Source organism: Mustela erminea, chromosome 18, assembly GCF_009829155.1.
Source record: "Mustela erminea isolate mMusErm1 chromosome 18, mMusErm1.Pri, whole genome shotgun sequence".
NCBI classification, from domain to species: Eukaryota; Metazoa; Chordata; class Mammalia; order Carnivora; family Mustelidae; genus Mustela; species Mustela erminea.
The window spans coordinates 21,517,789-21,571,605 of record NC_045631.1 but is presented as its reverse complement, the minus strand read 5'-3'; the positions used below and the strand labels follow the sequence as shown (position 1 = coordinate 21,571,605).

The 53,817-nt window shown below is 41.6% G+C and overlaps 1 protein-coding gene across 1 annotated transcript; it reads left to right on the top strand.

The window, feature by feature from the left end:
* The first annotated feature begins 3,333 nt into the window (after positions 1 to 3,333).
* Positions 3,334 to 44,172, top strand: CRLF3 (cytokine receptor like factor 3). Its single transcript, XM_032320773.1, has 8 exons — positions 3,334 to 3,552; positions 16,250 to 16,457; positions 19,201 to 19,288; positions 19,781 to 19,958; positions 23,449 to 23,671; positions 24,388 to 24,520; positions 41,083 to 41,195; positions 42,693 to 44,172. Exons 1-8 carry the CDS (start codon positions 3,436 to 3,438, stop codon positions 42,947 to 42,949), a joined length of 1,317 nt encoding a protein of 438 aa, XP_032176664.1. The 5' UTR covers positions 3,334 to 3,435; the 3' UTR covers positions 42,950 to 44,172.
* The last annotated feature ends 9,645 nt before the right edge of the window (positions 44,173 to 53,817 follow it).

Genomic DNA, 53,817 nt, shown 5'->3' with positions numbered 1-53,817 from the left:
GGGTCCTCTCCCTAATATAGAGATGATCAGATGAGCTGGTAAATATTTTTTTAAGATTTATTTATTTATGTATTTATTTGGCTCAGGTCATGATCCCAGGGTCTTGGGATGGAGTCCTGCATTGGGCTCCTTGCTCAGTGGGGACCCTGCTTCTCCCTCTGCCTGCCATTCCCACTGCTAGTGCTTGCTCTCTCTCTGACAAATAAATAAAATCTTTTAAAAAAATGTACACTAGAGGGGCGCCTGGGTGGCTCAGTGGGTTAAAGCCTCTGCCTTCAGCTCCGGTCATGATCCCAGGGTCCTGGGATCGAGGCCTGCTTCCTCCTCTCTCTGCCTGCCTCTCTGCCTACTTGTGATCTCTATCTGTCAAATAAGTAAATAAATAAATAAATAAACAAAAATGTACATTAGAATTATCTCTTAATTATTTTTGATTGGACAGTAGTATTTCTTTGTCTGAGTCCCTATTCAAAAACTAGGTACTATGACTTACTTAGTTATAGCCAGTTGATTCTAAAGAAAGTGTTAATAGCTTTAAGTGTGCCCACAGGGGAGTGAAGAGACTAAGAAAAAACGTTCAGTATGTGCCCAATACAGCTAGAGGCTTTCTGAGAAAAGGCTGGAGAGAGGGGAGAGGAAGCCTTGGCTGACCAGATAACCAAAGTATTCTGGACTGAATCCCTGTTTACCAAATAGCTCTCTGGTTACTACTTGATTTTCCAACTGCTATAATCTTCAGAGCAGTTATACCCTTATTGTAAATAAATAACTTAGCAAGTTGCTTTATGTGTTTCTTGGAAGACTTACTGGCACAAGGAGTCTGTGACCCTGAATCTGCTCATCTCTGGGTAAACTTGAAAAGTCAATTCTAGACCAGTGTGATGTGATGGAGATAAAAATGTGTACAACCCTGCCTGCTAACCAGCTGGCTTCTATCATTGCCTCCTCTGGTTACTAACCAGAGTTATTTACTTTGCTCCAAAGTTGAAAACAAAACATCCCCAAATTTTAAGCCCGGGAGGGGTGGTTTCATGAGATTTTCTTCAGTGTTCTTTGTATTATTTTTCTGTATAATGTGGCTATATTAAATACATATTTCCTGCCTCCCATCAATCAGGTCAAGGAAAGAAATTTGAATGAGACCAAAATTAGTGTCTTGGCCTTGTGGATGTTTTCTTTTTAATTTTCCTTTTTATTTTTTCAAAGTTTATTTTTATTTTTATTTATTTTTTTAAAAGATTTTATTTATTTATTTATTGACAGAGAGAAGTCACAAGTAGACGGAGAGGCAGGCAGAGAGAGATAGAGGGAAGCAGGCTCCCTGCTGAGCAGAGAGCCCGATGCGGGACTCGATCCCAGGACCCTGAGATCATGACCTGAGCCGAAGGCAGTGGCTTAACCCACTGAGCCACCCAGGCGCCCCTCAAAGTTTATTTTTAAAAAGATTTTTTCTATTTTTAGAAAGAGTGCAAGCCTGAGTTGGGGCAGGGTGGAGAGGAAAGGGGCAAAGGGAGAGGATTCTCAAGATTACGACCGAGTGAGAAGCTTGATGCGCTGCTTAATTCCAGGACCCTGAGATCATGACCTAAGACAAAATCGAGAGCTGGAGGCTTAACAGATTGAGCCACCCAGGCGCCCCAGTTTGTTTGTTTGTTTGTTTAAGTAATCTCTACACCCAACATGGGGTTCCAACTCCTGATCTTGGGGTCAAGTATCACAGGCTCCTCTGACTGAGCCAGCCAGGCGCCCCCAATTTTTCTTTCTCTTTTTTAAAAATTTCCTACAGTAAAGTCTTCCAGGGTGGGATCAAATTCTATTCAATGAGCTTCAGAAAGCACATAGAACATACTGTGTTCAAGAACATTTAATAAATGTTTTTTACTGACTCAATCTATGCAGAAACCCTCCTATTTCCTTGGACCATTTGACTCTCGTCCCCTGCTTTACTGTCAAAACCTCTGTAAAGGTCAACATCCTAATTCAAGCCTCTATCATATCATAGCTGATATGATATGATATCATATCATATCCTTATTTACCACTCCATCCATCTATCCTACAGATTTTCATTTCACTGAAGAAATATTTATGGAGAATTTACTATTGCCAACCCCTACTTTATTTTTAATGAATGTTATTTATTTGTTTATTTATTTGAGAGAGAATGTGTGTTGGTGGGTGGGGGGAGGAGCAGAGGGAGAGGGACAAGCAAACTGTGCTGAGCTTGGAGCCTACAAGGGGCTTGATCTCAAGGCCCCTAGCAGGACTGGATAATCCTGAGATCATTACCCGAGCTGAAATAAAGAGCCTGGCGTTTGCTTAGCGCTCGCTTTGACTCTGAGCCACCCAAGGCACTCCAGACTCATCACCTATTTTTGTATGACCCCTTAAGGAATAATGATTTTTTATTTCTTTAGTTCTTTTAAAGAGGGAGGGAGAGAGAGCGCACGTGGCGGAAGGTGGAAGAAACAGAGGAAGAGGGAGAGAGAGAATCTTTAAGCAGAATCTACGCTCAGCCCAAGCCAGACAAGAAGTGGATCTCACCACCCTGAGCTCATGACCTGAACGAAATCAAGAGCCCCCTGCTTAACTGACTGAGCCACCCAAGCACCTACATTTTTATTTTTAAATAGCTTTAAAAGGATGCAAAGAATATTTTGAGACACGCGGAACTTATGTGACGTTCAAATCCGTATCTGTAAGGTTTTATTTGCACACGGTCACGCCCATTTACCCCCGAGTTGCAGGCGAGATAGGATGGCTCATCACGCTCCCACGTTTTACTACTTGCCCCTTACAGAACGAGCTTGCCAAGACCCATCCTGGACTTCTGCCCGGATTGCTGTACCTACCGCCGGTCATGCTCCTGGCTCATTAGACTGCGAGCTTCTGGGTGGTGTGCTCTCGTCTGACCCTCTGAGCACGGTGCCCGGGTCACAGTAACCTTCTAAAACGCCTGCAGCTGCGGGGACGTTCCTTTGCCGGGCAGGTGGGATAACGACCCTTTAAGAGCCGCCTGGGTGGAAATACCGACGGCTTGACCAAGTTGATTCCCCTCTCTGCCCGTTTCCTCCTCCGTGAAATGGAGACGCAAAGGGGGCTGGTCGTGAGGCCCAAATGCGAAAAGATGGGACAAGCACTCCGCGAGGTGTAGTTACTAATCCTTCGCGGACCCCACGAGTCACTGGAGCAAGCACAGCGATCCGGCGCTGAGTGAGAATCCCGCTACCGCCGCGTGGTCACGGGGCCAGGCGGCGCTGGGACCCGGAGGCTGGTGGAGCGAGGAGCCGGCGCGGCTGTCACTCAAGGCGGCCGTGGGGCGGGGCGGGGCGGTGCTTCCGCCTGCGCGTGGTTAAGCCGGACCGCTCGCCGGCGCCGGGGACTGTGGGGGAACCGCGCCCGCTACCGCCGGCCGTGCGGCCGGACGAGGTGGTGATGGAGCTGGAGCCCGAGCTGCTGCTGCAGGAGGCCCGGGAGAACGTGGAGGCGGCGCAGAGCTACCGGCGGGAGCTGGGCCAGAGGCTGCAGGGGCTGCGGGAGGCGCAGAGGCAGGTCGGAGGGCCTCGCCCGGAGGGGTGCGGAAGGCGCGGGGTGCCGGTCGGGCGGCTGGCTGGAGGACTAGGAGGGCTCCAAGGGGCGGGAGGAGGGCGGAGGCTCTGAGGGGGCCGGGAGACCCAGCAGGGTCTGGGAACTAGGGAGGTGGGTGCGAGTTGGGGGGGAGGGGTGGAGGGGTCTTAAGGGGAAGAGACAAGTTTGGGGGCTCGAGGGAGAGAGTGAGGGGCGTTCCCTAAACTGTATGAGGCGGTCATGGAGATAAGGGCGAAGGTTGGGGGGAGCGAGGGAGCAGAGCAAAAACCGAGGCGTCGGCACAGAGGGCACTGAGGACTGGGGAGAGTTGGGGGAGGTGGACATTCTGTGGGCAAACCTGTCTAGGGGATGAAGACAGATATTAGAGAGCCTGAATGGGATATATGGAAGGGGAGGACTAAAGAGAGAGCTAATTGAGAAGCGGTAGAGTTAACACTAAATGAATGGGATGAATGCCTGAGAGTAGTATTTAATATGTAACCTTGCTTGAGTGTATTAAAAAAAAATTTAGTATAACCCTATTCTAGATGGTTTAGAATTTTTTAGGTGGAGCTCTGTTGGAAGGGCAAAAGAAGGAAAATTGAAGTGCTTGAGGGTTGGAGTACAAAAGTGTAAGGAAATGGAAAAAGATTTAAAGAAGGGAGTGCTGAAAGGAAAAGCTAACTATGCTTTCAAATGACAGCATTATCTCTTCTGTGGGGACATAGTTATCAAAGACATAGGAACACCCTGGAACATATACAGAAAAAAGATACAACCCACTGCCAATGTGTAATAGCAGAGATAATCCTCAAAGAACTATTGACACAGGATCTCCATAAATGTTTTTCCAGTGAGTTGGGTTCCATCTGAGTAGAATCATTTGAGTGAGTGGGGGTTTTCTGTATCACACTTAATCCTGTGGGTTTTTTTTTTTTTTTAAGATTTTATTTTTATGTAATCTCTACACCCAGTAGGGCTGGAATTCACCACCTGGAGATCAAGAGTTGCATGCTCTTCCAACTGAGCCAGCCAGGCACCCACACTTGATAGTAATCTATGTTGTCATTCTAGTAACTCCCATACTGCACTTATTCTGAAAATGTACAGCTAGTAGAATAGTGCTGTGAAAACAGTACTTTTGGAGATCCTCATCTTTAAGAATACTTGGCATGCTCTAGGTTTTCCCTATTTTGAAAACCTTGTAGAGCTCCTGTAGGCTGGGCATTATTTGTAGTCTAGTATCAAAACTGGGAGCAAAACTTAGATATGGTTATCCAGTTTGGTGAATGCTTTTCATAGCCTTCCATTGTATTCATCTTGACTTCCATTTGAAAACCTCTGCCTTATTCCTTCTGCTGCTTTGAAATAGAGGTTCTAAATCTAAGACTGTTTCAGAAGAGATTAAAGTATCTCTTATTATATGACTAATGTTTCAGCCAGTTAAGGTATCTTCTATATGAGCAGGATGTTTACTTAACTGTGTCTGCAATAAGAAACAGTAAAGTTGACACTAAATGAATGAGCTTAGCACCTGAGAGTAGTACTTATTAATTTCTTCAGTAATTTTGGATTCACTGAACACATTTAGAATTATTACATTCTGAATGGCTTAGAATTCAGTTTCCAGGCCTGTATTCTTTTAAATTTTATATCCAATAGTGTAAATACAGGACATACTTTCCTGTAAGTTAGTGTAGTTCAGAATAGGTTTTTATTTTTCATTTGAGGCCCACTGTCTCAGGCTGGAGGCCGAAAACACTGAGAGAACATCCATCGCAGGTCCCTGCTGACATTGCCCTCTGACTAGACTAATAGTGTAGTTCTCTTTTGTGAACTGAATTGTGTTTTGTGCCAGTTACAAGCGTCTCTCCTCAAAGCTAATTCTAGTGGACCGTGTATATTTGGGTTTGTAAAGTAAGTCCTCTGTCAGCTTGGATTCTAAGGAAGGTCTGTGTTACAAGAATGTTATCAAAATAAGCAGCTGCTTTTGTTTGGTGGTTAGGCTATTTTTAGGGTTTCAGTCATTTTCAGAATAACTACCTAAAATTTGGCTTTTTAGTGAAAGATTTTGCCTGGGGGAAGGATGAGCAGAGAGGAGAGATGCTCCCCTTTGTGTATATTTTTTACTTGCTGATTTTATTTCCTTTTGGTGTATGATTTTTTTTTGAAATTGATATATAATTTACATACCGTAAAATTCATGCCTTAAGGTATGCAATTCAGCATTTTTTAGTATATTGACAAAGTTGTGCAACCATCACTATTACCTAATTCCAGAACATTTTCATCACCCCAGAAAGAAATCCCAGACTGACAACCACTAAACTACTTTCTCTATTTGGATTTGCCTGTTCTGAACATTTTGTATGAATAGAATCATACAACCTGTGGCCCCTTGTGACTGGCTTCTCTGACTTAGCATGTTTTCAAGGTTCATCCATGTGGTAGCATGTGTCAGTACTTCCGTCCTTTTTATGGCTGAATAATATTTGTTGCATGGATATATCACATTTAATTTATACATGAATCAACTGGTAGACACTTGGATTACTTTCAGTTTTTGGCTATTATGAATAATGTTGCTGTGAACATTCATTTACAAGTTTTTTTATGTGGATATGTTGTCAGTTCTTTCAGTATATATTTAGGAATGGGAGGGTTATATGGTAACTCTGTTTAACTCTTTCAAGCCCTTGGGATCCTTTTTGTCTTTGCCTTTGTTTCTTACGCTTTAAAAATCTCTGATGAAAAAAAAAAAAAATCTCTGATGAAATTTGTCTCATGTTAAGAAGCCATGTCTGTGAAAATTGAGAAGGGAGAAGAGCAAACATACGTTGTTATTCTGTCAAAAACAACTTCCAGCATGTGGCAGTTTCTCTTGTGGTTAAGTTTAGGCCCTACCCTCTGTCTTTACAGAAAAGGAAGTGCTGTGTAGGAATGTACTGGTAGTCTGTAACTCTTACTGTTCAAATAAGTTGAAGGCTAGAGAGATGTTCTTGTTGTCTTCAGGAAACCAGATAATGTTTATAGCCAACCTGGCCTAAATGATGTTGAAATCATTAAGAATAGTTCTCTATAGTTCCCTGGAATCCTTGGTACTAAGATGTAAATACTGAAGAAATTAACACCCACTCTCCCTAAATTCATTTGTTCATTCACCCAGTAAATATTTACTGGGTGGGTCAGAGATACTTCTAGCTCTTAGAGATACCATGGTGAGGGAAATAGACTAGTGCTCTCGCAGATTTACTCTTCCCTTTGTTTGTGGGTGTTGGAACTATTACTCCTAAAGACAAAACAAATAGGAAAAACCTAAATTCTTGTGTCATTTTTAGATTTCACTTCCGTTGTGTTTTTGTTACTTGTTTATTTGTACAGGGTTGGCTTTCCCACTCATTGTGATAGCTGATCAAGATGTCACATGGTGATGTCAGCTGGTCATTCAGATGGGCCTCACAGAGTGATAATACCTGGACGATATTGCCATTGTTTGGGGCCTAATCCTTAAGCTTTGCAGGTCCAGAAACTCCTTCTTTGTATATTATCAAAGGGGGATTAGTTTGAGGTATGGAGGTGCCTATAGTGAGAGATACTACTTCTCATCTGTATACAGTTACGATTCTTGCTAGAAAATGAACGTGTCAGCCTTCATGTGCCTTTTAGTGTGATTCAGTATCTCTCAGGGCCTTGATGAAAGCAAGCAAGTCTCTTCTCTTCAGAATAAAGGGCCAGATCCTGTTACCTAATTAAGATACTATTTGCTGAGGAGCCTGCCTAGCTCCGGCCAGTGGTGTCCTTTTGATCCTTGCTACCACAGGTGTGGTCATTACCTGAGAGCTTGTGAAGAATGCAAGAATCAGGCCTACTAAATCACAGTCTACTTGAACAAGATTGTCAGGTGTGATACAAATGCACATTAAAAATCGAGACACACTGCCTTAGAGTATACCATTACCAATTTGTCAGCTGTGCACTGATTTCTATAGTTTAATCAAACTGTAAGTGTGTTGTTATAAATTGCTGTTATTTATCCTCAAGATTAAAACCTGGCTGGCTCAGTTGGTAGAGCACATGATTTTGATGTTGAGGTCATGAGTTTAAGCCCTGCATAGAGCCTCCTTTTTTTTTTTTTTAGGTCCCTAAAGATTTTATTTATTTATTTGACGGAGAGAGAGACAGCAAGAGAGGGAACACAAGCAGGGGGAGTGGGAGAGGAAGAAGCAGGCTTCCTGCTGAGTAGGGAGCCCAGTTCTGGGCTGAATCCCAGGACCCTGGGATCATGACCTAAGGCAGATGCTTAACGACTGCGCCACCCAGGCACCCATAGAGCCTCCTTTAAACAGAACAAAATGTCATTTGAAATATCATAGGTTTGTTAGATAATTATGCAGTGATACACAAGTGAGTAATTGACAATAAGCTAGTGCTTGTCCTATCATGTCTTAGTATCTGTAATGTGACCATTTGTCTTTATAGTGTTTTGTTTTCAATTTTTTTAATAGTTGATTTCATATAATTTTTTGAAGATTTAACGAGCAGTCTTGATACTCTTAATATACAATACCGTGTCTTCTCTAGGTGGTTACTCCCACAGGGTTTGAAAACTCATAGCATACTAGTTAAAGACTGGGACAGATCTAGAAGTCAGTGGGGGGAGAAATGTTATTTCAGAAAGCCAGGGCAGGAAGCCTTAGTAGCTCAGCAAAGAAAAGAATGCTATTACTGCTTCTTTTATCTCCCACTTCCCCTTCTGTTACCCATTTTCAAAACAGCCCAAAAATCTGTCTGAAAATGATGTTACTGTAGTAGTACTTACCGAATTGTCCTAAGGAAAGGTTAAATCTAGAACTGAGGAAACCAAGAACAGATGAAATAATTTTAAAATAACCTATAATTCTACTACTTACTGACAATCACTGTTAACATCTTGGTGTGTCCTTCTAGACCTATTATTTTGCAAAATTAAGGGACTACTGTATATGCAACTTCATATCCATCTTTTTTTCTTTTGGTTAGTATTATATGGAGCATTTAGCAACTTATGGAGCATTTGTTGGTGGTAGGCTGAGATGTATTGACTTAGGTGTGCCAAAATACTAGAAGCAATGCTCTAGAAGCAAAACTAAATAAATAGTCAACAGCCAAGAGTGGGGAGAAAAGCCGCGCACACATGTTTGTGTTCAGAAGACCACATGTTTATGTTGGCTCTTCAGTCGTCTTTTTTCAAGTAAGTCTTTTCACAAATGTCTTTAAACATGGCACTCTGAAAGCCGCTTATTGAGTCCAAAACTCACTTGAAATATAGGATATAGATGAGAATTAAAACCTGTATTCTGAATCAATAATGTTAAAATCAGTGATGTTAATGATAAACTGTTTGTCACAGAGGTGCTCAGGTTTTCTCTGTGTAGATGTTTTTTTCAATGTAACTGTAGTATAGGTATGATTTTTATAGAGAAAGGGGCGCCTGGGTGGCTCAGTCAGTTAAGCCTCCAACTCTTGGTTTTGGCTCAAGTCATGATCTCAGGACTGTGAGATTGAGCCCCATGTCAGGCTTTGGGCTTAGCACAGAGTCTGGTAGAGATTCTCTCCCTCTCCCTCCCCCTTGCTTTTCCTCCTCTGTCTCTCAAAAATAAAAATCTTTAAAAATTTTTGATGGCGGGGTACCTGAGTGGCTTAGTTGGTTAAGCATCTGCCTTCAGCTCAGGTCATGATCCCGGGGTCCTGGGATCGATCCCCATATCAGGCTCCCTGCTCAACAGGAATCCTGCTTCTCCCTCTCCTACTCCCCCTGCTTTTGTTCCCTTTTGCTGTCAGTCTCTGTCAAATGAATAAATAAAATCTTTAAAAAAGGGTGGGGGAGCACCTGGGTGGCTCAGTGGATTAAGCCTCTGCCTTCGGCTCAGGTCATGATCCCAGGGTCCCGGAATCAAGCCCCGCATTGGGCTCTCTGCTCAGCAGGGAGCCTGCTTCCCTTCCTCTCTCTCTGCCTGCCTCTCTGCCTACTTGTTGATCTCTATGAAATAAATAAGTAAAATCTAAAAAAAAAAAAGGAACTTAATACTTTTTATCATAGTTACGTGTGCAGGCAACTAGCTCCTTTACCAGAATGACAGTTTTTTTGAGGTCAGGGCCATGCTTTATTCATCTTTATAATCCCAGCTTCTGGCACATACTAGACCTCAATAAATATTGAATAAGTGCCTTTATGAGTGTCGTGGGTGTAATTTTGCTGACATTCTTTTTAGATTGTTCGTGGTCTTGATCATATGCACCCTATTCATTAATGCAGATAATCAAGAATTAAACTTTTGTTTTCTCGTATGGTTTGGTTATTTGTTGCTACATAATAAACTATATCAAAGCGTAATGCCTTAAAAAGCCATCTTACTTGCTTACTATTCTGGGGAGTGACTAGGGCTTGGTTGGGCGGTTCTGATTTTGCTGGCAACACCCAAGTAATTGCAGTCAGATGGCAGCTAAGGCTGGAATGTTCAAGAAAGAACATTCACCTACCTGTTTGGAGCCTCAGTGGCTGCAGGACTCCGTTGGAATGCTGGCATGGCGGGGCCTGGATGCCAGCCTTCTTTCCTTCCTCCCACCCTTCCCTCTCATCTCCCCCTTCCACTCTCCAGAAGGGTAGCCAGACATCTTACATGGTGGGTCAGGACCCTCAAAAGTGCACGAGTGGCAGTTGCTAGGCTGCTAGACCTGGAGCTGGCACAGCCTCCGTTCCACTCTGTGGCTATGCACATAGGCCTGCAAGTGCTCGTCACGGCCCGGCTGTGCTCCTGGGGGAGGATTGCACTGCGATACAGTATCGGGACGTGTGGTTCATGGTTCACTGGGGGCCAGTCACATAACAGACTGCCAAATCCTATAACAAAGATTTTCTTTCTGAATGTTTTCAAATAGGCGTTAAGAAAAAGAAAGCCTAACTGTAAGAAAGGCAAGAAGGACATGTGGCAGCACTTACAAGTCCCTAAGTGGGTCATACAATTCAAATTCTCTATCACCGTTCTAGCTTTCTGATGTGGGCATGTTTATGTCTCTGACTCCACCATGTTAGTTATTTATAGATGCTTTCTTCATAGGGTTGTGGTAGCATTTGTGAGACCATGTGTGTAAGGGGCTGTCGCACGGCAGGTGTCCAGTAGATGATAGCTGTTGCCGTATTACTGTTGCTGCACCATCATCATCGTCATCGTTGTCGTTATTTTTAGTGACTAAGCTCTTGGTGTCAGGGTGAAGACAGAGCTGATACAGTACATTTCACATGAACCAAGAAGAAACATTTTGGTTAGCTTTTTCAATTTCAGTTGACTATTTTATATATTTACTTTGTCTTTCATTTTTGATCATTATGTTCTTATTAGCTAAGTGTTTAAAGCCAGTGTCTAGGGGCGCCTGGGTGGCTCAGTGGGTTAAGGCCTCTGCCTTCAGCTCAGGTCATGATCTCAGGGTCCTGGGATCGAGCCCCGCAGCAAGCTCTCTGCTCAGCAGGGAGTCTGCTTCCTCCTCTGCCTGCCTCTCTGCCTACCTGTGATCTCTATCTGTCAAATAAATAAATAAAATCTTTTAAAAAATAAATAAATAAAACCAGTGTCTAATTTTAAATAGTTTTGGGGTGCCTGGCTGGTTCAGTGGGTGGAACGTGTGACTCTTGATGTCAGGATTGTGAATTTGAGCCCCACTTTGGGTGTAGGAATTACTTAAAAAATGAAATCTTAAAAATAAAATCATTTTAGTTTCTTATTACTAGTTGGGAAAATAAATTCTTAAACTTGGAGGTTAAAAATTATTTTCCTCTATAAAGTTATAAAAATGCATGTTTTAGGGGCGCGTGGATGGCTCAGTGGGTTAAAGCCTCTGCCTTCGTCTCAGATCCTAATCCCAGGGTCCTGGGATTGGGCCCCCGCATCGGGCTCTCTGCTCAGTGGGGAGCCTACTCCCCACCCACCCACCGCCTGCCTCTTTGCCTACTTGTGAGCTCTCTCTGTCATATAATAAATAAAATCTTAAAAAAAAATGCATGTTTTAGAGGAGATAGGGGAGATTCTGGTACTTTTTTCTAAAATATGCTGTTATATTATTATTGTATTATATTGATGCAGCAATTTTATATTGCCACTGAAGACCACAGATGTTTTAAATCAAATTCTACATAGGTTTTATGAGCTTTTTAGTAGCTAAACTGGAGAAAAATGTGTCAGTCACTGTTGTCTTGGAGGGCTGTGAAGTATGTATTTACTAGGCTTTTGCAAACCTTAGTGTCATTGTGTAAACTTGATGACTTTTTGGCATTTTGTGAACTCATCCTCCTGTTAAAACTTTAAAGGTACAGTTGCTTAGGGATTAAACTGCAGTAAAGGTAAGTTTTTTTTTTTTTTTTTAAAGATTTATTTACTAGAGAGTGTGCGTGTGCGCTCAGGAAGAGGGGTGGAGGGAGCGGGAGAGAGAGTCCCTAGCAGACTGCACAAAGTTCGGAGCCTGATGCAGGACTCGATCCCACAACCTGAGATCATGACCTCAGCTTAAATAAGAGTTGGATGCCCAACCAACTGTGCCACCTAGGTGCCCCAGGAAGTGAGTTTTAATGGTCTATTACAGTAGAGGCTTTAGTGAAAAATTGGTTTGAATATATATATATTTTTTAAAGATTTTATTTATTTATTTGACACAGAGAGAGAGATCATAAGCGGGCAGAGAGGCAGGCAGAGAGAGAGGAGGAAGCAGGCTCCCTGCTGAGCAGAGAGCCCGATGCGGGGCTCGATCCCAGGACCTGAGATCATGACCTGAGCCGAAGGCAGAGGCTTTAACCCACTGAGCCACCCAGGCGCCCCTGGTTTGAATATTATTAATCAGCATAAACAGTGTATATGACAGTTTCCTTTTTAAGACCTTGAGTTGTGTTATCATTTGCTCTACTTAAATCTGCTTTGTTATTAACATCACAATTGTTTTGCCCTAGAAAGGCTAGGTAGCATTTGGGACTGTGTGGTTATCTACCCCATGATCTTGATATGCAAGGATAAGAAATACAAGTTACAGCAGGAAGTCTTTGTAGTCCGTATATCATTTATAGGTTTGCCTGGGAACTTCTTAAAATGGGAAAAGTGGGAAGACCATGGTCCTTGGAGTCAGACTTTTTCTGGCACTGTGAAGCCTTGGGAAAGTTATTTGACTTCTTCAAGCTTCACCCTCTTCAGTGTAGACAGTAGAGACCCACCTCTCAGAGTCCTTGTGAAGTTAATGAGCAGACAGGGCGCACATGGACCATAGTACCACATCAGATAAGAAGAATCACTCAGCAGAAAAGTCCGCATGGTTTAGTTCCTTCAAGTCAAGCAAATGAAACAGCGGTAGTTGGTGTTCTATAAACGAAAGGGACTGTGTTTATAATGGAAGTATAGGAGGTGCATTTGGAAATGGAGTCTCCCCTGCCCAGTCTTCTCACTGCTTTATGTTCACGTACTTCCTCTTTTTCTTTCCTCTGCAGTTCTGAAACAAAAACAAAACATAGTTGTGCACTGAAACTGTTCAAGCTTTTGAATTCTTTCTAAAGAGGAAATTGACTTTACCTAACCAATGTACTTCCTGTGTGTGCCGTATCCGTTAAAGAGTGAGACAGGACCTCATTGTATGCTTCTCAACTGCAGAATTTCCTCTTGGTTGTGGGGGTGTGAACTGAATTACAGTGCTTAAACATGTCTTCGTTTATTTTGGTATCTATAAGGTCTGTCATGATTCACCTGGGGATCTTGTTTAAAATGTCCGTTCTGGGTGCCTGGGTGGCTCAGTGGGTTAAAGCCTCTGCCTTTGGCTCAGGTCATTATCTCGTGGTCCTGGAATGGAGTCCCGCATCGGGCTTTCTGCTCGGCGGGGAGCCTGCCTCCCTCTCTCTCTCTCTCTCTCTCTCTCTGCCTGCCTCTCTGCCTACTTGTGATCTCTGTCTGTCAAATAAATAAATAAAATGTTAAAAAAATAAATAAATAAAATAAAATGTCCGTTCTGATTCAGTAGTTCTGGGTGGGGCCCAACGGTCTATATTTCTAACAGTATTCCAGGTGATGTATCGAAATCATGAGACGTGCTCTCCCTGGTTCTTTAAAAAAGTCTTACAGGGGCACCTGGGTGGCTCAGTTGGTTGAGCGACTGCCTTCGGCTCAGGTCACGGTCCTGGAGTCCTGGGATCGAGTGCCGCATCGGGCTTCCAGCTCTGCGGGGAGTCTGCCTCTCCCTCTGACCTTCTCCCCTTTCCTGCTCTCTCTCACTCTCTATCAAACAAATAAATAAAATCTTTTAAAAAAATTTAAAAGATTTAAAATCTTTTTAAAAATTTAAAATCTTTTTAAAAATTTAAAATTTAAAAATCTTTTTTAAAAAATTTAAAAGGCCTTATACATGTACACAGTTAACTTCGTTTTTACTCAACATCATTTGTTTCCCAGGTGCTCTGTGTGTTAGGGTGTGAGTCTTAAGGACCCAGGATCCCACAGATGAGTAATGAACTGGAACATTTTGAGTACGGCCCCTCCCTTTCTTTTTAAATTTTGGCTTTGGTTTATTTCATGGAAGCTCCCTTGTAAGTGTACAGAGACTACTTAACAATTAAACTTATAGTAGGGTCTTTCTTTTTCTTTATGATTTAACGAATTCCACCATTTACTGCACATACACTGTTGTAAGTTATATTACTGTCAAAAGGAGAAAAAATTATTTCCATTACCCACTTCAGCCCATCCCCCCTGTATTTTGTTTTTGTACTCCCTGAGCATTGACACCTTTTGTTTTTACATGGTTGTGAACGTTTTTGGAAAACAATTTTGTATTTTGCTTTTTAATTTTTATTTTTAAAGTTTTTTGTTATTGTTGGTGGTGGTGGTGGTTTTGTTTTGGTTTTTTTTTAAACTTGAGAGAGAGAGTACAAGTAGGCAGACTGGCATGCAGGGGTAAAGAAAGAAGCAGGCTCTCCACTGAGCAGGGTACCTGATATGGGGCTCGATCCCAGGACTCTGGGATCATGACCTGAGCTGAAAGCAGATGCTTAACTGCCTGAGCCACCCAGGTGCCCCTGTATTCTGCTTTTTAAATTTAGTTTTAGAGAATAAATGGAAAACTTTCTAAATTTCTCTATTAACTGTTGAAATCCTGTACTTTGTGGGTTTTCTTGGACTTCAAACGCTCTTGGAAAGATAAAGTTAGCCAAAGGGTTAGAGTAATAAATGTAATAATGTCATTATGAAACTAATATGGTAATATCACCAAAGTAAAATGTGTGTTTGCTTTGATTCAGAACTATTTGGTTTTTAGAATTTTCCTGTTAAGTGAGAGACTTGTGTGTTGTCTGTATCTTAGAAAAAAAAAAAAAAAAGGGTTGTATCTGTGTAGACAACTGGTTTGTTTTCAAAATATGTGTGAGCTGTAAAGATTTCCCTGTCCTGTCTCCTAGAACAGCAGCTCTTAATCTGAGCTCTGTGGACCAGAGGGCAATGTTTCTCAAAGTGTGAGCTGCCGAATCACAGGGGTGCTTGTGGACAAGAACTCCGTCCATACCCTCCAGCCCTCCTCAGAGGTTCCGGATCAGTAGGTCTGGGATGGAGCTCTGCACTCTAAATTGTATCTGGCAGCCTACATGATTCTTCTGCAAACCGAGTTTCAGAATTACTGCTACTGGCCAGCCATGGTTGAGATTTGAGGGAATTTGTAAGTTCTGAAATTGAATTAATTTCTTTAGGGTATGGAGTATTCCTTTAATGGGAAGAGAGTGTCTGTAAACCTTTCATTGAGATTTGCAAAGAGGAAAATGACTCAGAAAAGATTAAATTATTATCCCAGAGGTATGTTTTCATGAAGATTTTCTGCCTTCTATGAGCCCCTTTGAATTATAAGTGAATTCTTAGCTTTCTCTTAGTATAATGAGAGCATTTGATCCCTTAGGTGATTTAAAAAAAAATTATGGCTTTCTTTTATTTATTATTTAGTTTTTATTTATTTTAGAGGTGTGGAGGAGTGGAGGGAGAAGAAGGAGAGACAGACTCTCAAACAGACTCCATGCTGAGTGTGAGTCTGACACAGGGCTCTGTCCCACGACCCTGAGATCATGGCCTCAGCTGAACCAAGAGTCAGATGCTCAACTGACTGAGCCCCGCAGATGCCCTTATAGTATGGCTTTCTGATTTACCATTTATTTACTACTTTTCAGTAAAATGAATTTTAACTCCCTCCTACCTAAAAATTGTTTTGTACTGAAACATACTATTGCCAAGAACTACTTTGTGTGATAATGATACTTTCTAATATTTTTTTAAATTGGGAACAACAATGTGCCAGTAATTTTACAAAGCATAATACATAGATTATTTAATCCTGTTAACAGCAACTCCATGAAGTAAACATTATATTCATTTAACAAATAAGGAAATTGAGGTGTGGTGTGCTTGATTAACATGACCAGACGGATGTAGTTTGTGAATGACAAAACCACAGTTTGAGCCCATTCTGTCTTACATGAAGGCCAGTACTGTGCATTTCTGCAAGTTTGTGCAAATGAATCACATTTGATTTGTCAACAAATGGAAGGTGATCGTTGTGTAGTGCCTTGGGATTAGGGGTGATACTTGGGGATTAGGTTTTTCTAGAGATTCCAATTCTGAATTTTTGTGTTCTTTCTTTTCAGATCAAAGAGAGTGCATCACAGACAAGAGATGTCCTCAAACAGCATTTTAATGATTTAAAGGGAACCCTTGGGAAGCTTCTGGATGAGCGATTGGTGACCCTTTTGCAAGAGGTGGACACGATTGAACAGGAAACCATTAAACCTCTAGATGACTGCCAGAAGCTCATAGAGCACGGAGTTAATACTGCAGAGGACTTAGTCCAAGAAGGTGGGAGTCCAGGGAGCCTATCAAGTGGGGCGCATTCAGTTTGGCTCTTTGCTAATTTCTCAGGGTGCCAGCAGGCTTGTTGCCATCTGTGCGGTGCTTACCATGTTCCTACCTCTGAATAGTTTGTAATATAGGATGGCAGATACACAGCAAGGTCTCCCAGGGTGAATGTAGTTAAAATGTTAATTATAATCAGTTATAAGACAAGGGATAATGATTTTTCTCAAATGGTTTTTTGGTAGTGTCTTATTCACTGCTAACACTGTGACTTTAAGGTCCTTTTGAGTCTGTTCATATATTTTTCAGAGTGTTCACAGAATTTAATTCCTTTGTTAGTTTTAGAAGGATAAAAATTATAATTGGTGTTTACTCCTGAAATCGTAGTGGTTATATGCCTATCTGCAGCCAGTTACTCTGGTTAAAGCACGCCCAGATCTTGCCTTGATATCTTCCTGTCTTCATGTCCACTTTCCTCTCTTCACACAGATCTTTATCAAGTACATTAAATAAAAAGGTAATGGTTCTGCCTTTTGGGGCTCACAGCACAGTGAGAGGCATACGTGCTGAGAGAGATCTAAGACCTAAAGGAGCACGGAAGGGAAAGTGCTTAACTGTGGGAGAGTGAAGGATAGTTTTCTGTGGGAGGAGTTCACAGAGGCTTGACGGAATTCATTAAGCGACAAAGGAAGAGACGGAGGTAATAGCACGATTGGAAGCAGAAGTAGCATCACGAGTGAAGTGAATGGCATATCAGGGGTCTATTGAAGTATTTTAGGCAGCAGAATTACACAATCGGATTTGCATTTTTAAAAAAATGATGCTGCCTGTAGTTTGGAGATTGTATTAGAGGTCCTAAGACTGGAGGTCAAAGAGGCCAATTGAGAAGATGTAGCACTACTCCAGCAGGAAATGAAGAAGGCACTGGGCTTCATCATGGTGAAGACAAAGTGGAGCTGATTTTAAGACTTTTTAGAGAGAAAATTATTTACGAGTTTACCTATCAGTGAGTGTCGATTATTGGTGATTGCCTGGAGCTAGGTTGGAGAATAAAGGGAAGGATTTAGGATGATCAAAACCAGCCGGATTTTGGATGAGCAGGTTGAATTGTGCTGTTTACTGATGTAGGAAACAAAGGAGAAAGGTGGGCTTCAGTGGGTAGTGAGGCATTCAGTTTGGGGCGTGTTGAGTCTAGATGCTCATGATGCCCAGACAGTAGTTGGGCATGTGGCGTGTGGCTTAGGAGAGAGATCAGTGTGGCAAGATGGTAATTGATGGTGTGTGCATCAAGTCTGACTCAGTGGGAGCTAGTAAATCTTCCAAAGCTAGTGTGTCCTATGAGGAGAGAGCGTGGTAGGCGATGCCAGCATTGAAAGGACAATTGAGGACAAAGGAGCCAGAGCCAGAGCCTGAAAAGTACCCATCCTGCCCTGAGTGCTGTGAATGGCATGGGACGGAGAGGGTGCATAGCTCGCACGTCTGTCGCTCTCACTGGAAATTCATCCCCTTTCAGTCCCATTTAGAATGTGGCACTGCTGTTACCTTTACGTGCTCATGACATTTTGTCTCCTTTTCAGTGAGAACTGCTTATTTGCCACTGACCATAACACTGCCTTTGAGAAAATTCTTTTTCGTGGGGCCACAGAGTTTCTTTCCTGAGAGGCTTTGCATTGGGAAACAAACCCAGAAGCAGTTCACAGGTCAGGAGTATCTACTCCTCACCCCGAGGACTGAGAAATGTTCTTATTTTAGAAAAGAAATCCTTTGAGGCACAAACTTGTCTGTTACAGCATCTGATACTTAAATGGTTTTAGACTTAAGAAATATTTTGAATTTCAACCTCTTTCCTCCCTCCCAAGGGATAAAAACTTATTTATGGAATTTTGAGGACTTTGAGGCAGTGTTCAATATGTCCTGTTTTCCTCTTGCTGAGGGAGAATGTCCTGTCCTGTGGTCCCAAAAAACTTAAGGCATTCCAGGGGACATTCAGAGGGAATGGAGGGTGTGGAAGGCCATAGCAGTTGGTTATTTTTTTTTTAATGCCTTTATTTTTTTTTTTTTTTTTTTTTTTTTTTTTTTTTTTTAATGCCTTTAGATAACTTTTCTTCTTTATTTTTCTGTGGAATAATTTCTAATATGTGATATTCTTTTAGGAAAACAGTTGTATCATTTGATTTTATGAGACCTTGTGCCCGTGGAGCATCTGGGTGGCTCAGTCAGTTGAGCATCTCCCTTCGGCTCAGGTTATGATCCCAGGATCCTGGGACCAAGCCCCACATCAGGTTCCCTGCTCACTGGGGAGTCTGCTTCTCCCTCCCCGCATTCTCTTTCTCTCTCTCTCTCTCTCAAAGAAAAAGAAAAAGACCCCTGCTCTATTTCTCTATCAGCGTAATATCTGTCCTGGCTTGTGCTGGAGTTCTGTAAATCGTGATTCTGTAGGAGAGGTGGAAAAAGGACCTAGACCCTCTCCTTTGGGTAAAAATGGTCAACAGATCAGATTTCTTCATACAGAGCAGAATCTTTCATTCCTGGTAAAATGTTACCATTATTTATCCCTTTTCTTTGTGAGCTTCACCTTAGAGTCACTTCTAGAATAGTTTTTACTTTCACTTTTTGGGAACTTGACTGTAGAATCACTTAAGAATTATTTGCAAGAAAACCAGAGACTACCTAGACATGAGCTGTAGTGATTACTTTATAATGTGACCGTTTTTTGGTGTATTTATTCTCTCATTCCTGATTGTAGGGGAGATTGCCATTCTTGGTGGTGTAGGAGAACAGAATGAAAAACTGTGGAACTTTACCAAAAAGGCCTCACACATTCAGTTGGACAGGTAAAGGAGTTAGTGCCATTCAGGCTTAGTTTTAAGCATTAAAACTGCCTGCATTCCCTCTCCTCCCCCTGCCCCTCATTAAAGATTCTGAGTAAATGAGATAGAAAATACATATTTCAAGGTTCACTGCCCAGTACCAGTATTAGTGGTATGAAATAGCTGCCATTGTAATTTTTGGTATAGTATTACTATAGATTTTCTTCAATTCTAATGTGTAAGAAAATTATTAAATTTTAAGAAATTCTAAACGTACTGAAACTGATTTTTTGGTATAAACTTGACAGTGGTGATCCTACCAATTTTCTCTTTTCTTGCTTATAATTATTTGGGAAGAGAATCTTTATGTAATGTCTTCCACAGCCCCTGCTGTCATTAACATTATTTCCTGAGGGCTTCAGCATCATTATGTAGTATGTGACTGATCTAAAGTATGCTTCATATTTTTAACCTTTCATTAAAAGCCTCGTAAACACATAAGCTTTGTTTCCTCAGCTTACCAGAGGTGCCTTTACTGGTTGATGTGCCTTGTTTGTCCGCTCAGTTGGATGACTCAATTCTGAACATAGTGAAAGACCACATTTTCAAGCATGGAACAGTAGCATCTCGCCCACCAGTCCAGATCGAAGAGCTAATAGAGAAACCAGGAGGCATCATTGTTCGATGGTGTAAGGTGCGTGATTAAGAATTGTGGAAGCAGCTTCAACATTATGGATTTGAAATCTGAGGGCCTTTTAGATGTTTTTATTAACTACCTTTGAACGTTTTCTTCTCTTCACAAACAAAAGTCCCTTTTGCTTTACAATTGAAATCACAGGAACTCGAAAGCAGGTAGCTCTTCCCATTTGAGGTAAATTGTTTTTGAAGGTACATTTAACAATCTCTGTATCACAACGGTATTTCCCGTCACAAATTTCCCAAAGTTAACCCTTAGTAAATTGAAGATCTCTCCCATTTCTGTTTATTACAAAAGCCAAAAGATGATAGCTAATATTGGATATCTAATATTTTCTGTTCCATACTGAACTGATCCTTCTGAAATAAAATCCTAGGGGCACCTGAGTGGCTCAGTCAGTAGAGCATCTGCCTTTGGCTCAGGTCGTGATCCCAAGGTCCTGGGATGGAGCCTGCATAGGGGCTTCCTGCTTGGTGGGGAGCCTGCTTCGCCCTCTCCCTCTGCTCCTCCACCTGCTTGTGTTCTCTCTCTCTCCCTCTCTTACTCTCTTTCAAATAAATAAATAAATTTTTTAGAAAAATCCTAAAATGTGGTTTCTTCATATTCTCAACATTGCTGAGAATTTTCTGTATTAAATCATATTATGTATATGAGTTACCATATTGTAGATAGAAATCATGTCCAAATAAGTTGTGAGTGTCTTGGCTGTTGACAGATACATCATTCAGAGTGGGAACTGAGTGTCTGGAAATGGTTGTTTTTTCTTAAATGAATTTTTAAAGAAGATTTTATTTGAGAAAGAGTGTATGCCTGAGACAGCAAATATGAGCAGGGGAAGGGGCAGAGGGAGAAGGACAAGCACTGCCCCGCTGAGCAGGGAGCCTGACACAGGACCCGGTCCCAGGACCCTGAGATCATAACCTGAGCCAAAGGCAGACATTTAACCAACTGACCCACCCAGGCATCCCTCAGTGGATTTCTTTTTAAAGATTTATTTGAGAGAGAGACACACAGAGAAAAGGACGGGCAGAGTCCTTGCCAAGCATGGAGCCCAGTGTGGGGATGAATCTCACAACCCTGAGATCAGACCTGACTTGAAACCAAGAGTCGAATGGTTATCTGACTGAGCCTCTCAGGCCCCCCTTCAATGGATTTTTTACTGAAACCTTGTTATAGAAGAAAGAAATAGATGTTTTTGTTGGTTCAAAACAAAGACTCTTACTGCATTTTTATTCTTTTCCCTGTCAGTGGATCTAGGGTTTCTGGTTTTTTTGCTATAAGCAGTATTCATGTTCCCTTGTGTACATGGCTAGGAATTTTTCCTCAAGTATATATCCAGTAAAATGTTGAGATCCTAGAGTATTGGATTTGTACTGTACCAGAAATGCCAAATTCTTTTCAATGTGATTGTACCAGAGTTTCCTTCTACCAGCAGTGTATGAGTTCCTGGTACTCAGGACCAATGCTTGGCATTGTCGAACTTTAATGTTTTTGGCGGTATGGTATCTCATTTTGGTTTCAAATTGTATTATCCATATTACCAATTAGGTTAAATAGTTTTATGTATTTTTTTGTAGCATATATTTCTAATTCCTTAGAATGCTTATTTGTGTCTTTTGTTCATTCTCTTACTGGGTGGTTTCTCTTCTATTAAGTTTTAAAGGAGTCCTTTATATATTCTGTATATGAATTATCTTGGTTTTGGTAGTTGTGGGATTCTGATCTTTGAACTTCCAATATTTTATCTTTCGCCTTATTGTATAGAAAACATGCCATTTCAGAGTACCTGGGTGGCTCAGTCAGTTGAGTGGCCAGCTCTTGATTTTGGCTTAGGTCGTGATCTCAGGGTCTTGGGATCGACCCCACATCAGGCTCCGCACTCGGTGGGGACTCTGCTTGGGGATTCTCTCTCTGTCCTTCTCCATGCACCCCTCCCCGCTTATGCTCTCTCCTTTCTCTTTTAGAATGAATAAATATATTAACATTTATTTATTATTATTTTTAACAGTGTATTCCTTTATGGGGGTGGTGGGAGGCAAGACCCCATGGTGAGGAACAAAATCAATTAAAGGAAGTACAGGTACAGGAAGCAATAATGTTAAAATAGTAATACACAAAATGGATAATTGTTATCACTTTTTTTTTTTTTTTAAGATTTTATTTATTTATTTATTTGTCAGAGAGAGAGAGTGAGCACAGGCAGAGTGGCAGGCAGAGTCAGAGGGAGAGGCAAGGCTCCCTGCGGGGCAAGGAGCCCGATGTGGGACTCGATCCCAGGACGCTGGGATCATGACCTGAGCTGAAGGCAGCTGCTTAACCAACTGAGCCACCCAGGCGTCCCTTGTTATCACTTTTTTTTTTTTTAATGATTTTTATTTATTTATTTGAAAGATCAGAAGTAGTCAGAGAGGCAGGCAGAGAGAGAGAGAGGAGGAAGCAGGCTCCCTGCTGAGCAGAGAGCCCGATGTGGGGCTCGATCCCAGGACCCTGGGATCACGACTGGAGCCGAAGGCAGAGGCTTTAACCCACTGAGCCACCCAGGCGCCCCTTGTTATCACTTTCTTAAGAGGACTTGACGTCTGGAAGATAAATTTTATTGCTGTTGTAAAAAAAAAAAAATGTATGAAGTAGAAACTGGTTTCAGTAATATTAGTAGAGAATATGTTCTAGAAAGTGGAGGTAACAGGATGTAAAATCCTGGCAGCAGTTTAATAGAACAGTCCCACAGGATTAGGCTAAGGCCAAAACCTCATGAGGATGAGAGCCTTGTCTGTGGGGAATTTTGGATGATACCTGCAGAAATATTACATTGTGCATAAACCAAATTGAATTGTTTTCACAAGTGCTGTAAAGTTTCATATAGTAAAAGGTTTTTTTCTACATAAACTTCAATTTCACAGCAAGAGTGGCATGGGATACCTAAACACAGAAGAGTGCATTCATACAAGATAGCTAACTCCTTGATATAATAATGCATACAATTCAAAGAGATTACACTTAGGGGTTTTTGTAGCTACCAGGTGGTGGCTGTGGAAAGCACGACCCCCAATATCAATATCTAAGAAGCAGCCACCACTTCCTTCTGTGTGTGTGTGCTCTTTTTGTGTTTTTTTCTTCATTTTTATAAGTCAACTCTGTTGTTGTTACTGCTGCTTGGGAAAATTGGTAAAAACAAAATTGTAACCACTGAACATAGTGTTCTGGCAATCAAGATGTTTAAGGCCTTTTAGAATGAATAAATAAGTCTTTAAAAAAAAAAAGAGAAAACATGCCGTTTCTTCAAAGGAAACCAAGTTCCACAAATCCAACTGGGAAGTGTAGAGCACATGGTTCAATAAAGAAAAGACAGGCAGTAATGATGAATTCTCCCTGAGAATAGCCCATGTTCAGCACGTGGGCTTCTGTGCATGGCCCCAGAATTCTTAAGCCATGATGCTGGGAGAAACTGCTCCCTGACCTTTACCTAACACAAAGCCTTTCTCCTTAGGTGGATGACGACTTCACGGCCCAGGATTACAGGCTGCAGTTCCGCAAGTGCACTTCCAATCATTTTGAGGACGTATATGTAGGCTCTGAAACCGAGTTCATAGTGTTGCACATAGACCCCAACGTTGATTATCAGTTCAGAGTCTGTGCCCGAGGAGATGGCCGGCAGGAGTGGAGTCCTTGGAGCGTCCCCCAGATGGGTCACTCCACATTGGTGCCTCATGGTATGCTGTTGCCTTCTCTCCTAAAGCCCAGCTGTGTCTCAGAATGCTGGTACCTGTTTGTGCTGAAGGCAGCACAGTGTTTGCACACGGCCAGCCAGGTTTTCTGACCATAAAACCTGAATTGGTGAGAACAACGTGGAACGTCTCCTATTCAAATTACTGGATGGGAATTTTGAGACCTTTTCATCCGTTCTTATCTCCAGAGTCCAGAAATAGTGCTAGGAGGATTATCAGCATCCCTGAAATCCAAAGATTTGAAGTGTTGCAACAGGATACTGATTTAAAAAAAAAAAAAAAAGATACTGATTTTCTAGACCTTCAGTGACTATCTAATTGGTCTGTCCTGTATAACTGTTTTAAAATATTCAGACTCCTTTGTTAACTAGTTGTTAATCAGGCTTGGAATACACTCAAACAATTATGCTTCACCCTGATTTCATTAGCCAGGAGACAGCACTCACTTGATCTTCTGCCTGTTCCTGCCAGAACTGTGCAGGAATAGATGAACACATTTTTTGTGATTTATTTATTTATTTATTTATTTATTTATTTATTATTAACCAGGATACCCTGTCACTGAATCTCTTCCTTTATAGAACTTGCCCATATCCCCTAAGTGTAGCCTCTTCTGCTTCCGAGTTTTATGTAATGTGTCTGTGTTGAAGATACTCCTCAAAAGGTATTAATAATTTTTGATCTCTTTGCTTTCTAAAAAGAGTGGACAGCTGGCTTCGAGGGGTACAGCCTGAGTAGTCGAAGAAATATAGCCCTCCGGAATGATTCTGAGTCCTCAGGTGTGCTCTACTCCAGTGCTCCAACTTACTTCTGTGGGCAGACATTGACATTCAGGCAAGTAGATGTTACAGAATCTGTTTGTCATGCCTCAGACAGCAAACTGATGTGCACAGAACACATACGAGCTTTGGATTCAAAGTAACCGGGAATTTATTTCATCATTTATAGGCAGTGTTACTCTGGGGAGAGTTCCTCTTTTCTTTTGGCTGTGGTTTTCTCAGACGTGTTCATAGAGCTATTACGAAGATGAACTGAGATAAAGTGCAAAAGATGCCTTGCTTATGCCTCATACATAGCACATACTATGTTTATATCTCTTCTGGAGAGATAGAGTTAAGTAGCCTACCTCTCAAAAGTTAATCCTAAAAATGCAGAGACCAAGAATTTTTTTCCTTTGAAGCGATATGAGCAGGTCTCTGTGAGAGACAACCCTTCAGTGTATATGTACTGAGAATTAAATACTTAATGTATATAGTTATCCATAAAATACATGTGTACGTACATAGATATGTGTATAATTCTCTGTAAAACCAAAAGCAAGCTCTCCTACCACCAATCTATTTTCTATTTCTTTACCCATTTCTTCCTGTATTAAATAATTCCCTTGTTTTCATGTTCTGAGATATATTCTCTATAGTCCTATTTCTGAATAGCTCATCCTAGAAAGCAAAGCCCACTTTGTTATTTGTTTTGAAGAGTTTTACTTGAGAGAGAGGGAGAGCAGTCGGCGGGGGGGTGGGGGGGTGTTGTTGGGAGGGAGAAGCAGACTCCCTGCTGAACAGAGAGCCCAGTGTGGGCCTCAATCCCAAGACCCTGAGATCATGACCTGAGTTGAGGGCAGACGCTTACCCTACTGAGCCACTCAGGCACCCACGGTTTTGATTTGGAAAATTAGGGTAGCAAACTCTCCTCTAATTTGTAGGCCTTGAGATCATGAGGTTTTATGGTGAATGCTGGCTGCAAGTTCCTGTTCTCAGCCCCTTGTCATATGAAGCATGAAGAGTAACTGAAAGCTTCATGTAAGCTAATGTGGGTGTGTTCTGCACCAGCCAAGTCATTTAAACTGTCATCAGTTTCAGAATGCACTAATTTATACTTTGTCTCATTTTTTAAAATTTTATTAACATAATAATGTTTTATTTCAGGGGTACAGGTCTGTGAATCATCAGGCTTACATAATTCACTCACCATAGCACATACCCTCTCCAATGTCCATAATCCAACCACCCTATGCCTCCCCCCATCCCCCCACTCTGTCTCATTTTTGGTATCTCTCATCCCTTAAATTATAAAGAATGACTTAACCAGAAAAATACTGACAAAGAGAGGAAGAAATAGAGTCTAGTACCTGAAGTCCACTTAGTTATTTCCCAAAGGCGAATTCTTGAGTTTTGTATGTTAACAAGCCCTTTTTTGGCTTGTGTCCTTTGTTTCTAGAAATACTGCCATTAGTGAATCTCCAGAGAACATTGTGCTCCTGTCTAATGGTAGGGCTTCCTGAGTTGATTTCTTCAGGTCAGGTGTCTCAGCAAGAATAGTAATCATAGTAATACTAATTGCAGTTAATAATTAAATAGCATTTACTGCACATGAGGTACTGTCATTTGATTCTTACAATATTCTTACAATAACCCAATGAAATAGGTGTAATTACCCATTTTAGGGACACAGAAGTTAAGTCACTCACCCAAAGTCACATCGCTGGTAAATGGCCAAGCTAGCCTGTATCTTTTCTTTTTGTCTTTTTCACAGCAGAGTGAGTAAACGCGATTCTAGTTAGTGTTGCAGTCTATAGTTTCTCTGTGTCTGTATGCTTCCTTCTTTTTTTATTTTATTTTATTTTTATTTTATTTTTTTTTTTAAAGAATTTATTTATTTATTTGACAGAGAGAGATCACAAGTAGGCAGAGAGGCAGGCAGAGAGAGAGAGGAGGAAGCAGGCTCCCTGCTGAGCAGAGAGCCCGATGCGGGACTCGATCCCAGGACCCTGGGATCATGACCTGAGCCGAAGGCAGTGGCTCAACCCACTGAGCCACCCAGGCGCCCTGTATGCTTCCTTCTTTTCCTTTTCCCTCCTCTGTGACCCTTTCCCCTGGTGATGATGACCTTATGCTCCCCTGATTTTAAATCCTTCCTCTGTGAACACAGAAAGGTCTAATAGATGGCATACTTCCGGTTTGTTTTTTCTGTCATTCTTAAGACATTGGAAGTTACCCAAATGGATGAAAATCCACTTAACTATCTACAGATCTACAGATAGTTAAGTGGATTTAGTGCATTTAGTAGGCCTCAAGAAATCATTAGTTCTTCCTTCTTTTCCAAAGATGTCTAACCAGGCCCCACTTGGCAGGGTGATTAACTCCAGCTTCATTCGGCTCACTATTACTGTAGCCAGACCTTTGCATTTTTGTCATTTTTCTTTTGAATGTGGAATGGAAATGTCCTCTTTCCCTGTTGAAAGGAATTGCATGCATCAGCAGTGAAGCCAGAAGATGGGGGTGCAGGGTGGCCTCTATGGGGGAGGAGCACATGGGTCCACTTGAGTACAGAAGGTAAAACTTTATTCAGCTTTTTGAGGGTGTATGAAGGCCTCACAGATAGAAGGAAGATTCTACTCCTGCAGGCAGTGCCGTCACTCAGCTCAGTCCGTTCCTGCTGAAGTTGCTGGAATGCGCAGAGTTGTAGAAGCCAAGAAACCTGTTACTGGCGGGCTCTACCAGTCTCTAGAGCCCGGTCTCTTTTGGTGGCCAGGCCTCTTCTTGATTTTCTGTCTGAACAGTCCTACTTTCCCTTTCCTTGCTTCCAAGATTTCCTAATCTTACTTTTTTTTTTTTTAACCATATTTTTACTTTCTCCTCTCTACCACCTGCTTTCTTTAAACAGTGTCCTTTCAAACAGCCTTCATTAATCCTCCTAGCCTAGGAGGTTACTGTCTTCTTTTTACAGATAAAGAGACAGAAGCACAGGGACCATGGGACTTTTAACTATTCAAATCCTGCCAGTCTAGCCTGGAAAGTCTGTGCTCTTAACCTCCCCACAGGTCATGTGAGGTGGTGAATCAAGAGCCAATAACAGGCTAGCTGTTTTTTGTTATAAACCTTTTCTTTAAAAGAACATAAAAATTTAATATTATAGTTCTTGATTGCTGTGTAACAAACCACCCCAAAACTCAAAGCTTAAAACAGTAGTCATTTATTTTGCTCAGGAAACTGCAGTTTGTAGAGGTTGGTGAGGACCGTTCATCTCTGCTTCTGTGTTAGTAGCTGCAGTAGTTTGATTAGAGATGGTGGGTCTGCTTTCAAGATGGCTCACTTACATGGCTGGCAAATGGATTCCAGTTCTGGGTGTCTTTCCCTGTGCAGGCCTCACTGTGGGCTGCTTGGGCTTCCTCACAGCATGGTGGCTGGGTTCCAAGATTGAGCATCCCAAGAGATAGGAAATGGAAGCTTCAGAAGCTGCCAGTTTTTAAGGTCTGGGCCTAGAATTTGACATAGTATCACTTCTACCACATTCTACCATTCATTCAGAGTCTAGATCCCAGAGAAGGGACATAGATCCCGCTTCTTTTTTTTTTTTTTTTCAGATTTTATTTATGTATTTGACAGAGAGGTCACAAGTAGGCAGAGAAGCAGTCAGAGAGAGGGGGAGGTAGGCTCCCCACTGAGCAGAGAGCCCCATGCAGGGCTCGATCCCAGGACCCCAAGATCTTGAGCTGAGCCGAAGACAAAGGCTTAACCCACTGAGCCACCCAGGCACCCCATAGACCCTGCTTCTTTTTTTTTTTTTTTTTTTTTTTTTTTTTTTGGCGACTCTGGTGGGATCCGAATAGACCCTGCTTCTTGATGGGAGAAGTGTCCAAGAATTTGGGGGCTTGACTTTCGAAATGCTGTGGTTGAAAACTGTTAGAAAGGGGCCACTTGGTTTAATGCCTACCTTTGGTTAAGTGTTAGCATGCCCTTTTCTGAATAAATTTACTTAAAGAGTCTTTTTCTGTATAAGGCTGGTTTCTTTCATCACCAGGTATATCTTCAATTCTAACTGTTAGCTCCTCATATTAAAAAAAAAAAAAAAAAAAAAAAAAAATTACAGGGCCCCTCATTGGCTCAGAGGGTTAAAGCCTTTGCCTTCGGCTCAGGTCATGATCTCAGGGTCCTGGGATCGAGCCCCACATCGGGCTCTCTCCTTGGCGGGGAGCCTGCTTCCTCCTCTCTCTCTGCCTGCCTCTCTGCCTACTTGTGATCTCTCTCTGTTGAAGAAATTAAAAAAAAAAAAAATTTACTAATTTAATATTTCCTGAGAAGATTAGGAATAGGGCATAGTCCCTACTAGGATTAGGAAGTTAATTTGTTTTGGGGTGACTGTCTGGCTCAAAGGAGCATGTGATTCTTGATCTCAGGATCATGAGTTTGAGCCCCACATTGGGTATAGAGATTACTTAAATAAACTTTAAAAAAAAGTTAATTTAGAGTCTTTGAAATCTTGTTGGTTTCTCCTTATACTGAGAGAGAATGCTTTGTCCTGGGGAGAATACAGCTTTGTTAGGTTTTATATTTTGCTAAAGTGGTTTCCTCTAGGAATATGATACACAGTCCTTTCAGTTTAGAGTTTGATTCTTATGACAGATATGGGAATGCCACACAGAAGAGTTTTCCCCCACGACTCTTGATTATATAGACTTGGGTGAGGTAAGACAGCTGGTTTCCTAAGTAGATGGCCTTTAAGATTATATACTCTGGCTTTTAGTTTGTCTCTAGATGGAGTGTTTCATGATATCATGAAGGTGTATCTGCTTTGAAGTCTTCACATATAACAGTTCTTCCAAATAATCTAAGGAATGTTTCTTAGGCCTTTTTCCTACCCATTTTCTCTCTGTCTTAAACTACTTTTCTAAAATGTAAGGACAGATCTTCTAATCAACTCCAGTCTTTGAATGAGGCTAGTGATTTTGTTCAACCTTTTCTCCATTCAGATGGTATCTATCATACTTGGCTGGGAATGTGGCATTTAAGAAAAAAGGGGGGGGAAAAAACCCAGAATCTTCGACTCAACATAGAGTAGTGCATTTATAAATTAGTATAAGAAAGATCCAGGGGCACCTGGGTGGCTCAGTGGGTTGTCTGTGGATTCCGGCTTAGGTCATGATCTCAGGGTCATAAGATTGAGCTCTGTATCAGGCTCTGAGCTCAGGGTGGGGTCTGTTTGTCCCTGTTCCTCTCCTCCCCCAACACACATGCTGTCTCTCTTTCACAAATAAGTGAATAAATCTTTTAAACTATATTTAAAAAAAAAGATCTAGACTGCTCTGCAATGCAGAGGAAGGAAAAGTTACTTTTAGTTGAGGGATTGGTGAAGGCTTAGTGCAGCTAGAGGTGGAAAGGATAGTTCAAGTGGGGAAACAAAGCAAGAACCAAAGATGTGGAGCAGGAAAAAATACAGAGCAAGTAGTAAGTCTGGCTCAGGTTAATGGAGACAAGCAGTATGGTCAGAGAGGTAGGAAAAGCCTTTGAACAAGTTGTATATATCTCTTTTTCTTTTTTTTAAACATATGCATTTCTTTCTTTCTTTCTTTTTTGAAAGATTTTATTTATTTATTTGTCAGCACGCATGAGGGCGAGCAAAGGTGGGGAATGGGAGAGGGAGAAGCAGGCTCCCTATTGAGCAAGGAGCCCAGTGTGGGACTCGATCCCAGGACCCTGGGATCCTAACCTGAACTGAAGGCAGATGCTTAACAGACTGAGCCACCCAGGTGTCCCTATATTTCGTTGTTTTTTTTTTTTTTTTAAGATTTTATTTATTTATTTGACAGAGAGAGATCACAGTAGACAGAGAGGCAGGCAGAGAGAGAGAGAGAGGGAAGCAGGCTCCCTGCTGAGCCGAGAGCCCGATGTGGGACTTGATCCCAGGACCCTGAGTTCATGACCTGAGCCGAAGGCAGCGGCTTAATCCACTGAGCCACCCAGGCGCCCCCTATATTTCGTTTTTAATTACTCAAAGAAATACCCTTTCAGAGGTCACCTGTGCCCATTTACAGGGAGGATATTTGATACTGCAGAGATCTCCATCCCTCCCCCTAAGAAGACGGGCCTCACCAAATCAGGTTTATGTTCCATTATTTTGGGGACAGGAGCATGCTTTCCATTTGACTTTTCATGAATTCACAAGTTGAGCTAGACTATACAAAATGTTAATAGCCAGCTAGGATTTGTTGAACCTTACTATGTGTTAGTATTTTTTTTTTTTTAAGATTTTATTTATTCAATTGACAGAGAAAGACCACAAGCAGAGGGAGTGGCAGGCAGAAGGAGAAGCAGGCTTCCTGCTCAGCAAGGAGCACAATGTGGGGCTCCATCCCAGGACCCCAGGATCATGACCCAAGCCGAAAGCAAATTCCCAACTGACTGAGCCACCCAGGCCCCCCTGTGTGTTAGTTCTTAAATGCTTAATGAGTTGATGTCTATAAATCCTCATTACATTCTCATGAATTAGCTATATTTTATTTATATGGAAAGTGAGATGTCAAAAGATTAAGCAACTTGGGGGGCTTGGGTGAATCAGTTAAGTACCCTACTCTTTTTTTTTTTTTTTTTTAAGATTTTATTTATTTATTTGAGAGAGAGGTAGCAAGAGAGAACACGAGTGAGAAGGAGAGGGATGGCAGACACTTAACTGACTGAGCCCCCCCAGGTTCCCCAAATGCCTAACTCTTGATCTCAGTTCAGGTCTTGGTATCAGAGTCATGAGTTTGAGCCTCACATTAGGCTCCACACTGAGCATGGAGTCTACTTAAAAAAAAAAAAAAAAAAAAAGATTAAGCAACTTGCCTGAGGTTGTGCAGGTTATTAATACTAGTGCCAAGATTCAAATCTTGACAGTCTGGCCCTGTCAGACTCTGCTGTGACTTCGTGAGGTGGAAGGCCATTGGAGGACATAAAGCAAACCTCATCTGACGTATGATTTACAAGTCGGTTGGCTGCTGTGTGGAAAACAGGCTGGGAAGTGGTATGGATACAGGCCGGGAGACTAGTCAGCAAGCTACAGCGATAATGCTGGTGAGAGCTAATGGTGTCTTGAACCACGATGGGGCAGTGGAGGTGATGATGAGTGGTCAGAATCTGGTCAAATCTGTATATATTTTAAAGATTTTTGTTTATCAATTTGAGAGAGAGAAGGAGAGAGAACGAGTAGAGGGGAGGGACAGAGGGAGAAGCCGATTCCCTGCCAAGCAGGGAGCCTGATGCGAGGCTCGATCCGAGGACCCCGAGATCATGACTGAGCCACGCAGGCGCCCCTGAATCTGGATATATTTTAAAGGAAGGACTGGCCAGATTTACTAGTAGATTGGTTGTGGTAGGTGAGTCAAGTGTGACTGAGTCAAGTGTGACAAGTTTCTGGTCTAAGTAACTGTTGGGAAAAATTATCATTTACTGAGGTTTGTAAGACTGTAGGAGGAGCATATTTCTGGGTGAATAATCATTTTGTTCTTTCACATATTAAATTTAAGTTCCTTATTAGACCTACAAGTGAAGATGCTGAGGAGACAGTTGGATAATCTGGAGTTAGTGGGAAGAGCCAGGTTGGAGAGTTTTTAGATAAAAAAATTTAGATTAAATGAATCATCTTGGATTGTGATTGCTGGGTCAGACTGGGTTTATCTAAGGAACTATCAAACTGCGTTCTAGAGTGGCCATGCCATTTTCCATTCCCACCGGCACCTGTGGGATTTTCTGTTGTTCTTCATCCCTACCCGCATTTGGCATTGTCAGTTGTTTATGTTCTTTTTCTTTTCTTTTCTTTTTTTTAAGATTTTATATATTTATTTGACAGAGATCACAAGCAGGCAGAGAGAGAGGAAGGGAAGCAGGCTCGCCGCTAAGCAGAGAGCCCAATGCAGGGCTCGATCCAAGGACCCTGGGATCATGACCTGAGCCGAAGGCAGAGGCTTTAACCCACTGAGCCACCCAGGCGCCCCATGTTTATGTTCTTTTTTCAAAAATACTTTATTTCATTCTTTTAAGTAATCTTTAAACCCAGTGTGGGGCTTAAACTCATGACCCCAAGGTTAAGAGTCACACGTTCTACCAACGGAGCCAGCCAGACTACCCCCTCTTATTTTTGCTTTCAGCTATTCTGTATACATGTAGTTGTATCTTATTATGGTTTTAATTTTCTTTTTGATAGCCAAAGATCATGTCTTTTCCAATGCTTACTTATTGTCCATTTGTATATCTTCATTGGTGAAGTGTTTTTTCAAATCTATTGTCTATTTAGAACAATTTTTTTAATTATTGAAATTTGATGAGTATAAGTCTTCTGTTTTTGTTTTTTTTTAACCCGTCTGGGGCTTGTCTTTTTGTTTTCTTAGCTATGTCTTTTGTGGATTATAAGTTGTTAATTTTGATGAAGTACTATTTATGCACTCATCCAGTGCTTTTGGTATTGTATCTAAGAAGTCTTTGCTGTAATGCAAGGTGACAAGATGTTTTTCCTGTGTGGGGTGCCTGGGTGGCTTAATGGGTTAAGCATCTGCCTTTGGCTTGAGTCATGATCCCAGGGTCCTGGGATCCAGTCCCATATTGGACTCCTTGCTCAGCAGGGAGCCTTCTCCCTCTGCCTCTGCCTGCCTCTCTGCCTGCCTGTGCTCTCTCTGTCTGTCAAATAAATAAATAAATAAAATCTTTTTTTAAAAAAAGATTTTTTTCCTGTTTTCTTGTAGACGCTTTATGTTTTTAAACTTTATATTCAGATCCGTGAGACATTTTGAATTACTTTTAGTGCAATATGTGAAATATGGGTTGAATTCAGTTTTGTTTAGGATCTAGTCCAGTAGTTCCTGCACTATTTGTTGAAAAGACTCTCCTCTCTCCATTGAATTGCCTTTTACCTTTGTCAAAGATCAATTGGCCGTATGTGCGGGGATCTGTTTCTGGACTCTGTTTCATTGAGCTGTGTGTTTCTCCTTTCCCAGAACTGTAATCTTTTTTTGTTTTGTTTTGTTAAGATTTTATTTATTTATTTGACAGGCAGAGATCACAAGTAGGCAGAGAGCCTGGCAGAGAGAGAGGAGGAAGCAGGCTCCCTGCTGAACAGAGAGCCTGACGCGGGGCTCGATCCCAGGACTCTGGGATCATGACCTGAGCCGAAAGCAGAGGCTTAACCCACTGAGCCACCTGGGTGCCCCTTCCCAGAACTATAATCTTGATTATTATACCTTTATAGTAAGTCTTGATATCAAGTAGTAGGATTCTTCCAACTTCCTTCTCTTTTTGATTTTTTAGTATTCTAGTTCCTCTTTCTTTCTATTTAACTTTAGATTCAGGTTGTCTATTTTTTTTTTTTTTTTTTAAAGATTTTATTTATTTATTTGACAGAGAGAAATCACAAGTAGATGGAGAGGCAGGCAGAGAGAGAGAGAGAGGGAAACAGGCTCCCTGCTGAGCAGAGAGCCCCATGTGGGACTCGATCCCAGGACCCCGAGATCATGACCTGAGCCGAAGGCAGCGGCTTAACCCACTGAGCCACCCAGGCGCCCCAGGTTGTCTATTTTTAAGAACATTTTTTTACTGGGATTATAGTCAGGATTAACATGAATCTATAGATCAGTTTGGTAATAATTGGCATTTTAATATTTTGATTGTTTCAATCTGTGGATATGGTAATTTCTTAATTTAGTTTTTTTTTTTTAAGATTTTATTTATTTATTTGTCAGACAGAGATCACAAGTAGGCAGAGAGGCAGGCAGAGAGAGAGAGAGAGGGAAGCAGGATCCCTGCTGAGCAGAGAGCCCGATGCGGGAACTCGATCCCAGGACCCTGAGATCATGACCTGAGCCGAAGGCAGCGGCTTAACCCACTGAGCCACTCAGGCGCCCCTCTTAATTTAGTTTTAAAAAAAATGTCTTTCATCATTGTTTAGTCATTTCTCTTTTTTCTCTCTCATTACATTATTATTATAAGAAGTGTGGTTCTGAAAAGCAATGTTGAAAGCTTACATGCTTATTCCACATCTTAGCAGGAAAGCATTCAGTCTTTCACATTAGGAATGATGCTAGCTGTAGGGTTTTTTTGTTTGTTTTGTTTTCTTAAGGATTTTATTTTTAAGTAATCTCTGCACCCAGTATTGAGCTTGAACGTAATTATAACCCTGAGATCAAGCATTGCATTCTCTACTGACTGCCAACCAGGTGTCCGAGCTGTAGGTTTTTGTAGGTAGTGAGGTTGAGAAAGTTCCCTTCTTGGGGTGCCTGGATGGCTCAGTTGGTTGGTGTCTGCCCTTGGCTCAAGTCATGATCCCGGAGTCCCTGGATTTAGCCCCACATCGGGCTCCCTGCTCAATGCGGTGTCTGCTTCTCCCTCTCCTTTTGCTCCTCCCCCACTCATGCACTCTCTCTCTCTCTCTCAAATAAACAAAATAAAAAGTTCCCTTTTAATTATGCTTTGCTGGGGGGCGCCTGGGTGGCTCAGTGGATTAAGCCGCTGCCTTCGGCTCAGGTCACCATTTCAGTGTCCTGGGATCGAGCCCCGCATCGGGCTCTCTGCTCAGCGTGGAGCCTGCTTTCCGCTCTGTCTCTGCCTGCCTCTCTGCCTACTTGTGATCTCTCTCTCTCTGTCAAATTTAAAAAAAAAAAAAAAAAATCTTTAATTATGCTTTGCTGGGAGTTTTATCCATAAGTGAATGTTTAATTTTTCTAATAATTTTTATACATTTGTTAATATAATTATGCTGCTTTTCTTTTGTTAATACGGTGAATTAAATTGATGAATTTTTGAATATTAAACCAGCTTTGCATTCCCCATAGAACCTCCACTTTGTCTTATATTGTCTTTATATATACTGCCAGATTTGGTTTTTAATACTTTTGGGGGATTTTTATATCTCTTCATGAGAAAGCTGTTTCTCTTTTTTCTTATGATGTTTTCGGTTTTGGTTTTAACCAGCCTTAGAAAGTGAGGTGGAGAGGCGCCTGAGTGATTCATTCAGTTAAGTGGCTGCCTTGGGCTTGGGTCATGATCCCAGAGTCCTGGGATTGAGTCCCCCATTGGGCTCCCTGTGGGGAGCCTGCTTCTCCCCCTCCCTATGCCTGCCACTTTGCCTACTTGTGCTCTCTATCTCTGTCAAATAAATAAGTAGAATCTTAAAAAAAAAAAAAAAAAGTTAATTGGGGTGGAAAGTGTTTCTTCCTCTTTTGTTTTCAGAACTGTTGGTGTAAAACTAGTATTATTTCTTCCTTAAATGTTTGATAGAACTCCCCAATTTGCCATCCTAGAATTTTCTTTGTTGGAAGATTTCCAAATTCTGTAGTAAATAGAGGACTATTCATGTTACCAGGTTTGTTTTGAGACAGGACAAAAGCTATTTTAGGATTTGTATAGTGATCAGTGTATTTCTGTTTCAGATATATTTCAGAAATCCCTCTTTCCAATGACTTGATAAGGCACCTCTTTCTCTTATTCCTGGTGCGATAAGCCGGGCAGGGATCTTGTTGATAGAAGGCTCATTCTCTATTCCTTGGGCTAGTTTTCTGGTTAGTGACACACAGACTGTCTGTGTTCCTGGAAGCACTCTGCAATCTTCTCAACAGTGTGCGAGGGTACTGATGTTACTGCACCAAGGTAATTGGTGTCATACTTGTCAGTATTGAGTATTGTTGTTTCTAATCAGTCTGTAGCTGCTAGGCTAAAAAAAAATTTCATTTTATTTCTTATATTTATCATAAAGTTGGATATTTTTCGTATATTTATCAGCTAAGCAACTGAATTTTTCGATTTTGCTCCAAGCATTGACTGTGAAGGAAAACCTTTTGAGACTGTGTAAGAATGAGAATGTGTCACTTAAATCCAAACAAAGTGGGGCGCCTGGGTGGCTCAGTGGGTTAAAGCCTTTGCCTTTGGCTCAGGTCATGATCCCAGGGTCCTGGGATCGAGCCCCACATTGGGCTCTCTGCTCAGCCTGCTTCCTCCTCTCTCTCTCTGCCTGCCTCTCTGCCTACTTGTGATCTCCATCTGTCAAATAAATAAAATCTTTAAAAAAAAGAAAAATCCAAACCATGAGCCAAAGTGTAGAGTAATAGGGATAGTGGATTAGCCCTCTAGTTGCCATCGAAATCACTCCTGTTTTGGGCCATGTTTTCTCAGAATATTTTACCTTTAAGAAAAATTATTACCCAGGATGTTCTACTTCTTTATGCAGTGGATGTATTTCTAGTAACTTGTTCATAAATTAATTTTTTAAAAATATTTTCTTAAAAGATTTTATTTGTGGGGCGCCTGGGTGGCTGAGTAGGTCAAAGCCTCTGCCTTTGGCTCAGGTCATAATCCCGAGGTCCTGGGATCGAGCCCCACATCGGGCTCTCTGCTCAGCCTGCTTCCCCCTCTTTTTCTCTGCCTGCCTCTCTGCCTTCTTGTGATCTCTGTCTGTCAAATAAATAAAATCTTTAAAAATAAATAGATAAATAAAAGATTTTATTTGTTATCCAACAGAGAGAGAGATCACAAGTAGGCAGAGAGGCAGGCAGAGAGGGGAAAGCAGGCTCCCTGCTGAGCAGAGAGGCCAATGCAGGGCCCAATCCCAGGACCCCGAGACCATGACCGGAGCCAAGGCAGAGGCTTAACCACTGAGCCACTTAGGTGCCCCGTGTAAATTAATTTTGTATTAATTGTATTTCAGTTGTACATGCAGTAGAGGAGGTCACTACCATAAATTATTTTGTATAGCATTTTTCTTTTTCATATAGTTTCTTGCAAAGCTAATTTTCTGTGAGAGAATAGCTACAGCAGTGTCTGAGGCTATGATGTCCTCACTACTTGTCTTGCAGCTTAAAAATTCAGTGGTTTTTGGGGCACCTGGGTGGCTCAGTGGGTTAAAGCCTCTGCCTTTGGCCCAGGTCATGATCCCAGGATCCTGGGATCGAGCCCCGCATTGGGCTCTCTGCTCAGCAGGGAGCCTGCTTCCTCCTCTCTCTCTGCCTGCCCCTCTGCCTACTTGTAATCTCTGTCTGTCAAATAAATAAATAAAATCTTTAAAAAAAAAATTCAGTGGTTTTTAAACCTTTTTTCTACTTCTTAGTGAACTATGAAAATAATTCTGTGTCTCAGATTTATTAGCTATTTATTTCCCTGGTTCGTTCCATGTTCAGAGCAACTTTCATAAACTTTTTATGTTGTGTTTGTCTTCTTTATCACTTACCGTTTCAGTGACAGATGCTTTTAGGAATTATTTTGTAATTTATTCAAATTAGTTTTTTTCTTCTTTCCAAGATTTTTTTTTTCTCATTGCATTGAAGGCCTTTTCTATTTTACTGCTATTTATTTATTTGAGAGAGAGCAGGGGGAAGGGCTGAGGGTAAGGGAGAGGGACAAACAGACTCCCCACTGAGTGTGGAGCCTGACTGGAGCTTGATCTCATGACCCTGAGATCATGACCTGAGCCGAAATCAGTCAAGAGTCTGACATTTAACTGACTGAACCACCAGCTCTCCCCACTGTTAGTCTTATGTGAGCTTTCTTGTACATGATGAGTCACTTTTCTCCTATTACTTTAAAAATGCTGTCTTTGAGTTTGGACAATTTGATTATAATGTGTTTCACTGTGATTTCTTGGGTTTATCCTATTTGGTGTCTGTTAGGCTTCTTGAATCTAAATGTCCATTTCCTGCTCCATATTTTCAGTTGTTATTTCTTTAAAGATTTTATTATTTATTTATTTATTTGACAGACAGAGATCACAAGTTGGCAGAGAGGCAGGCAGGGCTTGTGGGGGGAAGCAGGCTCCCTGCTGAGCAGAGAGCCCGATGCGGGGCTTGATCCCAGGACCCTGACCTGAGCCGAAGGCAGAGGCTTAACCCACTGAACCACCCAGGTGCCCCTCAACTGTTATTTCTTTAAATGAACATTCAGCCCCTTTCTCTCCCCTCCATAAGTCGCTTAGACTTTCTTCATTCTTTTTTCTTTTGTCCCTGTTTTTGGATAATTTCAAATGACCTGTGTTCGAATTTGATGTTTCTTTCTTCTGCTTGGTTGTGTAATGTTACACTTCTCTTATGAATTTTTCAGTTATCATTGTACTCTTCAGTTCCAGAATACCTGTCTAGTTTTTTTAGATATATATTTTTCATCTCTTTGTTGGTATTCTAATTTTACTCATGTCTTATTTTCTTGACCTTGTAGAGCATCTTTATGATGGTTGTTTTGAATTGTCAGATAATTTATGTCTCCATTTTATTACGATAATTTTTTAGAAGACTTTATTTATTTGAGAGAGAGAGCACGCATATGAGCTCAAGTTGGGAGAGGGAGGGGGAAGAATTGACAGGGGTGAGTGCAGAGCCCAACATGGGGCTTGAGCTCACAACCCTGAGAGCATGACCTACACTGAAATCAAGAGTTGGATACTCAACCAACTGAGCCACCCAGGTGCCCTCATTAAGGATAATTTTTTTGAGATCTACTTTAGTTTTTTATTTGTTTGTCCCATGTGTTCCTGTTTCTCCAGATGTCTTACATTTTTGTGTTGGGATCTATACATAGGAGAAAGCATCCACCTCTCCCCGTTTTTTTTTTTTTTTTTTTAGATTTTATTTATTTATTTGTCAGAGAGAGAGCGAGCGAGAGCGAGCACAGGCAGACAGAGTGGAAGGCAGACTCAGAGGGAGAAGCAGGCTCCCTGCGGAGCAAGGAGCCCGATGCGGGACTCAATCCCAGGACGCTGGGATCATGACCCGAGCCGAAGGCAGCTGCTTAACCAACTGAGCCACCCAGGCGTCCCAACCTCTCCCCGTTTTTGACCTGGCTTTATGCTGGAAAAGACCCTCGCAGATGAATTCAGCTAGAGATGCTGGGAGCCTCTGACACCTCTTTTGGGAGGATGTGACTTCCCTGTGCTCGTGTGTACAATTTCTCAACCGGAGAGCTTCCTGGGTCTTTCAGGAGCTCGTATCTCTTGCTCCCTCTGGTGCCTGTTTGTGGCACTGCCTGTTCTCTGATGTACAGCAGTAAGCAGCCCTGTTCTCTCTTGTACTCAATGGCCACCAGGGATCCAGAGTTTGCCAGCTCCCCATCAATGCCCACATCCAATGAGACAGATAGCATCCCTTTGAGCATCCCTGTGAAAAGCTAGCGCAGAAGCACATTCAGTTCTTTCTTCCTCCCAGGGAGAGAAGCCTCAAGTTATGCACCTGCTCTGAGTCACACCCAAAATGTACTGGCTATTAGATGCCACTCCTCTCATTTCTTTGGTCTTAGCAGCATTCAGGCAACTGTACTGTGCTTGTTCTGTCCGTGCTCTAAATGAGGTGCAACAGAAATCAGTGCTCAGGCAGCTTTCCAAAGAGCTGGAATGTTGGATGCACGCTCCACTCCTCTCTCTCCCTCTCTCTCTGTCCCAAAGGAAAAGTCAGAAGCCCGGGTGTTCTTGCCAGGCACTGAGCTGTGTAGCTTCGGAGAGGGGCTGACTTGGGAAAGTGAAATTTTTTTTCTTACCCATTTCACTGCAGCTGTTTTCAGCTTGTGGTCCCTTGAGGGACTGCAGCCTCTTAACTAGATTCTGGAAATCTCATAAAGGTTTTTTGGTCTGTGTATCATTGTTAAAGCAGTGTTTCCGTGGTAGAAGGAGGACTGAGACTTAGGAGTCTGCCATCTTGCTGACATCAGTCACCTCTTCTCCGTACTTCTTAAGACTGCTGGTTTAGAGCACTTTAAGTGAAATGACTTCAGAAACCTGCCCACATATTTATTTTGATCCTACATGTTTGCCACTTTGTAACAAAAGACATTTTCAGGACATAACAAGTATAAATAATCACATCTTCCCTTGGTACAGCTACATTCTGTTCCTTGCTAATTTTTCTTTTTCTATACTTGCAAAATCTGGCTTTCTGGAACGGAGGGAAAGATGCATCTGGTAGTAGAGATACAGGTTGACTTTATATGTAAGTTTCCTATTTCTAGAGTGCATAAGGATGTATTTTGAGACTAAAACACAAAAAGAAATGCTTAAACCTTCCACATATGAAGTTCGACAAGCAAAATGTGTTAGTAACTATTTTATCTACTTTTTAAAAGTTATGTCTATTTTTAGAGGCTTTTAATAGTCGATAAACAGTAATCAAACCACTGCATAGACACTTACTTTGAAGGTTTAGGTGTGATGGCAGACAGTAACAGTCACGTGTCTTATCATGGCAAGTATGACAAGTTTTCTGTGTGTCTGGAGCCAGAACATAAAAATGGGAATGCGCTGTCGTAGCTGTGAATAGCTACCATAGCGTCTACAGTCAGAATGCCTGAATTCCTGTCTTGGGTCCAGCACTCAGCCAGGTGAACACGGTCAGGTTACTTAGCCTCTTTTTAATCTTGTTTTTTCTCATGGATAAAATGGGTATGGTAATAAGAGTACCTACCTCATGGGTTATTAGGGGAATTCAATGAGATGTTTGATAGAGATAAAAAAATTTTAGATCAGTGCCTGGAATTTAGGAACTGCTGAATTATCGTTGGGTATTATTAAGAGCAAGTTTGATGAGATTGCTCTTTTTAACCTTAGTGACTGTTAGATATATTTAAAAAAAAAAAAAAATGGAGAAGAAGAAGACGATTAATGATCTCTCTCTATCTCAATTCCAGAGTTGAAACCGTGGGGCAGCCAGACAGAAGAGACAGTATAGGAGTGTGTGCAGAAAAACAGAATGGATACGACTCTCTGCAGCGGGACCAAGCCGTGTGCATCAGTACAAATGGTAAGAGACGCACGACTACTGTTCTCTTCAAAGTATGTGAATTGCTGGAGTAAGATGTGAATCTGTCCCAGCCACCACACGTCTGTAGCAGGAGATGAGAAAGTTTAAGTCTTTATGACATACCTGTATGGCTACTATGTGCTAGGCATTACTCTCTTCCCTTTACAAAGAATAAATCATTTACTCCTTTTAACAGTTTGTCGAGGTGGGAAGTAGTATTCTATCCATTTTATAGGTGATGAAAACCAAGCCACAGAGAGGTTGAGTGACTCACTTAAACTTCCATAGCTCAGAGGTGACTGAGTTGGGATTTGCACTAGGCAATCTTTGTCTGGATTCCGTGTGCATAGTCATCTGAATTCAACAACAATTGGTGAACTGAAGAGAGAGTTTACTTAATTTGTTATATCTCCCAAGGGTTCTTTGGCCCCTTACTCTAAAGTCATCACACATTTTTTTTTTTTAAATTTTATTTTTATTTTTTATCTTTTTTTTTTTTTTTAAGATTTATTTATTTGACAGATAGAAATCACAAGTAGGCAGAGAGGCAGGCAGAGAGCAGAGTCCGATGCGGGGCTCGATCCCAGGACCCTGAGATCATGACCCAAGCCAAAGGCAGAGGCTTTAACCCACTGAGTCACCCAGATGCCCCTATTTTTATTTTTATTTTTATTTATTTATTTATTTTTTAAAGATTTTATTTATTTATTTGACAGAGAGAAACCACAAGTACACTGAGAGGGAGGCAGAGAGAGAGAGAGAAGGAAGCAGGCTCCCTGCTGAGCAGAGAGCCTGATGCGGGACTCGATCCCAGGACCCTGAGATCATGACCTGAGCCGAAGGCAGCGGCTTAACCCACTGAGCCACCCAGGCGCCCCTTTTTATTTTATTTTTGAAAAGATTTTATTTATTCATTTGCGAAAGAAAGAAGGAGAAGGAAAAGGGAAGAGGGAGAGAGAGAGAAGCAGACTCCCCGCTGAGCAGGAGCCCAACTTGGGGCTCGATCCCAGAACCTGATATGACCTGAGCTAAAAGCAGAGACGTAACCAATGAAGCCACCCGGGCGCCCCTACAGTAATCGCACTTTTGAAATCCCCTCTCCAGATGTGTTAATATCTTGTGGTGTGGGTCAAGCAGTAGGTAGAACAAGATTCTTGTTTATTTCATGTGCAACAATGTTGATATTCCACAGGATATAATTTTGTAATGGAGTCAAGTTTCTTTTGATGCCATCCATGTGGGAAACTCCGTCTCCGTTCTAGAAGAGTAGAACCCTGGATCAGAATTCTAAAATATGATTAAAGCTTTAACTTTCTCTCCTGCCTTGGGGATGGGGGTTAATTAACATGTTGAAATGCATTCTCTTTGACCAGTTGGCATTCTAAAATGTTTTCTTGATCTGAGTTGGGAAATTACCTGTGTTATGGGTAATCTAGAATCCATTTCAATTCTTCATTATCGCTCAAATGTAAATGACTTTTTACTTTAACATTTTAGGTGCAGTTTTTGTAAATGGAAAAGAAATGACTAATCAGTTGCCAGCAGTTACTTCTGGGTCCACTGTCACATTTGACATTGAAGCTGTGACTCTAGGATCCACCAATAATAACGAAGGAGGAAACTTCAAGCTTCGAGTAACTATTAGCTCAAATAACAGAGAGGTGGTTTTTGACTGGTTACTTGAGCAATCTTGTGGTTCTCTTTATTTTGGTTGCTCGTTTTTCTATCCTGGATGGAAAGTGTTGGTATTCTAGATTTTTGGGTGATTGGTTTTGGTTTTGCAGGGTTTTAAATGTAGCTGTCATCAGCTGAGTTTAATTGTAATTGGTTCAAAAAAAATTGTTAGATTCATCTCTCATTGAAGCCATTGGAAATGGAAATTGTTGACTGGATTTATTTTGGAGTATTTTAGCGGTAAGAGATTTGACTATTGTGGACAAAATTGTAGTGCAGTCTTGTAGCGTAGTGTTAATTGAAATATCAGCACCATGATAAAAATGAAATTGGCTTTTAAAGTATGAGGAGATACAGGAAGCCCAACACACTTCCACTGTGTACTTCTTAAAAAGTTGATTATTAGAACAGAAAAACTTAATGTAACATTATCTTATTAAATCTCTATCTTTTTTAAGGACCCCAGACCATGTAACACTTTAGGATCAAACAGCAGGACTAGAGCAGCCAGAAGCTGGAGTTCTGTAACTTACAATCACTTGTGTGCTCTCCGCATGAGTGGTGAATATGTTCTCCATATTCGGGTATTTGTAAGCAGTATTGAATTTTATCTCACGTTCAGTAATCTTTAAAGTCCCAAAAGTGTGATAATTCTTGCGTTAAAAATTACGGAGCAAATGTCTACAATAGGCAGAGTATTTTCTTTTTGCTCTCAGTGCAGTTCGATTCATGCTAGACCAGAGGATTTTTACAGGGTAAAACTACTCATGAAAGTGGTATGTAATTACAGCAGTAGCCATTCACATGTATGTAACGTGCACATGTGTATAGCCAGCCTCAGCGATGTGTATGTTCCTGCCCATAGGGTATGAGCTACAGTCCAGTTTAATGTCAGTTTTATAAACGGTCTTTTAGTGGACCAAACAGATATAAGATAAATACTTGACCTATTTTTTTGAAAGATTTAAAATTTGTTTAAGATATTTATTTGAAGGACCTACTTAGTATGTAAAAATGATTATCTTAACTCGCTATACCAGCCTACAGATTTTTTTTAATGTGAACTTTTTTTCCTTCATTTTTAACAGTACAAATGTCGAAAAGCAAGTTTGATATTTTTGTAAGATAATTTATTTGGGGATTCAGATTCCCTGTTAGACAATCATGACCTTTTCCCCTTGCCTTTTTATATATAAGTCAGCCGTCTTTCATTTGTCTAGTGATTGTTAAGATGTGCTAGAATGTAGATGCCTCATCCAGCTGTCTGAAACAAAATAAAAACAAAATAAAAACAAAAATAAAAAACAAAAAAATAAAAAACAAAATAAAAACCTAAAAGTTAAATGTGTGTGTTTTTTTCTTCTGTGAGGTTTGATGAATTCAGTTTTAATCTTTTAGGTAAAGGGAGAAAAGGATTTCTAGTGTCTCTTTGTTTGTTGTTTTTTTTTTAAGATTTTATTTATTTATTTGAGAGAGAGATCACAACAGGCAGAGAGGCAGGCAGAAGGAGAGGGAGAAGCAGGCTCCCTGCTGAGCAGAGAGTCCGGGGACCCTGGGATCATGACCTGAGCAGAAGGCAGATGGTTAACCCACTGAGCCATCCAGGTGCCCCTGTTTTTTGTTTGTTTGTTTGTTTATTTTTTAAAGATTTTTTTTCCATTAGGGTGCCTGGGTGGCTCAGTCAGTTAAGCATCTGCCTTTGGCTCAGGTCATGATCTCAGGGTCCTGGGATCAAGCCTCATGTTGGGCTCCCTGATTGGCAGGAAGCCTGCTTCTCCCTCTCCCTCTGCCTCTCCTCCCCCTCTTTGTGCTCTTGCTCATGTGGTTTCTCTCTGTCCAGTAAAGACTTAGAGAGAGACAGCAAGAAAACACAAACTGGGGGAGGGGCAGAGGGAGAAGAACACTTCCCACTGAGTGCAGAACCTGACGGGGGCCTTGATCCCAGAACCCTGAGATCATGACCTTAAGTCAGATGCATAACCAACTGAGCCACCCAGGTGCTCCTTTCTCCGGTCATTTTAATACGGGTATCATTGTGGCTTGTGACAAGTTACTTATACTTTCTTATATTCTGTGTATCTGATACCGAACACAGTGCCCGACACATAACATGTGTACAGTAAATGTTAGGTTGAATGAATGCAGTTGGATTATTTTCTCCAGAACATCTTTATCTCGTTCCCTTCATTTGTCAAATATTTACTGAATGTCATTTTTTTCTTTTTTTTTTTTTTTTAAGATTTTAATTTAATTTAATTTATTTATTTGTCAGGGATAGAGGGAGAGAAAGCGAGCGAGCACAGGCAGACAGACAGGAAGGCAGAGGCAGAGGGAGAAGCAGGCTCCCTGCCGAGCAAGGAGCCCAATGTGGGACTCGATCCCAGGGCACTGGGATCATGACCTGAGCCGAAGGCAGCTGCTTAACCAACTGTGCCACCCAGGCGTCCCAATGTCATTTTTTTCTTATCCTCCACAGGAGGATAAAATAAGTCATGTCTTTATACGAATAGGATCTGCCTTTTTGTAGAAATGACTAAAACCTAACTTAATTCTAGATGAACGTGGATTATAATATTTTGACCTCTGAAAATAATTTAAAGTCTACGGCCATACCACCCTGAACGCGCCCGATCTCGTCTGAAAATAATTTAAATATTACTTTCTTTTTTTGAAGATTTTTATTTTTAAGCGATCTCTGCACACAACATGGGGCTTGAACCCACAACCCCCAAGATCAAGAGTCTCATGTTCCACTGACTGAGGCAGCCAGTTGCCCCTGCCCTTGAACTGTGAACTTACAGTTTTGTTCAAAGCCAACTCATTTTCTTTAAACAGATAAAGGAACCCTGTATTGCAAATCCGTTGTGTGCTTGGAGGGGCGAGACAGTTTAGGTGATGATAATTATAACAACTGTAAGAATTGACATTTATTGAGCTTCTACTCTGTGCCAGGCACAAATGCTAAATTTTCAAAATACATTTATTATATCATTTAATCCACATGGGCTCCTTACTATCTTGTTATTACTGTTGTTTCACCCTACAGACAATAAAACTTAGGTTCAAGGGCGCCTGGGTGGCTCAGTGGGTTAAGCCGCTGCCTTCGGCTCAGGTCATGATCTCAGGATCCTGGGATCGAGTCCCGCATCGGGCTCTCTGCTCAGCAGGGAGCCTGCTTCCTCCTCTCTCTCTCTGTCTGCCTCTCTGCCTACTTGTAATCTGTCTCTGTCGAATAAATAAATAAAAATCTTTAAAAAAAAAAAACAAAAAACAAAAAACTTAGGTTCAAGAGATGTGAATTAATTTATCTAAGGTCAGGGCCAGTAACTAGTCTAGTCGGGATCCTAGCCCAGACCTGATGCACTCTGCGGCCCCCGCTCATAACCGTTGTGCTCCCAGGAAGAGTGGACACTAAGGGGAAAGGCTCAGGGGTAGATAAGAATCACGAACGGGATCCAAGGTAGCAGGTGATGGAATGGCACTAAGAAAGGAAAGGCTGACTGACTGTCTCTGCCTAAAGATCTCAAGGAGCAAAGTCAATCTTAGAAGGTGAGTGGAAATTTGTGAAGCCCAGCGCTGGCATCTGAAGCAGAAGGGAGGAACTTACAGTTCTGGTGGAGGTGAGAACTGCATGTGTCGTGGCGAGGGACGTGGTATGTGAGGTCTCAGTGAGGGGCTGAGGGGTGCCGAGAAGTAACATGGCATGTTTGTTTTGAAACTGACAAACTGGGGCGCCTGGGTGTCTCAGTGGGTTAAAGCCTCTGCCTTCGGCTCAGGTCATGATCTCAGGGTCTGGGATCGAGTCCCACATCAGGCTCTCTGCTCAGCAGGGAGCCTGCTTCTCCCTCTCTCTCTGCCTGCTACTCTGTGTACTTGTGATCTCTGTCAAATAAATAAATAAATCTTTTTTATTAATATAATTTTTTATTTTTTTAAATAAACATTTATTTTTTATCCCCAGGGGTACAGGTCTGTGAATCGTCAGGTTTACACACTTCACAGCACTCACCATAGCACATACCCTCCCCAATGTGCGTAACCCCACCCCCTTCTACCCACCCTCCTCCCCCCAGCACCGCTCAGTTTGTTTTGTGAGATTGAGTCACTTATGATTTGTCTCCCTCCCAATCCCATCTTGTTTCATTCTTCTCCTAACCCCTAATAAATAAATCTTAAAAAAAAAAAGACTTGCATATTCTAATATTAATAGGTAGAATGTTTTGATCTTGTGGAGTTCTATATCTTTGCTGGCTTTCTGTCTAGTTGCTCTATCAGTTCTCGAGAGGGGAGTGTCAAAGTCACCAGTTGTAACTGCATTCATTCGTCTGTTTCTCCTTTTAGTTCTTCTAGTTTTTGACTTCTATCTTTTGTAGCGCCTTTGTCTTAAGAATGCACACTTAGGATTGCTGTATCTTTTTGGAGGACTGACTGTTTTATCATAATGTCCTTCTCTGTCTCTGGTATTTTTCTTCCTCCAAGGTCCATTTTATCTGATAATAATCTAACTCTCCTTTCCTGTAATTAATGTCTGCATGATATGTATTTTCCATCCTATGCTTTTTACTTTTCTATGTTAATATATTTGGAGTTAGTTTCTTGTAGATAGCATATAGCTGAGTCATGGGATTTTTTGTTTGTTTGTTTCGTTTTTAATTTATTCTGTCAATCTCCAAGTTTTGTTTGGTCTATTTAGACCATTTACTTTTAATTTTATTATTGATATGTTAGGGCTTAAGTTGGCCATTTTTCTGTTTTGTTTTCTGTCCTCTCTGGGTTTTTTTTTCTTTTCTTTTTTTTTTAGATTTTATTTATTTGAGAGAGAGAGAGACACAGAGAGAGAGGGGACACAAGGGGTGGGGCGGGGAGGGAAAAGCAGGTTCCCTGCTGAGCAGGAAGCCCAATGCTGATGCGGGCTCTATCCGGGACCCTGAGATCATGACCTGAGCTGAAGGCAGAGGCTTAACCCCTGAGTCACCCAGGCGCCCATGGCTTTTCTTTTTTCTGCCTTCTCATGGGTTGCTTCAACATATTTTGGAATTCCATTTTGATTTCTCTGTAGTGTTTTTGAGTGTCTCTTTGTGTAGCTTCTTCAGTAATTGTTCTAGGTATTAAAAATATGTATATATGTATATATAACATACATATATACATATATACATAATAAACACACATATTCATGTGTGATGTATATATACATATTCATGTATATATACATATTCATGTATATACATATATATACATGAATATATGTGTATTATATATATATTACATATATGTATTGTGTATGTGTGTTTATACAGATCTATGTGGAGCTATATCTACATCTACATTAGTATGGTAATGGCTTTTTTAATAATCAGGAGAGTCCTGTTTGGATTTCTTTGGATTAGCGAAAACAGTACTGACGTAGGTCTTTGGTAAAGTGAAGTGGCGTAATGTGAACTTCCGGAAAGCAGAGGATATTGTTCACTTTACCCCGTTTGAGCTTATGAAAAGTGTTGTAGGAACACTCCACTTTCAGAAAGCAGGGGATATAAAACTTACCAGTTAATTGGTGTTATCATTTCATCAGTTCAAGTGAAATAATCCTTACATCTCCTTATCTTTCTCCATTTACAGCAAAATTTTTTTTCTTAAATATTTTCTCTATATACATTTAGAACCTTACTAGACAATGTTTCCTTGACCATTAAAAAAAAACTTTCAGAAAACTCCAGAGAAGCAATGCCTATTGTATTTATCTATATTTCTGCTCACTGTTTCTTTTTTCCTTCAAGCTCTTCCGAGTTTCCTTCTGTTACTATTTCCTTTCTGTTTCAAGAACTTCCTTTAGCCGTTCTTTTATGATAAGCCTGCTGGTGAAAAATTCTCTTTGATTTCTTCTGTATGAGAATGTTTTGATTTTCCCTTTATTCCTGGAGGTTGTTTCACTGAACATAGGATTCAAGGTTGAAAATTCTTTTGTGTGTTTGTGTGTGTGCGGGTCGGGGGTTCTTAAACTCATGACCCTGGGATCCAGATCTGAGCTGATAATCAAGAGTCAGACACTTGGGTGCCTGGGTGGCTCAGTGAGTTAAGCCTCTGCCTTTGGCTCAGGTCATGATCTCAGGGTCCTGGCATTGAGCCCCACATTGGGCTCTCTGCTCAGTGGGGAGCCTGGTTCCCTCTTTCTCTGCCTGCCTCTCTGCCTATTTGTGATCTCTTCTCTATCAAATAAATAAAATCTTTAAAAAAAAAAAGTCAGACACTTGGCTAACAGAACCCCCAGGTACCCCCAACAATTCTTTCCTTTCACTACTTGGAAAGTATTACGTGACCTCCCATGGCCTCTGATGAAAAATCTGCTGTCATTTTCATTGTTTTTCCTTGTAGATAAAGTGTCATTTTTCTGTAGTTGCTTTCAATATATATGTATTTTTTTGTCTTTAGTTATTGGAAGTTGAATTATAATGTGTCCTTGTATGGGTTTCTTTAGGGTTATCCTGTATGGGTTCTTCAGCTTCTTAGAATGTTAGGTTTAGGGATGCCTGGGTGGCTCAGTTGGTTAAGCAGCTGCCTTCGGCTCAGGTCATGATCCCAGCCTCCTGGGATCGAGTCCCACATCGGGCTCCTTGCTCGGCAGGGAGCCTGCTTCTCCCTCTGTCTGTGCCTGCCGTTCTGTCTGCCTGTGCTCGCTCTCTCTCTCTCTCTCTGACAAATAAAAATAAAATCTTTAAAAAAAAAAAAAAGAATGTTAGGTTTATGTAATGTGCCACATTTGGAAAGTTTTTAGCCATTATTTCAAGTACTTTTTTCAACCCTGTCCTCTTTTTCCCGCTAGGACTCCAGTGACACAAATTTTACATCTTTTGTGTATTTCCACTGATTCCTGAGGTTTTGTTGGTTTGAAGTTGGTTTTTTTCTCTGTCGTTCAAATTAGGTAATTCCTGTTGTTCTACTTCCAGTCCCCTGAGTCCGGTCTCTGTCACGTCCCTCCTACTGTTGGGCCCATCCACTGAGCTTTTCATTATTTGTTTTGGTTATTGTATTCCTCAGTTCAAAAACATCCATTTGGATGGTCTCCGTACCCTCTCTTTCTGTGCCAGACTCTTTATACTCTTTGCTGAGCCTGTTCATTTTTCATCTGTTTCAAGTGTGTTCGTAAGTGCTCGTTGAAACATTTTAATCATGGCTTTGGCAATGGGGAGTCTTACGTGTCTGTTCCACTGGGCCAAGGGATGTTCAGATAGCTAATTAAAACATCCTGGTGGTTCTGTGAGGGTGTTTCTGGAAAAGATTAGCATCTGAATTGATAGACTGAGGAGAGCAGGTGGCTCTCCCCAGTGTTTTGGGCCTCATCCAATCTGTTGATGGCTTAAATAGAACAAAAAGGCGGAGGAAGGTTGAATTTGCTCTTTGCCCATTGAGCTAGGACATCCTCAGGACTCCTGGTTCTGGGGCCTTCATATCTGGACTGGAATCTACACCTCTGGCTCTTGGGCCTTTGAACTCCATCACCTGCTCTCCTGGGCTCCTAGCGTGCAGACAGTAGATCTTGGCACTTCTCAGCTTCTATAATCGTTGATTGGTTCTGTTTTTCTGGAGAGCTCAAATACGGTGCTTTTAAATTGTCAGCCTGGTGTTGGCATCTGTTGTCTTTCTTTATTCAGTTTGAGGTCTTTCTGATTCTTCGGATGACAAGTGATTTTCTTTTGAAACGTGGGCATTTTGTGTTATGTAATGAGACATGGGATCTTAATTAAACCTTGCCTTTCAGCTAGCTTTCTGACACCAGTCCAACGGGAAAAGATTGAGGGGGGCGGGCACTTTCTCATTACTGCCACATAGGAGATGGAAGGGTAGCTTCCCCTTGGCCTCTATGGACAGCAAGAGGAGAGCCCTTGTTACTGGTGGCATGGGCATTCCGGTTCCTTGTGTGGTCTCCGCGGATGCTGCAGTGGGGGTGGCCTTGTTCCTCTAGGTAGTGGTAAAAGTCCAGAATCTCCACTGGTTTCTTCTGAGCCTTCTTATCAGAGCGAGGGAGAGTGATCCTGTCACTGGTGCTGGGGGCAGAGGTCCAGGACAGCTCCTCCCTCACCCTGGAAAATGGGTGGCCTCATCGCTGCCCGGTGGGTGACGGCATTGCCTGCTGAGTCTTCTCTGACGCCGTTTGGCAGAGGTGTTGGGATGTCTCGGTATAGCTTCATGAGTGTGGAAGTCTGGGTTCCCCATTTGGCCTATGCCAGCATGGGGCAGGGTAAGGACAGTCTCTGCTGTAGTTGTAGTTTTCTAGGCCTTCCATCACAAATTTCCAAAGTTTGGGTGGCTTAAATGGACAAATCGATTCTCACAGTTCCAGAGGCTGCTTGTGCGTGTGTGTGTGTGTGTGTGTGTGTGTTTTAAAAAACAAAATAAAATAAAAAAAAGGGGGTGCCTGGGTTGTTCAGTGGGTTAAAGCCTCTGCCTTCGGCTCAGGTCATGATCCCAGGGTCCTGGGACTGAGTGGCGCATCGGGCTCTCTGCTCAGCAGGGAGCCTGCTTCCCTCTCTCTCTCTCTGCCTGCCTCTCTGCCTACTTGTCTACTCTCTGCCTGTCAAATAAATAAATAAAATCTTAAAAAAAAAAAGATATTATTATGAAGGCAGATTTGGGAGTCACTGCTCCAAAGTAACTAAAAGTCCCCACCATGATTGTTTTGCAAATCTAAATGTGTTCTGCTGGAGACTATCCTTTATTCTGAATTAATCTTTCCTGCTCTTTTTGTACTTTATAAAATGAAAGTGCCAGTAGATGTCAGGTTCGTTTTGTTTGCAAATCTCACCAGACAAAACAAAAAGAAATGTGAAAAAGATATATTACGGGTCCATGAAGAGCACAACTCCAAGGTCTACTCAACAGCCCACATTGCCTGATACATGGCCATCTGAAAAATACTTTTTTAAAAGTTAAAAAAAGTTGGGGCGCCAGGTGGCTCAGTGGGTGAAAGCTTCTGCCTTTGGCTCAGGTCATGATCCCAGGGTCCTGGGATGGAGCCCCGCACCAGGCTCTCTGCTCAGCAGGAAGTCTGCTTGCTCCTCTCTGCCTGCCTCTCTGCCTACTTGTGATCTCTGTCAAATAAATAAATAAAATCTTTTTTTAAAAAAAGTTAGGGGCGCCTGGGTGGCTCAGTGGGGTAAGGCCTCTGCCTTCGGCTCAGGTCATGATCCCAGCGCCCTAGGATCAAGCCTCGCATCGGGCTATCTGCTCTGTGGGGAGCCTGCTTCCTCCTCTCTCTCTGCCTGCCTCTCTGCCTACTTGTGATCTCTGTCAAATAAATAAAATCTTTAAAAAAAAAAAAAAAAGTAAAAAAAAAAGTAAAAAAAATTTTAGGGGGCACCTGGGTGGCTCAGGTGTTAAGTGTGTCTTTGGCTCAGGTCATGATCCCAGGATCCTCGGATCGAGCCCTGCACCGGGCTCTCTGCTTGGTGGGAAGCCTGCTTCTCCCTCTCCCACTCCCCCTGCTTCCCCTCTCTCTCTGTCTCTGACAAATTAAAAAAAAATTTTTTTAAATAAAATTATTTTTAGATCTTTGAGAGAGAGCGGGTGTGTGCGATTGGTGGCGGGGGGGGGGGTAGCAGAAGGACAGGGACAAGCAGACTCCATGCTTAGCACGGAGCTCAACATGGGGCTCGATCTCCAATGATCATAACCCGAGCCAAAATCAAGTCAGACACTCCAATGACAGAGCCACCCAGTAAATACTTTCAAACGAGGGCGAGTCATTTTCTGTTTAAAAGACAACTCTATTGGGTAAAATAAGACTAATCTCTCATAAACGGTTTTAATCCCATGAAATTTAATATTAAAGCAAAATTGACCTTTCTAGGCAGCTTCTACTTATTAATCTTACATTAATTACGTTACACAGCATTAGGCTAGTCCATACAATCTCGGCAGACATTTGCATCTTCTGAAAATAGCTGTGGAAGAAGAAACTTACTGGAGCGTGTGATTGTCTTTGGAGGTGAGAGCGGAGGATTGAAATTGGCAAAACCCTGTGGTTGTAGGAGAGGGCATGGTGGTGTTAACCATAAGCAGATTACTGTGCCAGGTATCTTTTGGAAGGAGGCGTTTTTATCTCATTTTACGGATGAGGAAACCAACTCCACGCATTTAAGTAACTTTCTGCATTTTGAAGCTGCAAAAGCTGCACAGTTGGCGTTCAAATCCAAGCCTATCCACTCAGCTCTCCCGCACCAAGGGTAGTGTCCACACTAGCCTTTATCCCCCAGGACGCTGCTTTGATATTAGATACTTTGGAAAGTGGTTTATCAAAAGATAGTTGAATGTGCCCCTCTCTGGAACTTAAGATTCACGAGGACAGGAACAACATCTGTCTTATTCATCTTTGTATAATCATGCCTAGCGGAGGCAAAGGCCATAGTAAGTGCTCAGTAAGTAATTATGAATAAGTCTCCATAAGCCTAATTACATGGTAACCCTGGTCCTACTACGAAGCTTCACAGAAGAACCAACCCCCCAGATAAGCGAAATAGGGATACTACAGACAGAGTCCACTCAAAAGAAAATCTTAGTTGGATTGTGAAGAAGAAAGGAGCTAAGCTTTATTGGATCCCTGCTATAGCTGGGTAATTTACTCCGTGACTCATAGTTTAAGTCAGAAGATAAAGAGCTTTTCTTCTGTTGCCTTTGTAACTTCACCCTTTCTTTGCATTTATAAGCAATGAATCTACTAAAGAAATAGATATTTATAGGGACAGAAGGAAGAAGTAAATAACTCTGGTTTCGACCCATGAGACCCTGGGAGAATTCTTAGAACAGGTTCTGAGTCTTCTTCAATCTGTCGTTTCCAGTGCTGGTGACAAGTGTTGGCGTACATTTAATAGGTGAGTGAAGGAATGGCTGCTTGTGGCCACATGCTAGAAGGGCAGATAGAAGCTCTTTGGGTGCTGAAAAAGGATAGAGTAGC

What these genes read in the sequence shown, in the direction of transcription:
- CRLF3 (XM_032320773.1), top strand. Translation starts at nt 3,436, where the DNA reads ATGGAGCTGGAGCCCGAGCTGCTGCTGCAGGAGGCCCGGGAGAACGTG. An exon ending in TGCGGGAGGCGCAGAGGCAG is followed by an intron (nt 3,553 to 16,249) that starts GTCGGAGGGCCT and finishes CTTTCTTTTCAG; the next exon opens with ATCAAAGAGAGTGCATCACA. An exon ending in CGTGTGCATCAGTACAAATG is followed by an intron (nt 41,196 to 42,692) that starts GTAAGAGACGCA and finishes TTAACATTTTAG; the next exon opens with GTGCAGTTTTTGTAAATGGA.